Source organism: Schistocerca americana, chromosome 4 (assembly GCF_021461395.2).
Source record: "Schistocerca americana isolate TAMUIC-IGC-003095 chromosome 4, iqSchAmer2.1, whole genome shotgun sequence".
In the NCBI taxonomy this organism is placed as follows: domain Eukaryota; kingdom Metazoa; phylum Arthropoda; class Insecta; order Orthoptera; family Acrididae; genus Schistocerca; species Schistocerca americana.
In genome coordinates, this window is record NC_060122.1 from 190,596,532 (window position 1) to 190,668,620 (window position 72,089).

Here is a 72,089-nt window from a genome sequence, read left to right on the forward strand (position 1 = left end):
AGTAAAGACTTAAGTCGTCAGACTACACGCTGGCAGCGTAGACAAAACAGTTGTGATAAATTTCTACAAGAGAATAGGGTAACCTGATTAGAATAAAGTTCAGTCTCAACAGAAATTCATCATCAAATCACACTATTAGGCGGAAAAGATAAATAACTGTTGTGCGGGACGGATAACATAGGTGGGAGGTAGACGCGAAAGGTTGGCTGATGCATCTCACCTACGTTAAACACAACTTGCGTGCTCCGAACAACTAAAGGAAGTGACTACATGATTTGATGCACAACGTACCAGATGAAAAATAGACACGAAAACGGCATACTGAATGTAAATATATGTTTGTATATATAAACCCAATCAGTCCAAAACCCCAATAATTTAAGTCGCAATCAAACCACAACTCTATGACAATTACCAAATTGAAGCAGTTATGATTTCATACGAGAGACACGCTCCTGAAATCAGTTGGCTTGCAACAGGAACAGGGAACAATAACGATAGGCTGGACCGAGTCCGATATAGAAGCAGCAAACCACAAACAAGCACAGGAAACGAACAAGTCACAATTATAACGTTCACACCGGGGAGCAAGATCGGTCTTTACGAATGTAGCATGGTCTGGGCACGGAAGCAACGAACTAAGCATCCAAAGCTGCTGTGCGATGGCAAACAGTGGAGAAACGTGGACACGCCTGGAGATGGATGACAACGACCACCGTCTGCCTCCAAATCCGGTCGGCCAAAGGGTTAGTGTGGCCACTCCCGTCTCCGGTGAACGGACCTCGTGTCCGGAAGATGCTGAGCCAGACAAATTTGACAGTCACACCCGTGGCAGAATAAACAGCCAGCCCGTTGCACCGCAGACCTACGCTGTCTGTGTTGGTCCACTCACTGCCTCCCCCGGGAAACGGCCTCAGCGAGACTCGCGGCAAAGGTGCCACGCCCCCTTCACGCCAAAGATTGTGTTCCAGTAGACACTGACAATCGAGCAACGGTTCAGTAACGTTACTGCAAGGGGTTTATTCACATTTTTCCCCATGTTTCGATGTTGCATTCAGTCATGGAGCATAATGTTTCAACTCTCTCTCTCTCCCTCTGACCAAACGCCTTGGTTATCTCTGTGTATTTAGTATGTACTTGTATTGTAAGAGATAGAGGTGGTACGATGTTGTTTGCGGTGATATCGTTACATGGGATCATGGATATGCACAAATTTATTTTATTTGTGATTTCGAGCGCTGAATGGAGTTACAAATGTAATCCTTGTAATCTGCACTTTAGAAAATTTTGTACCTTCCAAAACTTCATCATCAAGACACTTCTATTGACATTGCTCCTCGTCCTGTAGAATAACCGTTCTTTCATTGTCGGGGTAAGACATTAGAGAACAGCGGCAAGAACTGCCAGCAGTCATCACAGAAGCCTGTACAGAGAATCATGTAATCTGCTCTTCATTCTTCCGAGTTTGCGCATTAGCGTTTCTTTGAGGATACCCTCTCCTCATGATGACATCAAGTGAGCCTCCTTTCAGTCTTCCTTCGACGATGAATCTTTTATTCTCAACTCTCTGTGTAATGGCACAGTGTTGACTAAACCACTGGCAAATGCTTGAATAATATAGACAAAATTTATCAGTAACCTGTTTAATTCAGCCGTTGATTCCTTAACGAAAATACAGTAATTAATCTAAAACCCTCTCCCCATTCATACTCACATGCCTAATATTATTATTCTAATCCTGATTAGAACCTTCTCAAATACATTTCTGCTGATGCTTCTACATTTCATTGGTTGCACGATGATATCACCGTTCGACGGTGAAGACCGCTCTTAGCAAATGCCGTTTTCGAATCACAAATTAGGTGTTCAGGAACTTAGCACACATTGATCAACGTTCTACATGTCAAAGAACTCCATTCTATAGCTGTAAACGAAGAATTGACTAACTTGATTGCCTCATAGAACAGATCATTGAGTCACGCATCGACGCAGCTAAGAATCGGACGTCTATAGTCAAATACCGGAATGAACGACCCAGATTATTATTAAATATCTTGTAAGTTCTTTTCTGGTATCTGACTGTTTTGATTTTTTATTTGTGGTGGTTATCTGATTTGACTCCCTGGATATTACTAACGCTTCAGCTTATTAGCGCGTCAAGGACCACACAGCAGCGTGGATTAGAACAACGTGTTGCACAGGTTGCGGTTATGCCGCCTCTTTTCACCTTATTCGTCCGTTCCTTATATTGATCGTGAGGCATCTGACTGAAACAACAGCAACAGCGTGTAGTAGCTGCACGGAAGCTAATTTTGTAACATATATCTAATAATAAGACAACCGATTCGAGCTACTACACTTAATAACCTTACCCAAACACCGTACGTAGGGGGGAGGGCCCCTTGGGTGGGGAGTGGTGATTGACAGTTCATTAGCTGCAATAAACCATTCACTCTAATGACGAGATTACTGGGGCGTGAGATAAATACCATAAATGGGGTCCATTAAGTTGAGTAACACTGCCCAACGCCACACATAAACTCCCACATAAAATCATAATAGCCCCAAACACAGCATACAGTATTAAACAACAAATACGTAATAAGGCAAGCAGTAAACGGCGCTATAATGATGGTTCAGTGTTTGTTTATCTGTGCGATTGCGTATTTAACATTTAGAACTAGCGATAACGTTTTTGAAATCAACTATTTTGAATAGGTATTGTAGTTTATGTATGTTAACAGAGAAGTTGCTCTGAAATGAAGACTGAGCAGTCAGTGATATATCTTGAACACACGTAACAGAAAAATATGGTCTTCACTGTAACTAGTTTTCCCACAGTGCATCCTTTGAATAATGAGTATGTTCTGTTACCTAAGATACACTGGATCGTTCTAATTTTCATTTCACGTCACACAAATATTGGCAATGTACATATTTTTAGAAGATGAGTATTATTACAATTTATTTATTGATTAGTAATACGAACCCATGACTCCCAATCCAGTCTGTGAAAACCGCACATCAATAGCACTTTCCATTTCCATAATGTTTGCGGTGGAAGTTTTAGGTTCAAAATGGTTCAAATGGCTCTGAGCACTATGGGATTTAACATCTGCGGTCATCAGTCTCCTAGAACTTAGAACTACTTAAACCTAACTAACCTACGGACATCGCAAACATCCATGCCCGAGGCAGGATTCGACCGTAGCGGTGGCACGGTTCCAGACTGTAGCGCCTAGAACCACTCGGCCACATCGGCCGGCGAAATTTTAGGAGATTCACCCTGTACGTTCTTTCTCGTTATGCATAATTTCAAACAAAAATTGAGTAGACAAACTTGTGCTGTTTTGTTATCTTCCTCGCCGTCGGTGTTACAGAAAACTGTGAAGTCGTATATATGGTTTATCAACCGATGGTTACAGTACTATACAGAATCGAATCCCCCAAAACTTTGTAATCCTACTTCTCGCTATTTAAAACTATGTGGAATATTGTCTTGAAAGCAATTATCCTTACACATTCATCACTTAGAGAGATGTCTGTCATGCCCCACAGATCAGTATTCCCAGCCGATTTGCCCATTGCTCTTAAGCAATTCCAATTCCCAATCAAGATTTTGTTTTTAATAAACTAGGCTCAAGGTCAGAGAGATGGGTAAGAGGTCAGAGAGGAAGGGAGGGAAAGGAAATGGACATAGAGATAGGGCAGGAGGAGGAGGACGGAGGGAAGGGGCTGGAGGGAGAGGGGTGGAAAGAGTTCAGACAAAGAGAGTGAGAGAGTTGGAGGTGGCAAACTGAGAGAGGGGGAAGGAGATAGGGTATATATCCAATTGCCATACATATTAATCAGTTGCGTAGCATGGACGGATTGCTAGTACTATAATGAGGTATCTCGATACAATGACTTCCTTCACGCCAACCAGGACGGATCCCAAAACATCGATCATACTAAACCCAAATCACACATTTCTCACATGACATATTGCAAGTTTTGGATCTATGCAGCCATGTGGCTATAGCATTTCTTGATTTCAGGAAAGCATCTTACTGAATGCAACATGCACGCGTATTATGAAAAGTACGATCGTATGGATTATCAATTTGTGACTAGACTGAGAATTTTTTGTTAAGGAAGACGCAGCTTGTTATCTTGGATGGAGAGTTATTGTCAGATGTAGAAGTAATTTCAGGTATACCACAGGGCAGTGTATTGAGATACCTGCTGTTCATGTTGTAAGTTAATCATTTCGCAGACAATTTTAATAGCAATGTCACTTTTCTTGCAGATGAAACAGTTATCTGTAATGAAGTGCTGCCTCAGAGAAGCTGCATAAAAAATCAGATCGTGGTAAGATTTCAAAGTTGTTAGAAGACTGGCAACTTGCATTAAACGTTCAGAAATGTAAAAGCGTGCAATTCAGAAAACGAGAAAATTTAAGATCCTATGACTGTACTATCATTGAGTCACAGTTGGAATTGGTCACTTCATACGAACAACTCGGCATAGCACTTTGTAAGGATATGAAATTGTATGATTAGATAGGCGCAGCCGTAGGTTAAGCAGGTGTTAGACTGGGGAAATTCAATCAGTCTACAAAGGAGGATCGCTTACAGAACACTTATGTGTCACATTGAAGAATGTTGTGTGGGACCTGTACAAAGTAAGGACTTACAGATTACACTGAACGTATACTGTGAAGGGGAGTACTAATGGTCACAAGTTTGTTTGACCTCTAGAGAGAGCGTCACAGAGATACTGAAGAAACTGTACTAGCAGACTCTTTAACGCAGATGAAAACTATACATAGAATGTATATTCACGAAGTTTGAAGAACTGGTTTTAAATGATGACTCAGGGAATATACTACAGTACTACAGCCTCCTACCTTCAGCTCCCATAGGGATCGTATGGACAACAATAGATTTATTACAGCATGAAGAGGGGCAGTTAAACAATCCTTTTTCCTGCGCTCTATATGTGAATTGAACAGAAAGAAACCCCAATGACTATGGTACTTACTCTTTGCTATGTACTTCACAGTTGTTTTAAAAGTATAGTATATATATGTAAAAGTAAAGCACTTACATTTGTGTGGCAGTATATATTTACACCTCCATATTTTAACCCAACACTTTTTATAAAGTATTTGTGTACTGTAATCACTGTAAAGATCAGTCGCAAGACTCCAAAACCAATGATACTTAATTCCGACAACTGTAGCAAATTTACCTGTTCGCTCCATCCAGTAGATACCATTCCCACATACTACTTTCTTACTACAGTTAGCCGTTAACCAGACCAAGCAACGTCTTGGCGTCTATTTCATCAATGTAAAAGCTGGCTGTTCAATAACTGTGGAGTATTTGATCTACATTATGTATAATGATTGTGCAATTTTACATAATACAGAAACGTACCATTTTATACGACTGTATATCAGATAAATCCTTCGTGCACTATGTCCACGACTGACTACTTTACTCTCTCACAAAGAACTCTATGAACAGGTTGGGATGGCACGACGGGTTTTGATTTTTGGTACTTTTCCAAAACGCTATGCATCTCTAGTCTCCCTATGAGTACTATTCTCCTTCGAAACAAATTTAGATATTTTGACAACAATATTAGGTTGCTTATTTTATGCATACTACTACTGACCACTGAATAATTCGGTAATTAATAAATACCGTTTTAAATAACATTCATTTCAAGATGTATGCAGAAAATCAAAACCAGCAGTTAATCAGATGCGATAAATGATGCCAGGTGACATCAGTTTACATTGCCTAATGCTTTGGTCGCTCCCTACTCAGTTAGTATGACGACTGCTAAATGTTGCGAGAATAGTCAAACATACAAGTGATTCAGCTATCGCTAGCCCTGGATCTTATGCAATCCGCTACACCATGAAAGACACATGCAATATTTCCATATTCCCTCGCTCACTACAGGAAAACCATTAGTCCAACAGAAAAAATGAAGAGGACCTTTTTAGGAAATTTAATGCATCTAAATTTTGTACTGGGATATGTTATAGCTAGTTTTCGAATTATTCTAGTAAAACGTACAAAAGTGACCTTCAAACGCCATTGTTTCTTTGATAACTCGAAAACTATGGCTTCCAGCAAAAATGTGTTCCGGTACAAAATTGGTTCAACTTCCCACAAAATAGTCCTGTCCATTTTTTCTGTAGGACTAACAGCTAGCGCATAGCAAGCGACGAAACATGAAACTCTAGCACGTAGAACTGTGGATTGCGGAAAACCCAGAATTGGGTGCTGCTGGATCACCCTGGAAATAACATCATCTGCTTCGGAATAAAAATTGCTCGTTGTTTATGAAATTAAGAAGTGAAATTTACCCTTGATATATTATTGTGGTGGTAGTGGGTATTTCGTTACAAGGTGCAAAAGCAGGCCACGTCAGGTTGGCTAGGATGTGGCCATCTGATGTGATTATTCTCAGTGAAAGAGTTTGATCAAAGTTAACCAGTTCTCTGTGCTCAGTGTACGTTACACAAATGGGCGCTTCCAGTACGGTCTCTGCGGCCGTTGGTCTTAGCGATCACAATAATACGTAAAGATTACTGTAATAACTACGTCCCAGTTAAAGACGTAAAAGTTATTGTCTAAAAGCCGTTGCCAGGGAGAGAGAGAGTCCAGTGTGGACACGACGTTTCAGGCGGCAGCCGGCAGTTAACAAGTGACATCTCTCCCATGCTTCTGTTGATTAGTCAGCGAATCATGTTTCACAGGAACCAGCAAACTTTGTAAACAAACTTCTCGGGTTTGCCGACGGATCACACTGTGCAGCTTCCACAGTGCCTCGTCGATGCAACTCTTCGACATCTACAGCTGCTGTTGCCACTGCTCCAAGATACAACTGATGTTAATACAGAGACGGTGCCGAAAGTTTGGAGGCCAGGACAAGGCAATACGCATGAACGAGAAGACGCTCGCAGTTGCAGAAAAGCGGCGCTCATAGTGCCTCCTGGCGGGAGCCGCAGAAACGCTTTCTGCGCGTGCACTGTGGGCGCTGACTGTGCTGCCAGACGATCCTGTGGTTAAAATCTAAATTAAATCCCAGTAGTGCGCTGCGTCGTGTCATGAATTGGAAGTTCTTGTTTCTCTTGTTTTAATTTAGTGGCAGCGAGAGCTGGATTTGCATTGTGCCGAAATTGCTGCCCGCGAATGTCCACCTAATTTGCCCTGTTTTAAACCGTTTAGGCACAACGTAGTTCCAGTACAAAAGAAAATCTAGAAAAAATAAATAAAAAAATTAATGTTACTAAATAATAAAGGAGAAACGCCATAGAGATGCATCCTATTTATCAGAAGTACACAGGTAAGTATAAATACTGAATTAATGTAGACGTACACAACACATAATAGAGATGTTATCTGAAATGGTAATTATACCTTCTAGCACTATTGCTGAGATCCGGATTAGATGGATATAAACTCTTTTATAATTAACTTCCTGTTAATCATGAACGTAAAGGAACACAAGTACCAGTCAACCCGTTGCTAAGGAGGAAACTTCGTAAACGTAGCACTCAATAATCGTACCTAAAAATATTTCCAAACACTTTTACGATGTATTTATCGTACTACAAGGAATAAATATACACTAATGTGAATCAGCTGCAATCCAGAAACTTCCTTTCCTCTCCCAGTATCGTCTGTACTTCAGAATACTTTTGTCGTCAAAATAAGTAATTCTCGCCATATGTTACTCACACCTCCAAAATTTCAGGGCGTTGTTCATATACGATATTAATGGATTTTTAAAAAGTTCTCACGCTTAATCCAGAGACTCGCATGTAGTCAAGTCAACAACAACAAACTCCGTTAAACACCACCTCTGTTATTCAGTTCTCTATTTATTCCTTACTTATTACTACCTCTAGACAGATAATTAAGTCACACCTTTAGAAAATTGTGTAAAATATTCTCAAATGATAAACACCTTTTATTTTATCTCAATACTTCCTTGAAATATCTTTCTACTGGTTTAATGGACTGGAGCGTAGTAAGCGATTTTTTGCGCACTAACCTCTCTGAATCAACAACTGTCAATTTGCAGTCTGTATCTCACCTCTGACATAGCTAGCTCCCGCTGCTGGTAAAACTGAATTTCGTTAACTTCCCTCCCTTTTGAATTAGTTGTAAAACGATTTCTATATTAGAACGGAAATGAAAACTCGCAGGACATTAGATTTTTTCTCTTTTTCAGTAAGGTTTTTTACAATGAAAAACTGTAAGTATGCTGTTTAGATTTTATGATGGTAACGCCACGTAGCGTTCTGTATGAAAATCACTGACTGTGCTGTGTGCAGTCTGTGGCTGGTTTGCATTGTTGGAATATTTGCTATTGTAGTGTTGGGCACTTGGATGTGAACAGCACGTGGCGTTGCGCAGTTGGAGGTGAGCCGCCAGCAGTGGTGGATGTGGGGAGAGAGATGGCAGAATTTCGAGAGCGGACGACCTGGACGTGTGTCCATCAGAAAGAGTAAATTTGCAATATTGAATATATATATGATAACTTTTGAACATATTAAGGTAAATACATTGTTTGTACTCTATCAAAGTCTTTCATTTGGTGACTATGCCTATCATTTAGTGCCTACAGTAGTTAGAATCCTTTATTCAGATGGCAGTATTGGCGCAAGCTCTATTGCCGTAGTTTGAGTAACGAAAATTTTGTGAGGTAAGTGATTCACGAAAGGTATAGGTTATTGTTAGTCAGGGCCATTCTTTTGTAGGGATTATTGAAAGTCAGATTGCGTTGCGCTAAAAAAATTTGTGTGTCAGTTTAGTGATGATCAGAGTAAGTAAAGGGAGAAATGTCTGTGTACGTTCAGTTTTGCTCAGCTGTTTGTAAATCAAATAACGTAGAGGTTTCCCAGCACTGTCATTTATGAAATTTTTCTAAGGGGATATTTCAAAACGTCCCAATGTAAACGAGAGACTCTATTCACAGCCTAAGCGGGAGGAACAATCAAAAAAATCAACGCGTCACCATTACTTAAGCTCCCAATTTAAAAGCATATGTTCCAAAATTTTGCCTCTTCAGGTGTTCACTTATCGCATTCTCACTTACGAAATCCTAATTTAATGTCACTCGTCACGCTCAGCTACTAAAATTATGGTAACAGTTTGGATTTCCGAGTCAGAATGGTTCATCTAGGTTACTACTATCTCAGTTGTCCCATCACTATTACTAGTTACGGACGAAGTACGCTGACTTCAACCATGAATCCCAGTCCTTGCGTTTCTCCGCTCGATCCACTGATGAATTACGACCCGAGACTATTGCTCGATAAACAACTACTCTAAACACAACAAACTACCTCGTAGTACGTATCTACGCAAAAGTACGCAGGCAGCTAACACTAAACTATCTTATAGTGTGTTTTATTAAATCAATAACCGTGTGCAACACCCAATGTATTGCAACCACTCCCTCCCCTTCCATGAACTATGGACCTTGCTGTCAGTGGGATGGTCTGAGTGACTCAGCAATACAGATGCCGTACCATAGGTACACCAACAACGGAGGCGTATCTGGTGAAGGGACACACTAACGTATAGTTCCTGTAAGGGCAGCAACCTTTTCAGCTGTCGCAGAGGAAAAAGTCAGAATGATTTACTGGTCTGGTCTTGTTACATAAACTTAAACGGCCTCGCGTTGCTGGTACTGCGAAAGGCTAGAAAGTAGGGGAAACTACAGGCGTAATTTTTCCCGAGGACAGCCGGCCGCGGTGGTCTAGCGGTTCTAGGCGCTCGGTCCGGACCCGCGTGACTGCTACGGTCGCAGGTTCGAATCCTGCCTCGGGCATGGATGTGTGTGATGTCCTTAGGTTAGTTAGGTTTAAGTAGTTCTAAGTTCTAGGGGACTGATGACCACAGATGTTAAGTCCCATAGTGCTCAGAGCCATTTGGCCATTTTGTTACCAACATATGTAATGTATCATACGAATAATCGCTGTAAACATGAAGTTCACAGCTATTTTCGAAATATTACAGGTTTAGGTAACAGAAATAAAGGGTGCATGGTGGTATACATGACCGTTACTTTAAAATTTGGTACATGTACGTTATTTTTCATTGGAAACCCTGTGATATATGTATCTATGTAATCAGGAAAGACTATAGAATTTAATAAAGTCGTAAAAATTCGATTTTTTCACCATTTATAGTACCCTGTATCCTTAAGGTCGCATTCCTTAGCATATACTGGTCGCAAGACACACACGAAATGATAAAAAAAGGAGATTATGTTAGGAAAGGACTTAGAAGCGTCAGGATTCCACACTCCTGTCATATTATTCGAATCCCTGGTCAAGAAGAACCAGACACAGTCCCAAGGAAATTCTAAAGCACTGCTACATTACGTTACCTTTACGTTACCAGAAACCGCTCAACGGTAGATGCAGCGATTCAATCGAAGCTTTCAACACTGCGCTCGATTACGTGAATGAAATTCACACCTCCAGGGAAAGATGTAGAAATAATGATCGTAACTGGCCGGATTCGCGAGAGAGGAATGACGCTGGACGAAATGGGGGAAAACATTGGTCGAATGGAAACCAAAATTCAAACGTCAAGGGGAATGACCAGCCAACATGGGAAAGTCGAAGAAGACAAGGAAATTATAATCATTACAACAACAACTACCGAGGAAATTGAAATTGGAGACAGCAACAGAATTCAAACCAGGACCAACAGGATTCTAGGGACGAACAGCAAAGCAATAGCGGGAAATACAACGGTCAAGGTCAATGGAATTACCAACGTAGCGAATACGTATAATTGAGGACACATAACCCGGAGAAACTTCAAACAGCAAATGACACATAGCCGCTGCGGACTCAGCTCAAAACAATGCAGCAGCAACTATCGGAACGAGCGATATTAACCTGTTAGAGTACGAAGATACAAGAGAACTGCTACTGGAAGAAAAGGTGCAGTTTGTAAGTAGTCTCCATGGATGACCTATTTAACGTAATTTCATGTTGATATTGTGTTGCTTAGCATATTTTTCCATTTGTTGTAGTTCAGTGTTATTTTGTTTGTTTCTCACTTCCATCGGTTTTCAGCATGAGTCCTTGTAGAACATGGTCAAATGAGTTACGTATTTGTGACATCTTCACGCCAACATTCACTGGTAGATGGAAGATTATATCAAAATTACATTGCAAGTTATATGTCATCAACAAATGGCCCTTTTTGTGGCATACCAAACCAGGCACTTTGCAATACTTAGTACACCAAACAACTGAGTACTGCTATTATTTCTTTGGACCTCACAATTTTTGTCCGATTTCCGATCCCAGGAGAGCAAGGAGACCTGTCGCAATTTGACAGCAATTGAGCATAGTATTCTGCCATAGCATTCTCATAGAAGAGCCTTCACAAGTATCACCATCGCCACTGAAATCGTTTCTGTTTACTTTCCGTGGTTTCTTGTACACTGCCCAACGGACAAATATACGTCACTTTATATTTTTCGTGGTGTCAAGACAGTAAATCGTGCCATAGAGCATGTGCGTCTCGATTTTCGGATGTGTTTCGTATGGTGCTAGCGGTCCACGCTCTGTGCGCGTGTCGACGCTAAGACTTGGCGTGTTATGAGCCATCGCCTGTCATGCGGTGAACACTGTCTCATGGTGGAATTTTTCCAACGCCATCTGAGCGCCATTGGCGAAATACTGAGTATGGGGATTATCACGGACTATTGCAAGTCGCGGTAGAGTGTCAAACACCTGACCCGGAAATACGAAGCAGTAACGAAATGATGGACCACGGATGAGACTTATATTAGAAAAATGAAATATATACACATATAATGAAGTATTCTTGTGTTTCATTTCAGTGGCAGCGATCCTGACAGAGGAGACAGGAGGCATCGTTGTACTATGTAAAATTACATGCCACTACAAAGATTTCAGGCAAATCACCATGACCTGAGTCTGTAGACCCAGTTCCTAACTACTTCAGCGTCAGCATACAGCACTGCCAGACATCGAAAAAAAAGGAGTTGGTATTTAGTATTGGGTGAAGTACGGACGTTTGGTGGAGGTATAGAGGTAGAGCCAGCGTAAAATTAGGGTGCATGACAGGAGTAGAGCTAACCGAAAACTAACAAAGACAAATGCACACACAAACAAAGACACCTCACACCACGTAATTTACATCCATACAACGTTAACAGGGCCCTTCAGTCATTAAATTATTTTAGGATATTGAGTCCTTAGTAATATTGCAAAAAAAATTTACTCATCATTATTTTCTTTTTTGTAATATGGCACTTCAACTCACTTGAGGATTGTCCAGAACCAACATGGCAGACTCGACAGCATTGTCCACATCAGCCAGCGAGGGGCGAACGGAGCGGGCCACCATAATGATTCAGCTGCAGCAGCCCAGGAGTGGGGGACCACCTGCTGCAAAGGGAAATGGTCACTTCTCGCGGGACAAGTGAGTCACGTGACACCACAGTCGATGCACGTGCCGAGCCTAACCGACACAGCAGGGTGTCGAGAGTGACACGTTCCATCGACAAAAGGAGAGCTAAACTGCCTCTGCCACCCAGGATCCACCCAGTAGAGTAGTAAAATAACCTCTTAGTTGTTTAGAGTATTCAATCGATAACTTGTTTAGCATCATTTATGACTTGTTTTTGGAAATTAAATGTTATTAGCATACTAACTATTGCCCTCACTCTCAATCATTTAAATAGCGCCACCAGGTTTGTCTGTCAGTCTCATTGCATTACCTTACAGGCCAACAGAAAGTACCCTTAAAGGATAAGAAGGCAACACAGCCTGTGCAATACACTAGAGTTTAGAAATGTTGCAAGACGTATGTCATGGTTTTTCAAAACACGTCATTTTGCTCTTCTCCAGAAATATTGAGTACCATATGTGACAGCCTTTGATAGGCTCATATAATCAACCAGCAATTTATTTTGCGTACCAGTAAAACATTGCAGTCGCTATGCTGAAGTATGGGAAGGAGCGACATACCAGAACTGTTAAGAGCCATTCTCAGACTGCTCCAGTTCAACATGCAGGCAACATGGCAAAATATAAATGCTTCAGAAAGCGGTATCCATCATGAATTTAATAGTGAGGTACCAGTTAGTAATTTGGTCTGACATAATGAGTTTCAGATCTAAGGCATATGTCTTTAGTAAGTCCACATGATTACTTGCAATGTTGTAGGGAGTACAGGACTTGGTCAAAAAGAGAATCTGTAATGGCTCTAACTTATGCTGCATCCTTTATGACATTTAGAGATTGGCTTCGAAATTTATTTAGTCAATAAACCGAGCATAAAACGTAGCCTGCTCCTAGGAACGTTGAAAAACCCTACTTTCACCTAGTTACTACGGCTTCTAGCGTCGAATACGTTATTGTAACATCATCATTATACATGCAGTGTTTGTTTCACATCACAGACTATGACGACACTATTTCATGCGTTCAGTTAACATGAAAATTTGTAGGTACGTACTAACACCACCTTTGTATGCGCTTTTGCCCCAAGTAAAACTGCTCTCAAAACTTTTAGCCTTCATTCAGCTGCCTCAGATCTCTCAGTCGCTACTCCTCAGTCGTCCACAGTTGGGAAAACATAATGGTGCTGCTAATCTAAACCCTCATTTATTTCAATTGGCCAGGTTAATCCGTGACAGATTCTCATTGGATGAAGCCACATTATTTTCATACACTTGTGATGTAGGGCAGTATACTGTTCCATACTAAAAAAAATATAGGTAACATAAAATTTTTTCTTCCTAAAATTTTGTATTGAAATTTTCAGTTACTTATTGTACACTGCACGTATCACATACACTACATCATCTTATACTGATCACAAATATGGAAGCATACTACGTTTTACACCATGCTACAACCAAAATACAAATGATATCCTGTCGTAAATGTTATTCTGTGTGTGAACTAAGTAAGCAGTAAAATAATGAAGAAAACTGGAAAGGAATATAAAGTTCAGGGAGAAGCATTAATACGTTTGAATTTTGGTGATGAAACTGTAATTCTGTCAGAACGGTAAAAGCCTTGGAAGATCTGTTGAATACTTTTGGCCTAAGTACAATATGGTGGTCGCTGCAAGTCACAGGAATCTCCAGGCACACTCTTGTTCTATAGTTCGACACCAGAGATTCACACCCAGACAGCATAAAGTTCTCTTCAATTCATACTGTCAAAGATTTAAACATAGGAAAGCAATTAGCTTGCTTTGGTTATCGTCGTGGGAAGTAAATAAATTACTTTTTTTCTGTTCTTTTATCCTTGTTTTGACATTCTAGTAGTACTCAGAAACCATTAAACAGCCATCGTCTTACACATTAGGTTTAATACAGAGAGAAGTAAATCACATATGGGATATTATAACCGTACATCAACACAGTCGTTAAATTAGAGTCGTATTTAAACTTGATCTGCTCTTTTAACAGAAAGGCATATATAAGGTGACACATTATCAACTCTTTCAAGCAGAGCAGTATGGTCTCACACGTCAGCAACAGCAACCGATAGCAAGTGAACGTTTTGGTAGTTGTGTCTGTTTGAGATACCAAAAAATATTTGATTCAGTGCAACCTTACAATGGGGATACGAGCAGACCAACACGATGTAGATTTTCATGTAACAGTTGTGACTGAATATGGCACGCTCTACGTTTATCGTGAGTCTTCTGGTGCATCGATGTTTCTTGTGCCTAATGTTAGCAGTCAGTGCAGAGTTCACTATAACGTAATCTTTGTCATTGTGTTTGAAGGTTGCGCTGCCCCACCCAGTTCTATCCTTATATGGATCAGTTTTCGCCTATAAAGGACCGTGATTAGCGAATGTACTCATAGTGGTGGGGCACTCGTGTCCAGTAAGACTTCAATGTTAATTTTACTAATCTCTCTAAACACTGTGGAACTAAGTTCTTACCAAACAATTTTTAATTTCGAATGATTGGAACCGATATAGTAACCTGAAAAGCAAACAAGGGGCAAAAGAGCACACAATATAAGTCATAACCACCTTTAAATAGCTACATATACTGCATATCGACAATATGGATCCTACACATGTATTACTTTCGTTACCTCAGCAAAAGACAATTTAATCAGTACAGAATGAATCTATTTTAACCTTGAGACACTTTTATGTGAAATAACACCGAAATGTTGAGCGAAAAGATCCTGCTAATTATTGAAGATGCATAGTTACTGTTGTGGGGTTCTTGATAATTTTTTAGGTTACAAACATCATTCTTTAAAATTATCCTTAGACAGAATTCACCTCTCACTAAAAATGAGTTTTTACACTGATGTTTCCTGATAAAATTCAACGTGATGAATTTTTGAACTGAGAGTACTTCAATGTAACATGACAAAAACACTTTCCTGCAATTTTGTTGGAACATAAATTTAGTTTGTCACACATCATGAAACAGTAAAATCGTTTGTTCTGCACACCACAGTAATAATCTTTTTTGTAGCAATGTCTTTTTATGCAGCTGCTTTTAGTATGATGGTCAATGTAGTAACGTTCCAGGTATTTTTTACACTATCTCATTCTTTAATATGGCAATAATAGTTTTAAGGACTTTATACAGGCCTACTGTTTGTAAACAGCTTATGATTTGAGAATGTTGCTGATTAAACAACACAGTATGTGGAAAGGAGACACTAAACATCTACTGAAAAAACAACACTGTGGTAAAATTGGTTGCTTTTAAACATTTAAATTGTATTAATTTGTACAAGAGGATGACGAATCAGGATTTTTACAATATGTCTGTCACTATGAAGAATAGAATATACTAAACTTCATCACAGAAATAAATACTTGAGTCTTTTTGTAGGGTTGCGCAACATATGGCACGCTCTGACAAGATTTTGCAACTAATGGATGGTTTAGCAGCTTTTACACAGTGGCTTCGAAGTCGTAGTTCCCATCGTAATATTTGGCCAGTACAGTGAGTAATGTTGAAAAATAATGTCTGCCTCCTCCACAGGAAACGACATCGCACTGGCCCTCATAATAACATTTTCACTTTTGCTTGGTTGACAAGTAGCTGCTTCATACTGAAGAATTATGTGCAGCAATAATTCTCCGTCCATCCAAGGTCATTTAACAATGATGGTGTTCATTTCAATCATCACACAATACAGTTCATGGGCATTGCACTACACGCTACTTCACAACCCTTCTGGCACACAGAGGACTGTTAGGGAACTTTTTGTCGCAATGTTTCTCCTGCCTTAGCCTTCCGCAGTGAAGTTTCTTTAGATTTTAACTTAATCCTAAAGTCATGACCCGTTGAAGGTTTTATTGCAAAGGTTCATAATACAAAACTAAAATCTGCTAAAAAATATTTAGCGTTTAGTAAAAAAAAAACATAGTTTTGAGCTACACATTTAAAACACTGTTACAGAATATTGGTTGCGTACTTTATAGGCTGGTGGCAGCACCTTAGCGGCGAGCTGCCTTATTCTACCCCACTGCCATTAGATGGCATATGCGCCCTCGTTCATGAACTCACTGCTTGCTTTATAAAGGTTTTTACAATTGCTCTGACGCTAATCGTATTTTTTAACTTATGACAGAGAATAACGAAATACTTTCTACGGTATGAAATGGAACAATTCCTACATTGTGTGACATATACTTGGGTCATTACAAGGTCTTTTCCCATTCAGTGTTTTACTTCTCTCTGATTATTAACTTTCCGTTTGAAATGTCTGTAAGGGGTAAACCAACGTGTCACCTCTCTCTGCCATAGACGACTACACTCAATAGTTTGTCTACTGTTTCACTGCTAGGAATACAACAACGTGCTTTTATTGAGCAAATGTGTCATCTGTCTCCATCAAAGATGATGACATTGTCTACAATAGCTTGTCTACTGTTTCATGCCAAGCATACAGTACTGCACTTTTACCCAACACATGGTAAATACCTTATTCCTAATTATGATCTGTAATAACAGGTTCATGATGTCATACGCTATAGTTTGCTCGTCCACTGGATGTATGCCTCAATATTTCTGACGGTGATACAGATCCAGAAAAGATTTTTTTTAGCCCACATGCATCTCGGAGAATTGAAGGACTCGTTACATCCACAAAAGCTCCGATATCATAATCGTTAGTACCTTAGGTTGCATCAGCTTCATTTCAGTAAAACTGATTCCATTCTAGTAAGTACAACGCCACCTTCATTCTTCGAAGCTTTGGTGTAGATAACCTTCGCATTGTATGTTTGATGAGGTGCACCATCTAAACATAATTTGAATAACCACAGCACAAGTCCAGGTAAACTACAACCTGAGGATTCAACACAATGATACGATAATTTACTTCAAAGTAGAGTAATCATCGTGCAGAAAGACTTCTTTTGAGAAATGGACTACTACCCAAGTGTGCAGCAACAACTGGAAGAAGATTTTTGAAGAGCCTGTATGTGGACTTGTAGCACAAGGTTAAGGTTCAGACGTCTCGTAATATCTGGTCACAGTAAAAAATTTCACTCTGGTACTCACGGCGGAGATATAGGGGAGGCTCATTTGCTGTGACTAAAAGAGCGTTAGTCGGTGTACACTGCACGGCCAGCAGGTACACTGTAAGCCCTTTGTTCCGATATCTGCCTAGTCGTCATAGACACATCTCCAGAGTTGACCCTAGAAAAAGGCAACCATAGTCCATGCATAAATGTACTACGGCAAGATACCATCTCAGTCCAATGTCAGCATCTGCTCCCCAGCAGATCCCTGATAGGGTCAATATATTAACGGGCTGTTTGCTGTTCAGGACAGTGTCTATAATATGTGTATTATAACGAAGTTAATGGTTGATATGGAGTCCAAGATATATGACTACTTTCTTTTAGTTTGTACGGGTCAAGCTTCAGTGTCTCCTTGCCAGCAACTCTGTACCTGTGAAGACTTCCTAGGTGATGTATCGAAACCATTCTCCTCAACATATGTTTGTAGTTCAGACGTAGCTTGATCTACCTTGACCACATCACCAAGAAGCTTGTCGCTCGCCGAATAAATACACTGGTGTTCAGCATACTGTAAACTCTTTACTTATTGTGGCAAAACATAGTATAGGACCAATTTAAATGCACTGAAAAGCATGGGGGTACTACTAATCTTGGTGTAGCCCTACACATGTCGTCCTCGGCCATTCATGGCCGTTTTATTTCATATTGCCAGTGCTGTGTTAGAAAGTAAGTGGGTAAGTTTGCTCACAAAGCCAACTTAACATTCAGCTCTGTAGTTTGACAGCCAGCACCATTAAGTTGATGTCAACATTTGCATTGTTTATGTCATTTTTATGGGGAGTGACCGATCTGTGGCGACATGGACAGGCGTAATACATAAAACAACAGCTGGCCTCTAGTCACTTGTTTGCACGTTATGGTCAGATGAGGTCCACAGGAAGAGATGCTAGCCATATCTCCCTTCTAACGCCGGTTGGTATTTTCTGCGACCTTTCTAAGGCATTTCATAGTGTGAATCACAATATTCTCATCGGTAAACTGATATTTTTACGAGCTGATGGTATAGCTAATAAATCCATCAGTTTGTATCTTACCAAAGGAATGGAGAAAGTATAAGTTAATAATTCAACCTAATTAGTCAGGGGCATTACCTGGGGAGAAATCACATGTGGGGTTCCTGAAGAATGAATCATAGGTCCACTATTATTCCTCATATATGTAAACCGTCTTCTTTCTGATATAAAGCTATCACACCCAAGGTTGAAGTTTTGAAAAGAGGAACGTTTAGCATGTAAAAAATCTGTGAGTAACTCATTACAAAAAATGTAAATAAATTTATATTCTAAAATTTTCAGAATTTTAGCACTCACACAATTGTGCGATTTGGTCGTTTACTACAATTTTTCATGATATACAGTATCGAACTTTAAAATGTCTTCATCCTTATTTCTATACATGATAGAAGCGAAAACAATTAGCATCTTTTGACAAAAACAACTACATGTTATATTTACCAAATCTTCCTCTTGTACGCCGCTGGAAACCAGTTTTGCGGCAACTTCCTGCGGATTTTAAATCGTCAACAATATGTCAGTAATCAGATTTGTTCAGCCTCTTGCCTATGCATGCTGAACATGACGGTTTATATCTGTTTGTTCCGAGTGTATGTACGTCCTCTTGTTTTTCTTCTTTGTGATCATCTCGGTATGGCATCCCACTTTCTGATGTGAGAAGGTATTGCCCCACAGCCATCTAGAGACCTAGAAGATCATGTATGTGGGACTTCATTAGCTTTCCTGTAATTTCTGTACTGAGGCCATGAATTCACACATGCCCTGTGTATCAGATGTAAAATTACCTTCAGAGTGCACTTCTTAGCTTTTGTGTATTTGTGGTATGGCTCCATCTGCTGGTCACGCATATCAGCTCCTCTCATTTATTGATTGTACTTGCATACAATTGATGGGCATGGAACCTTGACATACTCTGGCTCTATTTTGCTCCATCTGCAAACAGTTTCGACAGGATAATATCCTGTTGCAGTTGAAGCTAGGGTAACAGCGTTGGAGTCCTTCCACTGGGCAACAACAATTTTGTCGTCATCTCGACAGAACTGTTCCACGTCAATACGCTTCATTGCCTTCTCTTCTAATAAATGAACAACCATGACTTGGGTCTTCATTATTGTACCTGTCACCTCCTGTCCTTTTGATTTCAGCGTAACCAGGAAAGCCAGTGTGGTGGAATAACGATCAAAATAAATGTGTGCTTCCTGTCAAAATGTTTCTCCTAACTGAAAGACAATTCCTGGCCCAAGACCAAGATCAGTTCTTGGCAAAGGAGTGGACTTTCCTTGGTGAATTTCAACGTCCAGTACTAATACACTGTTTGTGGATAGAACCAAATTTTTAAATCCCATTGGTCTGAATTTCTTTGGTACATACTGCTTCAGTGAGCAACGACCGCAAAATGGTATGATGTGTTCATCAATGGAAAAGTTCTGTCTTAAGGTTGTCGGCAGCTTAAGGTACATTGCTTTCACAGCACCAATAGCTGGCTGAACTTTCCACCGTCTATTTTCGTTTTATACAGCAGAAATAGTGTCTATATCAGTAACGTGAAGAGCCACTGGCAACTATAAAAAAAAGATATTTTTTGACATAGCATTAACCACAAATGGAAGCTGAAATACGTGTTTCCCAATACATTCGTGTGCGAAAATATTGTGTACATCCCATTAGAATGTGCACACTGAAAAACTGCTTTATTTCCTTCCCGGTCGGGTTGGAGATTTTCTCCTCTCGGGGATTGGATGTTGTGTTGTTTTCATTATCATTTCATCCCTATCAGCGACACTCAAGTCGCGCGATGTGGCGTCGAATGCAATAAGACTAGCACTTGGCGGTCGAACTTCCCCAGATGGGACCTCCCGACCAATGATGCCATATGCTCATTTCGTTTCCTGTAAGGTTGTTCTAAGTTATTGTCCCGTTTTTGTCCTGGAATAAATGTTTGTACATGCAGCAGCTTCGTGGAAGAACTGCTCATTAAAATTATTTAGGAAGTAAGTTGCTATAAATGCCACTTCGACAACACCCTGAAACAAATGAAATAAAATTTTTCTATAGAAAAAAATACAGAAGTAAAATCTCTGCTTCATAAACAAGTGAAAATATGTACTATTCTACCTCGTCTCCGAAAGGTTATGGCTATCGGGATGGAAAAGACCTCTTTCTCCAAATATGTGTATCACTAGATTTTTTTACCATTTTCTGGTGCAGTTGTTTGTTCTTTTTGTTGGTTTTCATCCTGCAGGGGTTCACTTTATTCTCAGCATTATTCTCTGTAGTTGGAAGCCAAATTTAATCAAGAGTGTCTTCCTCACTGCTTAAATCTTCTAAATCTGACGAATTTACCAAAGCAGCGATCGCAGACTCACTCAAAGGTACTGAAATGACGCCAGTAATTTCTTTTTATTCTGAGAATTATATTAGACATCGTGTTATTTTCAAAGGAATTACGAAACAACATCACAAGATCAAGTGGCTTGAGAAATGATAGCTACACACTTTGAAACAAGTATAGATATCGAGACTCTGTTGACGCGCCATTGTCTTAAAAACCTTACATTAGGCTCAACACGCACAGTTGTGCGTGTGCTATTTTTTCATATCTAAGTCAATATTCAAATAAACTAGAAACTTACGACGTATTTACGAGCAATTATCTATTTAAAGTAGATTTATGTCATGAAAACGATTCAAAGTAAACTTACGTTACAACAGCAGAGGCTAAACTTCGATCGTGCGCTTCCTGCACGTCATCCTCACTCAAACTGAAAATTTTCCAACTGCTGGTGCCATCCAGGGAAGAGGAAAGGAACTGAGACCTATCGCACGTGTTAAAGGCGTAGAAGACACGATTGTGAATTGTTTTCTCAACTTCCACGCGTGAATCACAAAGAAATAAAGCAGTCAAGACCAGACGCGCACAATTGTGCGTCCAGGGCCTGAAAGAGATAAAGAAAGCTGAATTAGTTTTTTTTGCCGATGAAGGATCTTCCGTCTAATATGAAGCAAGCAGAATTTAATCTTATTGCGAATGACACTAGTACTGTAATCAGTCCAAGTATAAAACAGCAAAACAAGAAAACGCAATCGGTGTTCTTAGAAGCATCATTGACTGCTTCTCTGCGAATAGTCACATATTTAATTTTAAAAGGCCAACATGCAGTTCTGTACGTCTAGAGCTACCACACCCGTAGTACGAGTAACACATGGCGAGGAAATAATAAATAGTGGAAACTTCAAACTTCTCATGTGTGCATTACAGATGGGTCCAACTCGTTCATTGCCGTGAACTACTTCATTCATTTCACTCTTTGCGGTGAAGCGTTCAAATGAAGTAGTTCATTCATGAAGTACGGAAGCCTGGCGAAGTTACCCAGTTCGCCGCTGAACCGCGACTACGCTCACTTCGCCTCGCTCGTACAATAAAGCTTCGTAATGATTCATAATTTTACCAACAGATGGCCGAACTATGCAGTAACGTGCACGAAACATTTTACGCTCTTAAAGCGTCTGAATTAACTTAAATAGAGCATGGTCGAAGGGGACAAAGGAAATATAAACAGAGAAGCCTATCACATATAAAGAAGGTATTACATTTTATCTTGCTCGTCATTTTCTTATGAAGCGCCCAAAAAAGTCTTTATCTGCCAAGTGAAACCTTATTTGTTGCCGGCCGTGGTAGCCGAGCGGGTCTAGGAGCTTCAGTTTGGAACCGCGCGACCGCTATGGTCACACGTTCGAATCCTGCCTCAGGCATAGGTGTGTGTGATATCCTTAGGTTAGTTAGGTTTAAGTAGTTCTAAGTTCTAGGGGACTGATGACCTCAGACGTTAAGTCTCATAGTGCTCAGAGCCATTTCGAACCTTATTTGTTGTATTCATGGACTGAAAACTACGGCTACCAACGAAATGCAATCCAATTATATGTTCCTTTTAAAATTTAATCCAAAATAGAATGAGTATGTTTACCACTGTCACAAATTCTATATACCTATGTTAAGTAATTATTCAGAAGTTTTCCAGTAGATTTTGCTTTTGTTGAGAATAATAACACTCCAAATTCAAATGGTTCAAATGGTTCAAATGGCTCTGATCACTATGCGACATAACATCTGAGGTTATCAGTCGCCTAGAGCTTAGAACTAACTAAACCTAACTAACCTAAGGACATCACACACATCCGTACCCGAGGCAGGATTCGAACCTGCGACCGGAGCGGCCGCTCGGTTCCAGACTGCAGCGCCTAGAACCGCACGGCCACTCCGGCCGGCCCTCTCCAAATTCAAAACGTAAACTGTCACCTGTAGTCATTGGTACGATTTCAGGTAGAGTCCCTCTTTATTTTATTCGGAAAGCAGTTTTTATGTCTTTTCACTCTTATACAATGGCTAGCAACTCGCGATCGCGTAGAAGTAGTGAAATTTGGGGTTTCTTCGCCAATTTAGGAGATGGGAAAGCAAAGTGCAACCGTTGTTCTAAGTGGGAAATACATTATCTAGCGCGTGATGTTCGAGTGCTGCATCCAACAGTGTCATTGTCAGTCAGGCGCTTAGCGCCCCCTGCTCCTGCATCTTCCGATATTTCTTGGACAAATAACCCGGACAATCCGGAACCAACATCAGCAACTGGCACAGCAGTCGCTGCCAGAAAATGACAGTATCACTTTCATTATCAGACAGCAGACATCAATATCGTGGAACATTATCTATTTATTTTCCGAAACCTCTTTCGAACAATAGAAATCAGGAGATAGAATTCCCACTTCTGGAGACTGTTGTAAAGGATTATTTGACCTCCAACATAGTGGAAAGCAAATATTTCCTAAGTTTTGTAGGCAAACTTAATGGTGCTTACAGAATGCTAGCTCGGAAAACTATTTCCAATAAACTACTACAACAACAGTACGCCATGATGAAAGAAATTGTGAGAGTCAAAATTAACTCTGCGGAAGCGGCTGTGCTGACAATGGATGGGTGGACCTCAACCACAAATGAGAGTTATTTGACCTGGAGCTGGCGTCTTCCCTCCTAGAGCGCTTTAAATATGACGAAAGGCACACGTCAGAAAAACTCTCCGAAGAACTGCGATGTGTCACTAGGGAATGGGGCATTCAAGAAAAAGTCGTATGTGTGGTTAGCGATAACGCTGCTAATATTTTGGCAGCTATAAAACTCGCAGCCTGGAAACACATCCCCTGCTTTGCATACACACTCATTATAATTGTGCAGAATGGGCGCCCGCAAATTCAACCCATTCTGAATAAAATAAAAAAAAAGTTGATTTTTTTAAAAGGAGTTCGCAGTCCTGCACAAAACTGAAAAAGATGCAGGAGCAGTTAAAAGAGCCAGTTCTAACACTAAAACATGATACTGTTACGAGACGGAATTCAACCTATGATATGCTGCGAAGAATAATCGAGGTTAAGAATTCCCTAATGACAGTTATCACTCTGAATTATCCGGATCTTCCAAATGTGACTTCAGAGAACATTGCAAGTGTAACAGAAGCCTGTGATCTGTTGAAAGTTTTCAAAGGCTGCACTGAGGAAATGTCAAGTGAAAATGTTGTCACTGCTTCTAAAGTTATACTCCTTAGTTGCTCGTTGAAAAAATGGTGTTGCAGGTTTGTTAATAACACTGAAATTCATGTGGACGTGCAGTAGGTGGCCGAAAAGTTAGCTGAAGACCTAAAACGACGATTTCGAAGTATAGAGGAAAATTACATTTTCGCAGAAGCAACTTCATTGGATCCCCGGTTCAAATTACATGGTTTTTCTGATAAAAATTCTGCTGAGAAGGTGAAATTAAACCGGATCAGGCACTGTGAGAAATTTGTGAATAACACATCCACTGCTACTGCAACAATCTCACTTCCAATCACTGAATCTACTTTCAGTCTCTGGCTCGAATTTGGTGAAGTGTTTTCCAGGCTGTAGAGTAATCCACACCCGAGAGCTGCTGCAATAGTGGAAGTGGATAAATATTTACAAGAGGCCCTGCTACAGAGACAAGGCAATCCACTTCAGAGGTGGTCTGAACGGCTGTCAGTACACCCCTCGCTCTTTGAACTTGCAAAAATACGACTGTGTATTGTTGCAACCGCCACGCCGTGTGAAAGGGTGTTCTCGAAGGCAGGACACCTTATAACTGACAGACGAAATCGCCTGACAGGAAAAAAGTGGAACGAATCATGTTTTTAAACGGAAATCTCTGAACATTCACCAAATCCGTTGATGTTTATTCATAAGTATATATGTACTTTTTTAAATTTGATTAGGACAATTCAAAATTGATATTTAGTGTAATTATTTCAATAATGTGCACGAGATAAACATTCCTACATGGACGATTTTCTTTCATGCTTCAGTTCCAAACTCACTAGGTAAGCATTTTAATTTCATGTTGGCTGTTCGTGCTCACACAGCCAGCCTCTTCGTTTGTATGTTTAATATTCGTTCGTCTGCAAGCGCTGCCAACGGTAGGCTACCCGTAGACGCGAAGTATTACTGCACAAATAGTCACGGGTAATGATGTCAGCACTGCCGGAAGCAGCTGACGCTGCCTGCCCCTCGCCCCTCACCCCCCAACCCCACCAAAACCTATCGTTCCCAACAATCGCCGCGCGATTCGTTGACAGGCAGTAGAGGACGGACTGAAGTGAAGGGAGAATGAGTGACGTAGCGCCGGTGTAGCGGGAGAGGGGGAGGGGAAGAGAGCGAGTGAACTAGAAAAAAGTGTGGAGTGTGCTATCTATGATGAGTTAGAAGTACCAACCAGTTCATTGTAATTGAGTGGTTAGTTCACACTTCACTGGAGTGAAGCGTTCATTTGAACGACTCATTCACGAGCTCCCCATCACTAGTGTGCATACTGATGAGAATTTAAAAAGGGAAGAAGCACACTTTGGTACTCCGAAAAACAACTTTGTTCAGCCCCAGTTGCCGCTAGAATCTTTTAAAATCTTAGGAAGGCACAAATCAACAAGATGCCATATTTTTTGGATATTTTCATTCAATAATGTAATATGGAATAATGTTCTGGGGTGGCTCACATTTAAGAAAAAAAACCTTCCACGGTTAAAAATAAATAATTACAGCACCCTAGGCTACATTAGTTACCTTTATACATAGAGGGTTGCACAATGATGCAACCAAAATTTTAATCACTTATCCAGTGGTGTAAAATCTCTGACAGATAGCAAAGTAAAATTTGAGAACTAACTGAAAAAGTTTCTGCTTGACTACTGCTATTCCGTAGAAGAATTTCTGTTAGTGTAATGCATAAACGCAGTTGGGTTAGAATTGGTAAATCACATGCATATGTCATTCTTATCGAAAAAAAAAATAAAATGATCAACATGTAGCCACATTTACAAAATAAATTATGATTTCACTATAAAATTACTCGTACCACACCATTAAGTTTTATCGTGTAAATGAGCCGTGGAACATAAAATTAAGTATCAGGATACATCCGCACCATGGAACTTTCACTTCACTTTAACGATGGCTAGAGGAAACACCAAGCTTCATCTGGAACCATCTGGAGATTGAAGGAAAAATATGATGAGAGCTGAGTATGAGATTACAGTAGCAGATACCTTTAGTAATGCATCATTCACTAGTGCAGATGCTGTGACAGGTGTTATCACTTTCAATGGATAGGTAAAGCAATAGTGATACATCAGTAGACACCTCTTAGAGAATTTCGTTTAAACAGTGCCTTCATAAACGTTCTGTTTCTGTTGTCTTTTACATACTATTACAGCTCGCAGCTGAGGTCCTACTACCTGGCGCACAGCTTACACTCTAATCGTTCCAAAACATTGATTAATTTTCATAACTTCAATTGATTCAATCTCAAATGCGTGACTCCAAAACAGATTTTATCACGTTATGAAATACTTGTAACGATTGTCCAAACATGTTCAGAAACAACAGAAAACCTTGAACGACTGGAGATCCTTATTCTCAGGACGCGTAAATTGATATATTCTGCAGAAATTATTAGCATTACAGTCACCTCGGTTCAGCATGTGTCCTATTTCCTAGTGCTCCCAGAGTCCGCCATAGGCCCAGATCACTTGTTGCATGTGTAAAGCAATCAACTCGTAAAAGTCGGGAATGGCGTCCTGTGGTATAGCCATCCATGTAGCATTCATCTGGTTCCAAAGTTCATCGATGGTGGTTGGCATTATGTCACAGCACTGACCCTGTTGTTTCACCACTAGACACACATTTTCGATTGGTGGCCCAGAGCAAAAGGCTGACATCTTGTGACACCAAGAAAACACGTGTTTGTGCAGCAACATGTGGTCATGCGTTGTCTTGCTGGAAAATGGCGTCTGAGGTGTTTTGCAGAAAGGGTATGGCTATAGGTTGCACAATGTCATTCACGTAGATCACACTGGTCACTGTGCCCTGGATAAGCACCATCTGTGATTTGTGGTTGTACCCAGCAGCACCCCAACCCGTAAGAACTTTAGCTGGTGCTGTCTGTCTTGTGCGAATGCGGTCACTGTGATGCCGCTAACCTGCCTGTGTCAAACCAAAATCCGGCCATGATTTTCAAACAAACAGAAACGGGATTCGTCCGAGAACATTGTGAGATGCCATTCCTGTCCGCAGTGACGTTGTGCCATACACCACTGCCGTCTAACATGTATCTGCACATTCCTTAAAGGTGGAAGTGGACGACGCGCACGTAAACCATGCTGTAATAAACGGCGACGGACTGTAACCCCTGATAGTGTACGATGTGTTGCACTGTTTCACTCTTGCGTCAGCGGCGAGGAGGATGCATATTTGCTATGCAAGCCGGCCGCGTGACCGCTACGGTCGCAGGTTCGAATTCTGCCTCGGGCATGGATATGTGTGGTGTCCTTAGGTTAGTTAGGTTTAAGTAGTTCTACGTTCTAGGGGACTGATGACCACAGATGTTAAGTCCCATAGTGCTCGGAGCCATTTGAGCCACTTGCTATGCAATGCCATTCGATCTTCCCCGGGGGGGGGGGGGGGGGGGGAGCGATTTGACCCATCTCGTGTTTTACGGCCTTTCGTGAATCATGTTGCATACACCTGTTGCACTGCCACATTTTTTATATGCTAATCATTTATGCAGAACATACTAACGTACATGTTCTTTGAATATGAACGTCCCATCTGTAGTCGTTCAAGGTGTTCTTTTTTGTGGAAACACACACACTCATTGTTGAAGGAAGTAATATATTATCCACAACATACCCCTTCCGAGTTTTCCAGCAGTAAACCTCTCCATAACACGCAATGTCTCATTCTGAGCAACCGCCTCTGCACTCTGTTGAATATCTCCGCAACGATCCACCAACGAAATATACCTATCATCTTTGGATTCCAGTAATTCATTAATGCTTGCAGTAATTGCCTGTGACGTCGACGCTTCTGAGATCACTGAAAGGACTCTGCGGTTTGTTGACATTATACGACGAGTGACAACAGCAGATGACGTCAGCTTCCTGAGGTTCCTTGAGATGAACTGCTGCATTCTCCTCGACTTCCGCCCAGGTGGAAACGCAAAAAACGCTACGCCAGCGTAGTGAACAATACGCTGTTGTGCTGCGCACGCTTCACCACACGTCGTGGTAGCTTGTCTGGAAACAGACAAAGAACACCCGCCTCCTGCACTGATGTCTTCTCCTGTAGCTTCTCACTAAGTACACTGTCTGGAAGCGTTGGCTTAGCTCATCAGAGCACAGTAACACTTTTCGCCAGCTCCCTGTAGCTAACTAATTCAGCCACTTGAACATTTCACCACAGCAGCTAGCCGCTATCGTCCACTAACCTAAGCTCACAATGGTTGTCGTCTACTCTCTGTTAACATACACTCACAGCAAATGATGTATTCACTGAATGAAAACTTCTACAGCGTTTTTTGATGATTTTACTATCTTATGTTTTCTACACTATGCAGTTCGTAGAGCTTTCCAGACTTACCAGTCACAGCTTCTTTAGAATGTAGACGAATGATTTGTATAATTTTACCAAGTCATTCATAATTCTAATTGTTGTTGTTTAGTACGCATTTCATCGAAACTCTATGAAATAGCATTTGACTATCCACTTGCAACTGCTTTGCAACGTAAACATCCAGAAGAGGATTTTTTGACAGGGTGGTAAATTAGAAAAAAAGTTTCCAGTAGGAAACATTTATTGATCTGTGCTTACACTCTCTTTGTCTGCTCTGTACTTCTAATAATATTCAGCTTTATTTTTAACTTATGTCTCTTCTTTCTTGCAACTCTTCTACCCAAGACCATTCAGTATTTTCGATTCTGCCTCTGATCTCCTGCATTACACTATCGATAAAACATTCCACAGCTTCTTGGATGTACATTGGGAATTATTCTACTCCATATTATTGCGGAATTACAATATAAATCTTTGTCTGGAACTTTTACAAATAAGTGCGCATTAAATTTAACTATTCCGTTGCAGATGCACAACATTCCACCCACTACATATCGGTTCAATGTAACCAACGTTTTTTAGCAGATCCAAACAGGATTGGAGCTTTATAGAGAGATATTTCGTGCGTTCTTTAGCATAATAAATATGGTCGAATCCACCTCCTTCGCCCACTACGCCAATGTGTGGCCACTTACCGTTGGCATTTAAGCTAAATGCCAATATCTTATATTCTCCACTTGTAGCCAGATATCTCCAAAAACGGTTTTCAAAGTAACATGTTTGGTTAGCCTTAATATTTGCTATGGTTTCCTCTTTTTCCAGTAACATTTCATATGCTTCCATTACGGCAGTGGTCTTCGCCAAGAACTAAAGTTTTCGTATTCTTAATTCGTTCTCTTCGAGTTTCCTTTTTTCCTTTTTCATAGACATAAGGTACTAACTATAGTTAAAGAAGTAATTTTTGAAAGGGTTGTTTATGCCTGTTAAAAACATTACCTTTTTTCTTATGACCTGAGGAATTACAGTACTTGTAGGAATAGGTGAAATTTTAAATTACATTTTTCTTAAAAGCTGTGGAACAGTAGAATGTAGTTCCCACACAAGCAGGCTGTAATACCACTTCCATTACAGCTTTTTAAAGCAAGTTGTGTGTTAAAATAATCTCAGGAAGACTGTAGTTTGAATGAAACATATTCCAAGAACACATGAGAGATTAATAGTTCAATGAACAAACAGGCCTTGCTATTTCATCTATAATTGTACATTGCTTAGTGTAACATCTACACACTGCTTAGTACACCATCGACAGTTCAGTATCACATCGTACAACAAGATCCTCCCCACGAGATTATAACACGCAAATTAATCATTTTTTCTCACTTGTTATTCGAGAATGTAACGACTTTGGTATCGGATTTCGGCTATAGTATCTATTATTACTTAGAAATCTTTCCAAAGATGGAGACGAATTGTAATTTACAGCTTTTAAGAGACATTTGGACGGGATTTACGACAGTTGGGCTCGAGCACAGAGAATGACCGGACTGTTTTTCATGCAGTCACCGTTTTTTCCCAAGCGATGCTAATGTATATATCGAGAACTGAGACGTGTGACAACTGCGTACCACCTTACATGTGACTTTTAACCCAAGCACATGCTCCATTCATATATAAAGAATGATTGCAAAACCCCTGCATCAGCCCTAATTTCTCTTTGTTGAAGGAGGTAATATATTACCCGAAACATACCCTCGCCGAGTTTTCCAATAGTAAACCTCTCCATAACATGTAATGCCTCATTTTGAGCGACCGCCTATGGACTCTATTGAACATCTCCATAACGATCCCGTGACAAAATGTACCAATGTTGGTTGGATTTCATATTGATCCAGCATTGTTAAAGACCAAGACTGGCAGACAATACTTAAATAAATTGTGGAATAAGTGTTCTGTAATGCACTTTTCTTACCATCTCTAATATGCAATCATTACACTCTAGACCAGTGAGGTTGATTCCTCCCTGTTATTTCACAGCCACAAGCGGTTTCTCACTAATTGTGTAACAGATACAGAATGGCTCTCTTCGTCTATTGACACGCTATTGTTACATTTACATGTGTCCAAGTCCGCGTAGGAATCATCGATCCTCTGCAGTCCGCTACCTTCTTATAGACAGACATCTATGACCTCATGCAGCAAAATGTTACCTACTGCAAAACCCCAACCTACATGCAACGTTTTCGACGAGTATGATCCCACACGAGGTGCACTGACCAAGCCGGCCTGTGTGGCCGAGGGGTTCAAGGCGCTACAGACTGGATCCACGCGACCGCTACGGTCGTAGGTTCGAGTCCTACCTCTGGCATGGATGTGTGTGATGTCATTAGGTTAGTTAGGTTTAAATAGTTCTATGTTCTAGGGGACTGAAGATCTCAGTAGTTAAGTCCCAAAGTGATCAAAGCCATTTGAGCCATTTACACTGACCAACTGTCAAACTGTTCCGATGGCTCCTTAGAGAATCATGCCACTGCCTGACCAATACTTGCATCCCCTATGTGATGTCATTTTCCCCCTATATTGTCGTTTTATCTTATTTCATAGCGTAATCTTACATAGTTGGCTCGACCCACGCACTTTGTAATTTGATGTGTAAGTTAGAATGCTTTGTCGCCGTCGGCCTATTAAAGCACACATAGTATGTGGTGTCATAACACTACTATACAGCTAGTACTTATATGAAGGCTCCCCAACTTCTGTTATAAAATCCGATTACTTCCTGTGATTCCAGTCTTTTTCTAAATGTATCCTAAATCACAGTGATAATATCACATCATATTATGATATGTGGGTCCAGGAGACGAATTATAGAAGCTATTGAGCCGAGGTGCGCCTTTTCTGTGACACCAGTTCTTTGGACGACTATCGATTACCCGGCTGTACTACGATCTTTTGCCCCTGTTGTGATCTGGTGGCGAGTATTTGCGGTCGGAGAGTTGGTCATCAGACTAGCTACGAGGCGCTAGGACGTGCTTCAGGGGACGAAGGAGCCAAACACGCGGTCTCGGCCAGCAGCGGCGCGGACGGTTAACCTTGCAGGACGGTCGCGAGTTAGTGCTGCACCTCCCTCATGTCAACTCCGGGCGCTGCTCGTCGCCTTGCTTTGGTATCTGTTTTCTGGGATAAGACCACTTCCTCGAGACCATCTCGGACAACGCTTTCCATCGAAGGTGTAAGTTGTTACGGTGCCTTTGTTTCGTGGAACCATTTGCGTTGTAGCGACTGTCACTTGTGGGTTTGTTGGTTGCCCTAATGTGTGTTGTTGAAGTAAGAGCAGCCGGTAAGGTGTATGATCGTAAGGAGAGCAGCAGTCACTACTACCTTTAAGGAAATCAACGTCTCCAAAACAAGTAGTAACTGTAAGCTACTGACGTTATTAGGTCATAGACTAATTTTAATTTTCTGTATACCAAGCTTACACTATTGACAGTAAATTGCAGACCTATGCAAGGAAATTAAAGTTCACAATACCTAGTTTGTGCTGCACTTGTGCATTTGAATAACGTAATATTATCTTGAAATAATTTACATTTCATCTCTGTAAACATTGTCAGCCTTAATGACACGTGCATATATTCTTTGCCTATGAGAGTGTAAAAATCTGATATCTTGGACGTTTTATTGAAAGTACTTATTGGTTTTCTTAAAATTATTATTTATTGGTTGGCTCTGAGCACTATGGGACTCAACTGCTGAGGTCATTAGTCCCCTAGAACTTAGAACTAGTTAAACCTAACTAACCTAAGGACAACACAAACATCCATGCCCGAGGCAGGATTCGAACCTGCGACCGTAGCGGTCTTGCGGTTCCAGACTGCAGCGCCTTTAACCGCACGGCCACTTCGGCCGGCTATTTATTGGTTCTTAACTTATATCAATTGATGTTTGCTTGGTGTCTGGCGTGTTTTCTGCGGTCTACTTGTGTTCCAGTTTTTCTGAGAATTGGGACGCGTGGGTGGGGCGCCACGTCCCGCTTCGGTGCACAGAATCTGTGAGTGTCGTCTAATGGGAAGTGACTCCCGGTTGGGCCCTGGCGTTTAGGCGTTGTTTGGATGGTTGTTCTGCTGCTTCTGGAATTTTAAGTTAAGTCACATTGTGCCCAGGTCAGCCGGGAGTCACTACTCGTTTGATAAACTCGCATGTGTAATTGGGTTTTATCAGAACAAAAAAAAAAAAAAAACACCCCATATTGCTAGACGCGTGAAAGATCTCTTGCGCCCGTCGTATGGTGATGATCGTGTGCTCAGCCGCCACTTTCGTCATGCTTGGCCTTCCAGGTCCCCAGACCTCAGTCCGTGCGATTATTCGCTTTGGGGTTACCTGAAGTCGCAAGTGTATCGTGATCGACCGACATCTCTAGGGATCCTGAAAGACAACATGCGACGCCAATGCCTCACCATAAATCCGGACATGCTTTACAGTTCTGTTCACAACATTATTCCTCGACTACAGCTATTGTTGAGGAATTATGGTGGACATATAGAGCATTTCCTGTAAAGAACATCATCTTTGCTTTGTCTTACTTTGATATGCTAGATATTGCTATTCTGATCAGATGAATCGCCATCTGTCGGGCATTTTTTGAACGTTTGTATTTTTTTGGTTCTAATGAAACCCCATGTCGTTCCAAGCATGTGTGTCAATTTGTACCTCTCTATCTACATTATTCCGTGATTTATTCAGTTTTCAAATTTATGCTGACTTTTTGATCACCTGGTCCCCATGTCATTCCAAGCATGTGTGTCAATTTGTATCTCTCTATCTACATTATTCCGTGATTTATTCGGTTTTCAAATTTATACTGACGTTTTGATCACCTAGTATTCAAATTTATACTGACTTTTTGATCACCTGGTATATATATATATATATATATATATATATATATATATATATATATATATATTTGGAGACACGTTCCACATTTCTTTGAATGACTTCTGATGTTATTTACTGTTCGTTAAGTAATTGTAATTTCCTGCTTGCTTAAGGAGGAAGCTGTCATTTGTCGATATTGTCTTAATGATGGCCACATGTTGGTTGTATGTTAGCTGTTTTTATAAATGTGGTCTTCAATAAATTATTGATCTACTAGTTGCTGTGTTTACGGATTGTATTATAGATGCCTTGAGCTTCCATGCTAATCCCGACTTCCTAAGCGTTACAGATGTTAACGGAACCAACTACGTTTCATGTAATACACGCCGATATTGCATCGAGTAGATATTAGGTTAGCACAGTCTACACATTTCCTGTGGTGTGTTACTCCCTACATGACTTACGACAAATCACACTCATTAACAGATGATACTGAACTGTGCAGTACATGCCAGTGTTTTGGAAGGAGATGTTGAAATAAATGGCTCTGAGCACTATGGGACTTAACATCTGTGGTCGTCAGTCCCCGAGAACTTAGAACTACTTAAACGTAACTAACCTAAGGACATCATACACATCCATGCCCGAGGCAGGATTCGAACCTACGACCGTAGCGGTCAGGAGACGTAGAGATCACTGTCATAATACTAAGGGTTGGCCTATCTGGGTCTAATAAAGAATGCTGATGCCTCATTTTAAGAAAAATTACCTCCACAATTTGGATGTTATAATGAGAGATACATGTTACAGACGAAATAACTGGCATTGCGCGCATGATTACCAGTCTTCTGATATATCATTAGTCTTGTATGCTATTTTTCAAACACGGTAATTGGGACACCAACATTTCCAACTCACGAAATCAATTACAATGAAAATGGCTATTAAAGAATTTTGATCCCTCTTTGAAAACTTTGTGTGGGCGCGGGTGATGTGATACAAATATATATTTTCATTATTACGATGTCAAAGGTTAAACCTATTCGAATTGGACGTATTGCATACATAGATGACGTAAGACACGGGGCACATAATTTGCTACCATCACAGAAGAGGAAAGGTTTATTGAAAGAAAAAAAATGCATATGTCATGGAGACAATCCACAGGTCTGTGAATACCGCCTACATGGTCATCCATTTCCTGCGTTATTGGCTGTCTCTGTTTTCTAATTAAGTAAAGTGTTATGGAAAAACAGTTGAAGTGGACGACCAGAGCGGGCCGGGAAACTAATCAATCTTCCATCATTACTCGGTGTTCGGACGCCCACGAGCGCCCAACGCAGCACAGCCGCTCGAGTGGGATGACGAATGGGTGCTCAGCATACGCAGCATTCCGCAGACGAGGCGTGCCGAGAGCTTCTAGCGCGGCGGCGTTTGGTTGCGGAGAGGGGGGGGGGGGGGTGCTGACAGCAGTCCAGAGGCGCCGCGCGCCGCGCTCGCTTGCCGCCCAGCCATCAGTCACCCAGCGGAAGCGGCTCTGCAGCTTCCGGCCGCGAGGGCAGAAACCACATTTCATGCAACTTGGCCGCCGCCGCCGCCCGACCCGTTTAACTTAGTCTTCCGAGCGCAGAGCTCAGCAGAAATCCAGATGCGACAGACATATGCGCGAACGCTCCTCGGATTGCTGATGATACAGGAGGAAACATTCCCTACTGAGTTTGTTTAAGTAAATTAACTATTCATCACAGAGAAAGCCAAGGATGCGGTCATGACATCCGCTTCATCGCCTGTGCTCGCTAGCTGAGCGGAAAGGTTTCAGAAGACGGCCTATCTGTGGAATCAGCATTTCTAACACAGTCATATAGATTGCCCGTGGCCCAAATGAGTGGGTATCCTAAAATAGAGGAGACAGATGGAGACAGAGTATGATGTTACTTCTTACGATTTTTAACTCTGGTGAGGCATTGTTTCCAGTTTCACTTTGTGTCATTAACCTCGCTGCATACTGCCAGACAAAAGAAGTGAAACTACCTGGACACATGGCTGAATGTCGATGTAACTTTTTACATGCACGCCCTACAGGTAGTTTGTGAAAGGTAAGTGTTGTTTATTCTCCACAAGCAGTTGAATGGCTAACAGAGTGCATTAGTGCTGTTCACGGTGTGGTGAAAAATCCACCCTAATCAGCCAATTGCCGTCGAGCGGGAGGGCCGGGCCACATAAGCAACATTCACAGTTTATAACAACAACATTTTTATTAACTTTTCTTTGGCCAAATGAAATTTTATCTTTAAAATTCAAAATCCTTACAAGCACAGGCAACTGCCCTATTCAAACAACTACACTAATCTTTAACCAAGCATTAAGTGACTTGCAAGTTAATTAAATTCTATACACAGTAAAGCTCCCAAAAGGAGACTACAACAATGAGATAAAGTTTAACCAATAATGGATATCACAATTTTTTAACACGAAAGAAAATACCAACAGATACACCTCTTCGTGACCCATTTTCAAAATAGGTGACGTCACATAGGCACGGATAAATTGAAGTAGTAGAAGGGGGGCCCACTGGACCCAGACCAGAGGCGGCTAGACGCAGAACCCACAGCAAGCGGGCGAGCTGGACAGGGTGCCGCACACAGTATACTACAACAAACAAATCTTTTATAAAATCCTTTACGGATCCAAATCGGGGCCGCACGACTCGATTCGGGTAATGTGGCTGAGTCCAGTTCCCACACTACAAGCCAGGTTCGGTTTTGCAAACGTATGAAACACACTACAACCTCTGCGTCGTGCCCCGGCCTGCTCAACCACGCTCTCCTCCGATTCTCACGCCGCGCCGGTCTCCGGCTGTCCCCTTTCTAGCCCCCACGCCCGCCGCGGCCAAAAGCCACGTCAAACGGCCGAGCCCAAAGATCACACCATGCCGACCCGATCGATCAATTGATACGAGCCGGCACGGCTCACTCTGTTAGTGTTGCTACCTGGTGTCATAGGGGATGTAAAAAGCATGAACATTGTCAGCGTTCAGCCATCACTGTGAAGGACACAGAGATGCTGCATACTCGTCTAACACAATGTTATCAGTGTCTGATAGAGATTGGGAAGCCCTCATTGCGGTTCTCCATTTGGCTGGTTGGACAAATCGTGCAGTATCCAGATTTGTGGGGCAATGGAATGTGATATTGGCCAGCTGTTGGACTAAAGGGGAATGTGGTAGCAGACACTCGTCGTCAAGGTTCTCCTCGACCACATCTGACAACTACAAGGAGAATGGATGAGTTGTTCACCAAGCATATCGTATCAGTTCACATCTGCACCTGCCGTCTGTGGACAAGTAATGGAATCCCTGCACCGTTCTGTATCCTCCAACATCATTATTCGGCGAATAGCAACAGCATACCTAAGGAGTTACCCACTCATCAGTAGGCTGCTATTATCGCCCACACAAAAAGCTTCATTTGGAGTGGGGAAGGATATAGTGATGATGAATGGTCTCGCACTGTGTTCGACGATGAATCACAGGTCTGCACAATCCTGGATTATCATCATTGGGGAGTGTAGCGGAGAGCTGGAGAAATCTCTGATTCCTTCTATCTTATGGATAGGCACAGCGGTGTTATCTCATGACGTCATGGTGTGCAGAGGTTTCAGGTATGAGTTCAGGTCACAGCTGCTAGAGACTGATGCAGATCTGACGGCACATCAAGACATCACGCACATGCTGTGTCGTTACGCACTACCTCTCATGTGACAGTGTCACGGCAACATTTTTCAACACGACAGTGCTTGTTCACACATGGGGGACATCTCTATTATCTGTCGGCATGATGTTGAGGTACTCCCTCTCACAGTTAGCAAAGTCCTCAGATCTGGCTCCGATAGCATGTGCACGGAACCAGTAGTGTGAGTATTTAGAAATTCAGGGAACAGTTACAAAATTTTGTTTAGATGAATATGTGGTGTCTGTTCTTTTGGACATGTCGAAAGGACAGACAATACGCATCCTTATAACTGACTCACCTAGCTGGGCAACTGATCCACCTTCATCAGTGTGGATGCACTAATATATATGACCTCCAGTGGGAATCTCAGAGTAGTGAACATGGAGGAAATGGGCAGGTACTGTGGATATGTGGCGCTAGATGGGAATGTGAATCTGCCATGAGGCGTGCGGAGATAGCATGTGCAGCTGTAATAAAGCTGTGTTCCTGGTGGCGCAGTGGGTAACGCACCTGGCTTGTAAGCAGCAGATCCTGGATTCGAATCCTGGTCCAGCACACATTTTCACTCGGTGCCGCGCGATGTTCAGATACACCTAAGACTCTTCCAACCAGAGAGTGGCAACATCATACTTATAAGTGGCCTCATACTGCCAAGTTTTTTGTAAACTGGACGCTGTTCTTTTAGGTGCCGCCATAGCATCACTTTTCCTCTCAGCTCATGAAATTTCATTGCGTCTCCTCCTCCACTTCTTGGGGTTTCAGTCTTTCTCTCAAGCAGTGTACCACAAATTTTTTGGCCGTAGAAAGATCTTTGTCCCAAGGAGAGAGGCACCGTCTGATTATAGTTTACCCTGGCGTATATAACTCTAAGTAAAATGTTTCGTTTCCTTTAATTTTTATCTGTAAATGAGTAACGAATGGATGCATGGATACAAAATAATATTCTAAAGCTTCGTACCTCTATTTTGTTTCTAACATGGACAACGCGAGGCAGAGCAAGATCTCTGAACTCTCGTACGACACAGAGCACAGCTCTCATAACAAACAATAAATATTTCACGCAGAACCGGGAACAGCGACGTTAAAAGTTAATCGCAAACTCTGAATGATAAGCTCAGAAAAGTAGAAGAAAAACTAAAAGCTGCGCGGGGTAACCGCGTGGTCTTAGGCGCCTTATGACGGTTTGCGCGGCTCCCCCCATCGGAGGCTCGAGTCCTCCCTCGGGCATCGGTGTGTATATTGTCCTTATATTAAGTTAGTTTAAAGTAGATTAAGTAGTGTGTAAGCCTAGGGACCGATGACCTCAGCAGTTGGACAGTTTCTACGTTCTACAAATTTCCCCGCAGGAAAAAACTAAAAACGTACAAAATTGACAATGTGTTGTATGATTATGTGACATAAACTTTTGTGAGCTTTGTCGAATATTTTGTCTTAATTTACAAGACTGACTTTTAAAGCATTAAAAAGTGGTTTTGCTACTTCATTTCAAGGATTTAATTAGAGCAGCATCTAAATGTAAAACAATTCATGTATTAAGCAAAGTGAAATTTAGCTTTCCTTTTCCAGTCACAGTATATCTAGCTCAGTGCTCTATCTTAAAGTAAATGCTTGTTTCAATATCCACTTACGTTAAGTCTTGCAGCCTGTTAACGAATGTCCAAAGGAGGTATTGTATGGTACTAACTGCTATATAACGACTTTACCACCAGGTGCAGTATTGATTGACTGAATGACACGTAGCTGCAGCCTTCTGAAAAAAATCCAGCTGGTGAGGACACCTTCCGACGTGGGTTGGTCCGCTAATTCATGAAGAGAGATTTTATTTATTAATGGCATCAGGTGTTTGAAATTGCTGGCTATCAGTTCAAGCACTTGTGTGTGACTTTTTCCACAAATATTACCTGTGCTTGAAATCAGGAGGCTTAGTGTAACGCAAGTGAATTTCAGTTTAGTTACCAAACTGTAATTTTAGTATGATAACACCTAAATATTTCATTTTGATATCTAGATCTATAGGAGTACTCTGCGTTTCACTATTACGTGCTTGACAGAGTGGATATCAATCCATCTTCAGACTATTTATCTCCCTTTCCATTCACAGAGACCGAGGGGGTAAACAGAATAGGTAAATCTTTTGGTAAGAGCTATGATTTCTCTTACTTTATTGTAATGATCATTTCTCCTTGTGCAGGTGGGCATCATCAACATATATACGCATGCAGAGGTGAAAGTTGGTGAATGAAATTTCCTGGAAAGATCACTTCGCAACCAAGTTCGCTTTTGTTTTAATGATAGCCATCACAAATCATCTCATCTGTGACAGTCTCTCCCCTGTTACGCGATAATACATAACGAGCTGACCTTCTACATTTACATCTACATCCATACTCCGCAAGCCACCTGACGGTGTGTGGCGGAGGGTACGTTGAGTACCTCTGTCGGTTCTCCCTTCTATTCCAGTCTCGTATTGTTCGTGGAAAGAAAGAATGTCGGCATGCCTCTGTGTGGGCTCTAATCTCTCTGATTTTATCCTCATGGTCTCTTCGCGAGATGTACGTAGGAGGGAGCAATATACTGCTCGACTCTTCGGTGAAGGTATGTTCTCGAAACTTCAACAAAAGCCCGTACCGAGCTACTGAGCGTCTCTCCTGCAAAGTCTTCCACTGGAGTTTATCGATCATCTCCGTAACGCTTTCACGATTACTAAATGATCCTGTAACAAAGCGCGCTGCTCACCGTTGGATCTTATCTCTTCTACCAACCATATCTGGTACGGATCCCACACTGGTGAGCAACATTCAAGCTGTGGGCGAACAAGTGTACTGTAACCTACTTCCTTTGTTTTCGGATTGCGTTTCCTTAGGATTCTTCCAATGAATCTCAGTCTGGCATCTGCTTTACTAACGATCAACTTTAAGTGATCATTCCATTTTAATCACTCCTAATGCCTACTCCCAGATAATTGATGGAATTAACTGCTTCCAGTTGCTGACCTGCTATATTGTAGCTAAATGATAAAGGATCTTTCTTTCTATGTATTCGCAGCACCTTACACTTGTCTACATTGAGATTCAATTGCCATTCCCTGCACCATGCGCCAATTCGTTGCAGATCCTCCTGCATTTCAGTACAGTTTTACATTGTTACAACCTCTCAATATACTACTGCATCATCCGCAAAAAGCCTCAGTGAACTTCCGATGTTATACACCAGGTCATTTATGTATATTGTGAATAACAGCGGTCCTACGACATTCGCCTGCGGCACACCTGAAGTCACTCTTACTTCGGAAGACTTTTCTCCATTGAGAATGACATGCTGCACTCTGTTATCTAGGAACTCTTCAATCCAATCACACAATTGGTCTGATGGTCCATATGCTCTTACTTTGTTCATTAAACGACTGTGTGGAAGTGTATCAAACGCCTTGCGGAAGTCAAGAAACACGGCATCTACCCGGGAAACCGCGTCTATGGCCCTCTGAGTCTCGTGGACGAATAGCGCGAGCTGGGTTTCACACGATCGTCTTTTACGAGTAGATTTCTAGTCTGCAGAAAAGTCATTATACTCGAACATAATACTTGTTCCAAAATTCTACAACTGATCGACGTTAGAGATATAGGTCTATAGTTCTGTACATCTCTTTGACGTCCCTTCTTGAAAACGGGGATGACCTGTGCTCTTTTCCACCGCTGCAAGAAGGGGGGGAAGTTCCTTCGCGTACTCTCTGTAAAATCGGACTATTATCCCATCAGGTCCAACGGCCTTTCCTCTTTTGAGCGATTTTGATACTTTTTCTATTCTCCTGTCGTCTATTTAGATATCTACCATTTTGTCATCTGTGCGACAATCTAGAGAGGGAACTACAGTGCAGTCTTCCTCTGTGAAACAGATTTGGAAAAAGACATTTAGTATTTCGGCCTTTAGTCTATCATCCTCTGTTTCAGTACCATTTTGGTCACAGAGTGTCTGGACATTTTGTTTTGAACCACCTAGCGCTTTGACATCGGATCAAAATTTCTTATGATTTCCTGCCAGGTCAGTACATAGAACTTTACTCTCGATTTCACTGAACGCCTCTCGCGTAGGCCTCCTTACACAACATTTCGCTTCGCGTAATTTTTGTTTGTCTGCAAGGCTTTGGCTATGTTCATGTTTGCTGCGAATTTCCCTTTTCTTCGCAGCTGTTTTCTAACCACGGTGGCTCTTTTCCATCTCTTACGATCTTGCTTGGTACATACTTATCTAATGCGTATTGTACGATGGTTTTGAACTTTTTCCACTGATACTCAACACTATCTGTACTTGAGACAAAACTTTTGTTTTGAGCCTTCAAGTACTCTGGAATCTGCGTTTTGTCACTTTTGCTAAACAGAAAAAGTCTTACTACCTTTTTTAATATTTCTATTTACGGCTGAAATCATCGATGCAGGAACCTCTTTATGATCGCTGATTCCCTGATCTGCGTTAACTGTTTCAAATAGTTCGGGTCTGTTTGTCACCAGAAGGTCTAATATGTTATCTCCATGAGTCGGTTCTCTGTTTAACTGCTCAAGGTAGTTTTCAGATAATGCACATAAAAAATTTGACTGGACTCTTTGTCCCTGCCACCCGTTATAAACGTTTGAGTCTCCCAGTCTATACCCGGCAAATTAAAATCTCCACCCAGAACTATAACATGATCGGCAAATCTACTCGAAATATTTTCCAAATTTTCCTTCAGGTGCTCTGCAACAACAGCTGCTGAGCCAGGGGGCCTATAGAGACATCCAATTACCATGTTTGAGCCTGCTTTAACAGTGACCTTCACCCAAATTATTTCACATTTCGGATCTCCGTCAATTTCCTTCGAAACTATTGTACTTTTTATCGCTATAAACACGCCTCCCTCTTCACTGTCCAGCCTGTCTCTGCGGTATACATTCCAATCTGAGTTTAGAATGTCATTACTGTTTACATCTGGTTTCAGCCAACTTCCTGTCCCTAGTACCATGTGGGCGTTGTTACCGTTTATTAATGAGAACTGTTCTGGGACCTTTCTATAGACATTCCTGCAGTTTACTGTTGTTGTTGTGGTCTTCATTCCTGAGACTGGTTTGATGCAGCTCTCCATGCTACTCTGTCCTGTGCAAGCTTCTTCATGTCCCAGTACCTACTGCAACCTACTTCCTTCTAAATCTGCTTAGTGTATTCATCTCTCGGTCTCCCTCTACGATTTTTACCCTCCATGCTGTCCTCCAATACTAAATTGGTGATCCCTTGATGCCTCAACACATGTCCCACCAACCAATCCCTTCATCTAGTCAAGTTGTGCCACAAACATCTCTTCTCCCCAGTCCCGTTCAATACTTCCTCGTTAGTTATGTTATCTACTCATCCAATTTTCAGCATTATTCTGTAGCACCACATTTCAAAAGCTTCTATTCTCTTCTTGTCCAAACTATTTGTCATCCATTGTTCACTTCCACACATGGCTACACTCCATACAAATACTTTCAGAAATGAGTTCCTGACACTTAAATCTATACTAGATGCTAATAAATTTCTCTTCTTCAGAAACGCTTTCCTTGCCATTGCCAGTCTACATTTTATATCCTCTCTACTTCGACCACCATCAGTTATTTTGCCCCCCAAATAGCAAAATTCCTTTACTACTTTAAGTATCTCTTTTCCTAATCTAATTCCCTCAGCATCACCCGACTTAATTCGACTACATTCCATTATCCTCGTTTTGCTTTTGTTGATGTTCATATTATACCCTCCTTTCAAGACACTATCCATTCCGTTCAACTGCTCTTCCAAGTCCAGAATTACAATGTCATCAGCGAACCTCAAAGTTTTTATTTCTTCTCCATGGATTACTAGCATATTATTCCCTGTTGCGTTTTGCCTACTACTACCTTGTCGCGTCTCAGGAGGCGTCTTGTCGGGCCTAGGGAGGGAATTCCCTAAACTAAAATACCCACATTTGCACTCCACACGTACTCCGCTACCCTTGTAGCCGCTTCCTGCGTCTAGTGCAAGCCTGACATGTTCAGGGGGACCCTGCATTTCTCCACCCGATAGCGGAGGTCGAGAAATTTGCACCCCAGGCCTCCGCAGAATCGTCTCAGCCTCTGGTTTCAGCCTTCCACTCGGCTCCAAACCATAGGACTGTGATCGGTTCTGGGAACGATACTACAAATAGTTAGCTCAGATTCTACCCCCGCCTTCACCAACTCCGCCAATCGCCTGTATGAACTGAGGATGATCTCTGAACCCAGACGGCAGGAGTCATTGGTGCCGACATGAGCAACAATTTGGAGTCGGTTGCACCCAGTGCTCTCTATCGCCGCCGGCAGGGCCTCCTCCACATCTCGGATGAGACCCCCCGGCAAGCAGACAGAGTGAACACTGGCCTTCTTCCCCGACCTTTCCGCTATCTGCCTAAGGGGCGCCATCAACCGTCTAACGTTGGTGCTCCCAATCACTAATAAAGCCCTTCCCCCGTGTGCCTGCTCGGACCTTGCTGAAGAAGCGGCCACATGTCCACTCACAGGCAGAGCGGGCGATGCCACACGGCCAGCCTCCACATTGACCCTCCGCCCCGTGCACCGCGAACACCGCTGAACCCGCCACTCCCCTTAGGGAGTGGTTGGCCCAACCGTGCCCGGTACCCGCGAAGATGTCTCGACAGCAGTGACCGTGGGCGAAGCATATATCACCTGGGGTGTACCATGCGACGCACCAGACTCCCCACTGCCGCTACACTCCGAGGAAGCAGCCTGAAGACAGCTGGCCTCAGCTGACCGCGGCCATCAGCACGCTCAGCTGTTCGCGAACAGTAGCCAGCTCCTCCTGCGTCCGTACGCAGCAGTCACACATCCTATCCATCCTAAGAAATCAATTTACTGTAGAGAGCTAATCAACTTTTAACTAGACAGCTAATTCACAAAAGGCGGCTGACAGCTGACTAAACTGTGGTTACTAGACACTTCTTGTTGAAAACAATGAAAATAAGCACTACCTGCCTCTGGACTGTATTCAAAACAAACGGTAGCACTACTGGCACTACAGCTGAATAAAGGGACTCTCTCTGACTGTATTCAAAACAAACACGAAATCTATGGAACACTATTACTAGTACTCGAAAATTAAAGGTTCCTAAATGCGAAAACACACTGAAGAAGAAGTGACAAGTAAGAAAAATACAGTTAATACTTAAATTAACGTAGCTCGCTGCACAGCAGATGTGAAGCAGACGGCAGTTACGAATTGAACTTCTTCGAGTTTTTCCGTCCATCTTATCAGATATTCGTCCCATACCACGCAGCAATACTTCAGAGACGACGGACAAGCGTAGTGTAGGTAGTTTCTTTATTAGATCTGCTTCTAGTAAAACGCAGTCTTTGGTGCTCTTTCCATCAACATTATCCATGTGACCATTCTAACTTAAATACTTTGTAACTGAAATTCCCAAGAATTTCGTTGAATTGACTGCCTCTGTATTAGCGTGACGTATCATGTAACCGAAATTTAGCGGATTCCTTTTAGTACTCATGTGGATGACAGCACACTTTCCATTTTTTACTCAGTTGCCGCCTTACACTCCATGCAGGTTTCCTACCTTTATCAGTTTGCAATATCTTTTGTTCTTCTAATGACTGTACTGATTCTCACAGTATTTACGCAGTACTGGTCTGGTTTTCCAATTCTCAGCCAGCCAGAAGCTTCGTGCTGTACAGCCGATGGAAATAAATAACAGTTGTTAGTAGAATTAGATAAGGTTGGATGGTTGGAATACAATAGCACCTCAAAGGAGAAATCGACGATTATTTGGACACCTGTGTTTGTGTAGAGACAAGTTAGTTGCAAGTGGTGTGCTGCAATAGGTTCAGACTGAGTAAAAGAAGAAAACAGAACAGTGTAAGTAACGACAGTTTAGAAGGTTTCATTTTTGCAGTGAAGACTACGTATTACGATCTACTAATTTGTAATTTGCTGTATAGAGTATGTGTATGATTTCAGTAGTCCCCGTAATTTGTGCACTGCGAAAAGCGTTCAGTGTTCAGTTAAGATTTGTAGAATTTATGAATGTGTATATTTTAACATGAGGACGTTTCTGGACAAATGCGCAGAAGAACAAAAGCTATAGAAGGAAATGAAAAGGCAACAGGAAACAGTGAAGAGTGAAAAGTAGAGACAGGAAGAACAGTGTGAGTTCTTCATATATTTTCTGAAAACCTTAGATGAATTTAGAAGAGAACTGAACAACAGTTTCGGTCAACGGTAGTATGTATGTGGTCATATTGGAATTGACTGACTACCAAATTGGATGAGAATCTTAGACCATCTCATGAAAAAGGAATAGCTCCTGTCAAAGGGTACAAAAATAAGGAATGATATTGGCAAAAAATATGTAATGAAGTAGAAAATTGTATAGGCAATATAGGAGGCAATAAAATCTGGAAAATACTCGAATCAATATGAACACAGCATAGATATTGGGCTGGTATAAGTACAATTTGTATGGACAGTTGATTGCAGTGTTATCAGCAACTCTTGAAAGAAAGAGATAGAGTTGAATGTGCAAGCTGTAGAATACTGAGGCAGAAAGACCGTTTAAACATGTGCCAGCTGTAAGTGGTGATAAAGCAGTACGTTCTTTTTCTTTGTGGGGTTGGGGGGGGGGAGGGGGGTCATCATTCTTCTGACCGGTCTTCTGCGGCCAGCCACGAATTCCTCTATTGTATCAACTTCTTGATCTTGGAGAAGCATTTGCAAATTACGTCCTTAATTATTTGCAGGAGGTATTCCAATCTGTGTTCTTGTCTACAGCTTTTAGCCTCCACAGCTCCCTCTAGTACCATAGAACTTATTTTCTGCTGTCTTAACAGATGTCCTACCATCATGTTCCTTCTCCTTGTCAGTGTTTTCTATACATCACCCTCCTCGCTGATTCTGCGAAGAACCTCCTCATTCTTCACCTTATCAGTCCATCTAATTTTCAACATTCGCCTGTAGCACAACATCGTAAATGCTTCGATTCTCTTCTTTTCCGGTTTTCCCACAGTCCGTGTTTCACTATCATACAATGGTGTCCTCCAAACGTACATCTCAGAAATTGCCTCCTCAGATTAAGGCCTATGTTTTATACCAGTAGACTTCTGTTGGCCAGGAATGCTCTTTTTTCCAGTGCTAGTCCGCTTTTTATGTCCTCTTTGGTCTACCTGTGACGTCTTTTTTTGGTACCTAAGTAGCAGACTTCCTTGACTTCAGCTACATCGTGATCTCCAGTCCTGATGCTACGTTTCTCGTTGTTCTCACTTCTACTACTTCTCATTACTTTCGTCTTTCTTCGATTTGCTCCCAGACCGTATTCTGTACTCGTTAGATTGCTACTTCCTCATAGCATATCCTGTAATTCTTTAATTTCATTGAGCATCAATAACGAATCTTACTACTGATATCCTTTGACCTTGAATTTTCACTCCTCTCCTCAACCTTTCTTTTGTTTTCGTCTTTCCCTCTTCTGTGTAAAGACTGAAGGTAGGAGCGACAGACTACACCCCTGTCTTACACTCTTTTTAAACTTACTACTTCATTCTTGGGCTTCCCACTTGGTTCTTGTAATATTACCTCTCTTTCCTTATAACGTACACCAACTTTTCTCAAGAATTTCGAACCATTTGACATTGTCGAATGCATTTTCATGGTCGACATATCCTATGTGGCGTCATGATTTCTTTAGTCTTGCTTTTATTATGAACGGAAACGTCAGAACTGCCTATCTGGTGTCTTTACCTTTCCTAAAGCCAAACTGATCAACAATTGCTCTATTGTCTCCTCCTTTCTCCTGTATATTTTTCTTGTCAGCATCTTGAATGCATCACCGTTACGCTGATGGTTCGATAATTCTCTCACTTGTGGGGTCTTGCATTCTTGGAAACTGTGTAGAAGATGTTTCTCTTAAAGTCAGATGGAGTACCGCCAGACTCGTACGTTCTACACAACAGCTCGAGGACCGAGGGAACTGATGCATGGCCTGAGAGCCTTCTTCCGGACGAATAATAGTATCCCAAATTATTGAGTCCGTGAGGAAAGTAGTTAACCCAAAATTCTGGAAATGTTAGAGGGAATTGAGCATATGAGTTCACATGAAACAGATGAGGAATCTGAAATGTTATAGGATAATGAGATAATTTCCCTACCAAAGTTGGGTGTCACAAGGAGTTTTCAGTATAAACTTAAGGAATGGAGCATTAAAATTTCTTTGTATGGTCCTACAGCATCCCTATGTTTTATAAATAAAAGCTCTTTGAGGAACTCTGGGCAGTCGTCAATCAATATGTGACCGACCTGGCGATTTTATCTTATGACAGCCCTTGGTTAGTGGTGCCCATGAAGGATTACACAATAGACCTCCTGTTACGATTATGCCAAATTCTTTCTTACAATGTGCAGAGACCGACCGACCAGAGAACTTGGAAGAGCTGTTACAGAATTTTCATGGCTTTCAAGTTTTCTGATCATTTGATATACAGTACAGATATTGGGAAATGGAGCTGGACACGATGTCTCCCTCTGGACTAAAAATTTCCTCCGCCGCATTAACTAACGGTATGATTAGTTTCCTTGACGTTTCGCTACAAAACTGGGTGATATGGTACATTAAAAACATAATAATAGTGAAGTATTCTTGGGAAGAGCACTAACATGAACGGGGATCATTGCTCCACCCAATTTGGAACAACATGTCACTGCAAACATCAAACAATTCTGTTTTGGCTCCATTCAAATAAAGTGTTTTGGTCACATACATTGCAAGGGAAAGAATATCGCCTTCCTTATCGAGAATTTAACCCATCGGATAATATCCAGGTACCAAAACACTAAGAGATACTTAGGCCTAATCTGACAATAGTCATGGTCTTCTTGTTAGCGTTGCTATCAGTCACGAGGACCTAGATGCGCTTCCCGACCAGGTCAGAGATTTTCTCTCCTCAGGACTGGAACTGTGCATTGTTTTCATTGTCATTTCATCAACATTGGGCGCAGGTCATTGAAATGGCGTCAAATACAAACTGTTGCACCAGGTGACTGAACTACCCAGAAGGAGACTCCCAGTCACTTAGCCGTAAGAACACTTCATTTCACTACAGACCCTCCTCACCTTTTATAATCATCAGTGTGGTGACATTATCAACACCTCTCTTGTACGAACTGAGAGGAAATAAGACGCTCTGGGAATTTTACACTGACGTCGAAATTTCTGCTTCACTCATTACTGACTCTGTTTTGGAGTACCTAATTAATCGCGTGAGTTCTGCATCACCACAGAAATCGCGAAAATCGGTATAGGCAGTGTTTTGTTTCAAGAAGAATGTGATTCCACTTGTACATGGCGCCTGGTCATTTCGGATAATCGGATGTAATTTATTGCCAGCTTATCGAGACTTCAAAATTTTCTTTCATACATGTAGCTGCAACCGAAGTAAAGCCTTGAAATATAGAATGAGTTCTTGCAGGGCCTATGTGACCTACCAGCCTCTTCCTTCAGGAAAAAAGCTGTTCTTTTTAGTAATGGTTACTGACAGGGTACACTCTCAGCCTTATGCTGAAAGCACTAAAGGTGTCTTCGTCTTTGATCAGCCAATGGGCAGCCTGAGAAAGGTGTCACGTAGTTGCTACTGGGCGCATCCTAGAGAGCAGAACGCTGTCGCTTCTCTCTCCTGTGATCAATCTTCCAGACAGGACAGACGCTCTCGGTTCCTTTCCACCTTCTTGTCAGAGCAGACGGCCTCTTGCCACCTGCCTACGTCCCTGCTCTCTCTGACAGGTCACCAGCTGGTACAAATGTGAACCAACTGTCTCTCTCCTTGCTATTCCCTCATATTTCAAACACCCAGACTGGCATACACCTCTATAGTCCAGCCCGGAAAAGCCCTCATACACTCTGTGAATTACTTTTAACCCTAGAACGTCTAGCTTAGATTTATCTAATAGATCACCCAGTGGATGTCAGTTTACCCTAAGATTTTTATCGCATTTCAAAAAGCTTTAATTTAGAAAATTTAACGGTGTTTCGTACGTTTTGTCATTAAAATGGTTTAGCTATTTTTATATATAGCAACATTGTGGGCACATTGTTATTTGAACCTGATGAACTTTATTTTTTACCGTACGAGAGGTAAAAATTCCTTATGTTTTACATGTGTGTGTTTTAAATCCTACAACAACACGTGACAAACATTACAACCTCAGAATTGCCTAGTTATTCGAAATTATACTTTTATCCTGTAACAAGTAAGTAATGTTTAACTAGACTACTCAAGTGCACTTTTTGCATATTCTTTTACTTTGAAATAAACCACTTGCAAATTTTTTACTTATAAAACAACTATCTCTAGTTTGGTTTTTGTTGCACAATCCAACTTGTGAAGCTTTCTGTTTAGTTCGTTTAGATGCACCTTCCTCACCTTCAGCAGTCAAAGTAGATGGAGTATGTAGTTGCTGAGAACGAGAATTTCTGAATGGTACTAATAATCCTACATTTACATCTACGTGATTACTCTGCTATTTATAATAAAATGCCTGGCAGAGGGTTCTATGAACCACCTTCAAGCCGTCTCTCTAGCGTTCCACTTTCGAACGGCACGCGGCAATAACGCGCACATAAAAAAAAAATTCTTTGCGACGTCTCATTTCTCTTATTTTATCCTGATGATCATTTCTCCCTATGTAGGTGGATGCCAACAGAATGTTTTCGCAATCGGAGGGTAAAACTGGTGATTGAAATTTCATGAGAGGATACCGTCGGAACGAAAAACGCCTTTGTTTTAATGATTGAGACTCCAATTCAAGTACCAGGTCTGTGACACTGTCTCCCCAATTTCGCGATAATAAAAAACGAGCTGCTCTTCCTTTTACTTTTATGATGTCATCCGTCAGACCACAATGCCATTATAGCGTCTTCACTTGGCGTAGCCAGAAGACAATAGAATCTGTCTCTTCCTATCAAAAATCATTGGCAGAAGTCGGAATCGTACCCACACCATGAGTACATGAATCTATCACCAATCCAACAGACCACCAACTCCTCTTCTCCTTGACTCATTTTTCTATTGTGACGCCGTTGCGCTACACTGGATAAGAATTTTGACACACAGGCTCCCTGTAGTGGTTTGCAGCATGTTCAGTACATTCATTAATTCGGTTGACCAAATCGCCATGAACTAGCTGTCTCGGCTACCCAGTGCATACATTCGACTCTATTTTGTAATCGCCGAAATAAAATCACGTAACTGCCACCTACGCAGAACTGCCAACAGTGCAGGATGCAGAAACTTAAATAGGAAGTGTTCCTTTCCACTTGAGCTACTGTATTGCGCCATCTGTTTGTTGAAAACGCCGTGGAGTGTAAAAGAAAAGCTGTAACTGTCTGTTTCTCAGAAGTGTACATCCGGCCATATGCATTATCTCACTACACTGTGGAATGAGGAAGTTCTTGAGGAATTGTTGTTGACTTCTGGAGTTGGTGTAGCGGTGGTTTAGCTGGTAGCGTAATGGTAAGTGTAGTTCACCATTGACGAAATGTCGCGAGTTCAAATACATTCACTGCTACTTTTTTTTTTAAACGCAATTCTGCTGTCTGCTGAAGTTAACAATCTACTGGAACTTTGAATATAATTCCCTTCACTTCTCAACCCAAAATAGTCGCATGTGGAAAAGGGGCCAACTACGGCGACATTTTGTTCTTTTCAGGTTTAACAGACGGCCAGGCCGCAGATGCATCTCGAAATTTTTGTAATGTGTATGGGGAGAGCGCATAATGCCAAGTTTATGTTGATATTTCCCAGCTGATACTGTCTAAAATCGACATACATCACTCTCTGTATGCCTAGTCAAGAATGACTGTTAGATTCCGTCAGTCACGAAATCTTTGCTTAGTCTGCATGACCTGGGTTTGAATCCATACGCAGAACGAGACAGTTCGTCGTGTCATTTGAAGTTCAAAGAGATTCTCAACTAGCAGCTCATGAAAACTTAAATTTTTAATGTCATTTTGTTAAATAATAAGTATGGTATGTTACTTTGAAGAGGAAATCATGAATACAACCAACTTACTACGTGCATTACCTATCCGACGTAGTGATGAGAGTGGAAACATTCCAGGTATTTCATTTATTGCAATAAATGTGAGCTTACAAGCCTTAAGGACAGTCTTATCTGTGATAAGGTGTTCCCTGATATTTGAAGTATCGTGGTATTACTTTACACCTTGAGTTATTGGGACACAGAACAGTGTTTTCTAGTGGTGATTTGTTGGAACCATTATCAATAGTCAAACGACTGTACCGAGGAGTGATTAGAGGACCTGCTAGACAGCGGCGTTATGAGGGTTGTATGCTAATGAGGCGAAATGCAATTCAGGTCGTTTGGATACCTTTGAGCAAGACCGTACGTAGTATTATAACACGAATAGTGTTTTTCAATTATGCGGTTTTGCACATCAGTTTCCTCGTAGTCACAAGTTCAGCGACGTAAGGTAAACGTCCACAAATAGTTTCAGGTAATGTAAGTCTCACAACGTTTCCCATATGGGCACATATAACAAGTACAGATCATATATATAAGTAAGCATATATCATTTAGCTTTAGCTAAGTACAGATAAATACATGGAAATATGTTACGTGTAGGTTTTTTACGTAGGTACAAATAGATACAAACGTATTATATATTGGTTTTACATAAAAATAGGGACATATTCCTCTTGTTTTCACACAAGTATGATTGCTCTCGTAGAAATATTTTTCATATAGCTTTACTTAAGTGTACAATATTTACAGTATTTACAATCATTACAAGTTTAGATATCTATGTTTTTGCTTTTGCAAATTATGTCACCTGAACTAGAGAAGGATTAGACACGACACCCCACACCAGCAAGAAGATCAAGCGCACAACTGAAAATAAGCAAATAGCAAAAGCAATGAACTAACATCAAACACAAAAATACTCGCGACACGAGTGTAAGTGTGCAGTGTAAGCATGGCCTTAGCTACTCGTATGTGTAGGTTCAATGGTTAGATGCGTATCCTATCAGTTTGAAGGTGAAAGTGTAGGGTGTAGAATGATTAAGTATTCACGTCAATCAGTCGTTAGTAGTCGAAGACTGACGGTGCACATAGTCAGTCTCACAGGCTGAAAATATGAGTTCTTCACTCCTGTATAAATGTTAATATAAAATTTGCTTTAAAATTATAAGTGACTCTGTAAGTAGTCGGCGAAGACGAATTTCTTCTTCCTCGTTCTGCTGCTGGGAAGAATAGCTGAAACAAAACTCTGTTACTACATAGCTTCTCTGTAGAAGTACTGTGAGCTAGGTGTATTTGATAGTTGCGTATAACTTAAGCATGATCCATAGATGTATTCACTGTTGAGCATGGTATACTCTAAGATCACGGTGAGCATATAGTGCAATAATTCTGTTTGTTTTAGGATGCTGCAGCAGAGATGCACCAGGATTTGGAATGCTGACAATAACATAAGGACCGTCGTACAGCAGACACCACTTCCTGTTGCGACGCTGAAAAGCAGACGACTTAAGGTGAGTACGGAAAAGCACTATTATTCCTGCTTCCTCTTGACAGTGCGCGAATAAGCTTTGTTCCTAATTTGGCTTCCGCAGTAGGCGTCACAAAGACTTCACTTAAATTTTCGTCGTGTGTTGTTAGCTGAAATTAAAGTTTTGGTAACGCCATTGTCCAATCGTTGTCTTCCTTGCGATCGAACATGAGCTCATTAGTAGTGTATGGAGTTTCATAAACACTGAGGTTGTTGTATACCTCTTCAGATAAAGACAAATATGTTACCCAATTGGTATGTTTGGTAGAAATGTAGGTTCTCATAAACCTGTTAATCTCACGGAACACACGTTAAGTGGGACTGCAGTGGGGACTATACCTCGCGATATAAATATTCTTAATACTATTTTTTGAGAAATTTAAGCCACTTGTACCCTGTAGTGTGTGCAGCATTGTCGGATAAAACAGCTTTTGGTTGTCCCCCAAGAGGAATGTAGTCACAAGAGAAACGACGAATGATTGCAGTGTCAGTAGCAGATCGTATAGCATACAATTTAACATGCTTCGAGCATAAATCTTAAAATCTAAAACTATATTTCACATCACCACTGCTTGTGGGATGTGGACCACTTACGTCACAACCTTCTATTTCTAGAGGTGTACTGGGCAGAATAGAATGGAAATCAATCTCCGTAGACAAGTTCAGGGGTTTACATTTTTGAGAGATCGCACATGTTTTGAGCATACTGTGGATCTTACGTCTCATATTCTATAAAGTAACAATAGGTACTAAGCTTTGCTATGCACTTCTTGGTACCATAATTACCCCAAACAAAATATGACTGCCAAATTAGGTTGCGTTCGGAATCCTTAAGCCGTCGGCACACGGACCGTGCTGCCGAACGTTAACGTTGAGCGTGCCAAGCTCAACGTGCTGCTGAAATCTCAGGAACGATGCGACTTGTGCATACGGTATGTGGGCCCCAACGTGATATACGCGATCGCAACGCACTCCAGCGACAGTTGAGGGATGTTTCTAGTTCGTGAATTACACTGTTTACTCAACGGGCGAGCTTAAAATTCCCAAGTTAGCTCTATTAAAACGCACATTTCCTCCATCGTCCACGAAAAGGAAAGTACCATGTCCAATTAATAAGAATACAGGCTTATAAAAGTTTCATTACAAACAGTGCGGTACAAATTTGGAATACTTCTCCGCATAAAATATACATTATTTCATCATTCCCACATTCTAGTAAAACCCCAAGGTCAGTCTTACTTGATCACTGTTCTTACCCAGTAGCAGAATCTTTGCAACAAGTGAATTACGAAGCGTATACGAAAAAGGAGCAAAATATCTTTATACAAGTAGCGCAAGCTGTCCTGTAGATTAAGCCAATCGAACAAAGTCACCCCTCAAAAAAAGGTCAACTTATATATACATAACATCAAATATTATAGTAGATACTTATATTCAACTAAAAATAATAAAGTATCAGGACCTAATAAAAACGCGAATTTTAGGAAAATAAAATTGGGAAGTGTCAATACGCGAACCACCGCCCCTCCAAAGACTCGTTATCGGACAGGGACGCTATTCATTACGCTAAACCAACAAGAGACTCCCTATACTTAATAAAACTGTGTTACGCCTTGCTAAAAACGTTAATCGTAGATAATTATGTTACTAATTTAAATTTAATTATAACAAATTGTACCAAGAACAACGCGTTTTGCGTGGATCTTCAGTGTGTCGCTGCCTTCAAATAGCCTACTCTTATAATATGCAAGTTACAATAGTTCTTTTGCCACAAATATGATGTTTCTCATTATTTTATAGGAACGAATCACACAACTAACAATGGGTTTTCCAGTGATCCTCAATTTGCTGCTTTCCAGAAACGGCATACATACATATAGGCTTGAAATGAATGCCAATATGGCGCGTCACAACTCTGTACTGAAGGGAGACGGCGTGCGTGAGTCGTAGGTGGCATTATGCTATCTCATTGGTCAACGCTCAGGCGCACGCTCAGAATATCTTACATGCCAGATATTGCTCTGCACGTTCGGAAAGACTCTCGAACGTGCTATTCCACGCTATGACGTCAGAAACACGGCACGCTCAACGCTCAACGTTCGGATGCACGGTCCGTGTGCCGGCGGCTTTAGGAATGCAAACACACCAAGTAGTGGCTTCAGGATGACGGCGATAAAATAACACATCATTATGTATCAAATATAGGTTGGACAGAGGATGGCCAGGTTGATTTGTGAGTGAAACTCTTACGTTACTTCAGCGAGGTTCAGTTTTCTGCAACGTTGACATATTTCTACATTAGCCGATATAATACTGGTGATACACTTTATGAGGCATAAGAAGTATTCGGTAATCATCCCCATTCTCCAGGTTAAAGTTAGACTCATTCAATCCTTGAGGCAGAAGAGGCAAAGCGTCGGCAATGATGTTGCCTTTGCCCTTAATATATACAATTTCAAAGGAATAGTTTTGCAAAGATAAAGCCCAACGTGATAATCTGGGATGTACAAGCTTACAAGTTAACAGAAACGTGAGACCTTAGTGGTCAGTACAAATTTTATTGTGCTTGCCATACAAATAATAACTGAATTTCTAAAAGGCCCACACTGTACAGAGTATTTCAAGTCCTGTGGTAGAGTATGTACATTCACTAAGTGTACGGATCGCATGACTAATAATTTTCACATATTCTTGTTCTCCATTCTTTACAACTTAGACAACAGCCTAAGCCATAGGATGAGGCGTTACATGTCATATAAAAATCTAAATTAAAATCAATGTGATCCAAAATGTTTGCATTAACCAAAGCATGCTTAATACTATTAATTTCATTCTGACACTGGTCAGACCATATCCACATCTGATTCTTTTTTAGTAGGTTCCTTAGATATTTGCTGTTTAAAAGTTGGTGTGGTAAAAGTCTTCAAAAGAAAGAACAAAGTCCAAGAAAAGATTATAATTGCTTTCTAGTCCGTGGACTAGGAAAAGTCTTGATTGCATCTAACTTACTTGGGTCAGGCCGTATACCTTGAGCATTAATAATATGTCCATGATACTTAATTTCACTGCAAGCAAATTTCGACTTTTTGAGACTGTCACTCCAGCTTGTGCGAATTTACGCAGAATCTTTTGCAAAATATCAATGTGTTCAGACCAACTCTTACTAGCTGTGAGCAGGTCATCAATGTAGTGAGTAAACGATTCATCCAATTCATCACCAAGTACAGTATCCAATGCGGTGATAAAAGCGCCTGAACTGACGTTCAGACCGAAGAGAAGGACATAAAATTGATAGATTCGCCCCCACCGCCGGTTAGAAATGCAGTATACTTTCTAGAATCTGGCGTGATTGGGACTTGTCAGAAGGAATTGGTCAGATCTATCGTAGATAAATACTTACAATTGAACAATTTCTGGAGTTGCTCCACTAAATTGTCAGGATTCGTGCGAACAGGTAACATAGTCTCTTTAAGTCCACGAGAATCCAAAACAACTCTGATATTCCCGTTGGGTTACATTACGAAAAGTCATTACAATAAGTAAAGGGCTGCAATAAGGTGACGTGGAAGGTTCGATAATTTTCCACTCTAACATCTGTTTCAACTCGTGCCACAGAGCCAGTCGTTGGGGTAGTAGTACATTATAGGTTTTGTGGAAAAATATCTAGTGAGACTTAACTTCTATTTTATACACATATGTGTTAATAGTACCTGGTCGTTTGCTAAATACTTTTATATACTTGGACAAAACATCATAAAGTTCATTACGTTCATCATGTGTGACAGCTAATTAAAGTTTTCAAGTCCTCAAACTCGGCATCAGGTGCGTGTTTCTGTGTGTCAACATCATCCGTTTCCTGTGTTAACTGCACCTTGTACCCTGTACAATGTTTATCGTGCTTGAGAGTCCAGATATCCAGGCCAATTGAAATTTCACTGCCCTTATCTCTAAGTATACATTTACATTAGAAGAAGTCAATAGTCATGTCCTTCTCGCACAATATATTTAAACCTAAAATACAATTAATGACCAAGTTTTGGACGACTACAAACGGCCACTGTACGATTCCATTAACTACCTTGACTGTCACAAATACCTGTTTCTTAACCCAAGAAGATTTATTTCCTACGGCAGTTAAAATTTTACACTTCTGGACAGGATACTCTGGTATAGCTTCAAAACGCACACATTTTCTTGTAAAAATCATAGCACAAGACACTAACAGCCGCTCCTGTGTCCAGAATAATAGTAGCGGGAATAGCACCCACAACACCAGTAGTTCAGGCCAAAACAATTTCATTGGTTGACGAAGGCCATTGTGTGTTTCCTCGCAACTTTTCATCAGACAAGTTTTCGTCATGATTATACTTTATGAATAATAATGGTTGCTTTACACAACTGTCAGGCACATGATAATTGTGCCGTTGCAAAGTGGGTGCGTCAAATAATAAATTTAAACTGAAGTCGCAACCCCAGTTCTTCCACAACCAGGACCTGGGGCACAGTAGTGACTGTTTTTAGTTCTACGTCGTCACATTTGTAGTGGGTGCAGGCACAGACGGAGGTGGAATATCATTAGTTAGTTCGATAATATTTATATTTCAATATTGTTTATTCCAATCTCCGAACCGTGGTGGTCGTTACGTTTTAATATTTTGACTCACCTGCGGGTTCGTACCTGCAGTCCAGTTCTGAGTTTGCATTTGCGGCGGCGGCAATTGCCACTGGCCTGTATTATTTTTTTGCTGCTGTGCAGTCGCAGTGTTCTGACACTGGGTAGCGTAGTTGTTACTCCATGTCCGTTGCTCGTTTGCTGGGGAGTGATAGTTATTTTTGTTTCTCTTAAAATTTTTGTTACCATTCTGCTAATTAATATTAGTGTTGCAGTTGTTGTTGTCGTTGCGTGGTCTCTTATTTGGATTGCCGCCATTATGGTAAGGAGTGTTATAATTGCTGTTTGTGCTATGTTGAAAATGTTGATTCTGCTGTGTATATATATTTTCCATTTGAAGCGGTAGATTCTGTTGGCTTGGGTGTCCGACAGCAGCCGGTGCGCCGGAATTGGGTTGGCAACCCTGCGTATTTTGCATGGCGCTGGTGTAAACATTGTGGCAATTTACGGAACGGTGGTACTCGTAAAGCGTGTCGACCAAATCGGGCACTGTGAGAAAATACTCTGCGTCGTTGTCTGAGATGTGCAGAAGTTTTTCTTTGATATTAAACGGCAGTCTTGCCTTCAATGCGCGGAGGATGTCGCGCGTTGCAACCGGCTCGTCAAGGAAATGTCCCATATTTACTCTCAAATGCCTCCGCCAATTGCTGTGTTTAGGACTGAATGGTTAAGGATGCACAGTATGCCTACGAAGTCGATCCTGTACAGATTGTGACCGAGATTTGGATAAAAGGCTCTCTCAAATTGTTCGTACGTGACGCATCCGTCGGCTTCATTATACACCCATATAGCTGCATCGCCTTGGATATAACCGATACCATAAGATATCCTCTTACGGTCCCTCCACGTACGAGGAAATGCATTTCTGAATTGATGAGAAGATGTACGGTTCTTTTCCATTTATAAATGGCTGAAATTTACTGTGTTTTAGGAGGCTCTCCTCTTCCTTTGCATTATAGTAATGTTTAGTTTCAGAATGATTACTGTAAGGTTCAACTGGCGAATGGCAAGGAATATAATGTTGATAATTATCACGACTGTAATGCAGAGTCATGTCGAGGTGTGTACTGTTGTTGTGAGTACGTAGCGTGCGGTGTGTATGCGTCATAAATGTACTTGTGTTCTTTGCAAACTGTGTGTTTTGGTTGCTAGTACCGTCATTGCAACCTGGTTGTGCGTAATTGTCAAACTGTTTCGATTGCGCAGCGGCAGATTGTGGTGCTTGACTGATAAGGTGTTTGTTCTTACTTATAAATTCTGCGACATTGTCGTGGACAACACTAGTCAAAATATTTGTCTTTTTGCTGTATCCAGCTGTGAAATTCTCTACTGAGGTGTGAGAAATCGTTGTCAGAAAACTGTTTGTCAATTGTGTCAACCTTGTTTTCGACGTCGGCAATACGTGTTTTTATATCATCATGCACTGCTGGATAAAATTTAGTCTGAGTACCTACAGACTCGCATGTTTTACTGAGATTGTTCACTTGTGCTTTCATATCTGTTACATCGTTATTTGTGATTTTTTTGTTGTAATGAAAGTTCTGAAACTTTCTCGTTGAGGGCGGACACTTGTCCAGTCAGTCTGTTATTTATCTCGTCAACACGGCTACACAAAGTGTCGTTTGACGTTTTAAGTACACCTAAATCTGATTTAATTTCATCATGTCGTGTTTTCGTCTCGTCGTTTTTCAAAGTGACTCATACAGACGTCATCTGTTGGTTATGTTGTGTGATTTGTTTCAAAATAGCATCGAACATTCTGGCAATACTAGTGATGTGCAACTGTTCCGCCCCCGCCATGTCGTTAGACGTGACGTCAGACACCAAAATACGTTCGGAACTAAATTTAGGCATATTACAGGTAGACGGTCTATTTTCTAAATTTAAGTCACGAGAATAGTCAATAATATGTCGCTCGTTAGTATCCGAGTCAACCGCCAAGTCACCGTCATTATTAAATGGCATGCCAGAGTCGGATTGCGCCTGTGTTTGTAGCCTCCGGTTCTCTATCTTTGTAATTGTTTTCTCGTCAGTACCATGCTACACGTAATGCTTGACACAATAAAAATTTAAACTCCCATGTGTAATCAGAACAAATGTAAAAATTCATCTCGCTGTGCGACAGTGTCTGCACAAGAAAATTAATTGTCGAAAGTAATGGTGGAATTTTTAATACTAATGGCTGCACGCCGTATTATGTCGCACAGAACTAAAGTCGGCCATATTCTGAACTGATAAAACTCTATTGTTTCACTGTATAAACAATAAAAATAATTTTGAAAGCAGCGATGTAGCTTAAAATCATTGCTACGGAAACATAAAATTGTGATAGATCCCCAAAGCAAGCTACCATAATACAAAGCGCGTGGGCAAGATAGCTGATGTAAAGATTCGGTGCCGTAGCTTGTATCCACGGCTGCAGCGTATCCCGTATGTCGTTTGCAATAAACATGTAACAAAAGAGCTGTTGAGCGGAATGGAATGTGTCTTGAAAGGAGGATAAAAGATGAACATCAACAGAAGCAAAACGAGGATAATGGAACGTAGTCGAATTCAATCAGGTGATGCTGAGGGAATTAGACTAGGAGGTGAGACACTTAAAGCAGTAGATGAGGTATTTGAGCAGCAAAATAACAGATGTTGGTCGAAGTAGAGGGGATATAAAATGAAGAGTGGCGATGGCAAGAAAAGCGTTTCGAAAGAAGAGAAATTTGTTAACATCAGTTTAGATTTAAGTGTATTTTCTGAAAGTATTTGTATGGAGTGTAGCCATGTGTGGATGCGAAACATGGAGAATAAACAGTTTGGACAAGGAGAGAAGCTTTTGAAATGTGGTGCTACAGAAGAATGCTGAAGATTACACGGATAGGTGACGTAACTAATGTGGAGGTACTGAACAGAATTGAGGAGAGGAGCAATTCATGACACAACTTGATGAGACGGGATCGGTTTATAGGGCATGTTCTGAGGCATCAAGGGATCACCATTTTAGTACTGGAGGGAAGCAAAGAGAGTAAAAATCGTAGAGGGAGACCAAGAGATGAATACACTGAGCAGATTCAGAAGGATGTAGGCTGCAGTAGTTACTCGGAAACGAAGAGGCTTACAAAGGATGCAGCACCATGGAGAGCTGTATCAAACCAGTCTTGGGACAGAAGACCACAACAAGCACAACAACAACAAAAGAATCAGCACTGAAATTAAATAAGCAAATAAAAGAAAACTTAGTCCGTCCATTGTTCGCTTCTTTTCTCGAAAAATGTTACGTGGACGAATACCACAAAAAGTCACTAGTGTTCTCCTACTGACACAAATTTTTTAAACTCTGCTCAAAAATCACGATATAATCCGCGGTATTACCCCTATTTGGGCATTATAAATAGTCAGTGCTAAAACTGAGGTTGAAGAATTTTTTTCGTGCTAATCTGACATTTTTCATGGGCTACAAGCAGATAAAGGCATTTTTGTATACACACGCCGCGGATCAGCCACTTTCTGTTATTATTCTATGCCTTGAGTGAATTGCTGTTGAATTTGTAATTTATTACTGTTGTCAAAATTTCCATCCCCTTTTATTATTTCTCAGAAATGCCAGACCAATCTTTAATTGTTAAAGAAAGTGAAGCAATGTACTTTATTGCTTAAGTCACTCGTAAAAATATTTCCAGGCGAGATTTAGTGCCGGCCAACGACCTTGCCGCAGTGGTAACGCCGGTTCACCTCAGATCGCCTAAGTTACGCGCTGTCGGGCTCGGCTAGCACACGGATGGGCGGCCGTCTGGTCTGCCACGCGCTGTTGCCAAGCGGTCAGAGCTCAGCAATTGAGGAGCTGCTTAACGAAGCTGTAGCGGCTCCGATCACGAAAACCAACACTGCCGGAAGACTGGTGTGCTGACCTCACGCTCCTCCATTCCGCATAGGCTGATGATGACGCGGTATTTAGAGTCTTCCGAGACCTGTTCGGACAGAATTTAGTTGTTAGGCTTGGTGCCATTCTGCAGTACAATGTATATCTGGTGACGGCAGCGAGAAACTGCCATCACATTGGTGAGGGGGGGGGGGGCGAGGGGGGGGGTGGCATTGGGCGGGGGGAGGGGGGGAGGAGTGTGAAGTCTTGCACACCCGCGCACCTTAAGTGTCACACAGACACACGCCAACAGGGACATCATTCTCTCAGCAATTCTGTACCATTTCTTATGCCACGTGTTTGTTTCTGTGAGCAGTGTTGTAAAAAGAGCACTAATCGCTTTTCCCATTTTGTATTGTAACTCAGTATTTCAAAACAATGTAATTTTTACGAACAAAAATGACTCCTTTTTATTAAGGATTTATTTACAAATGAAAAATTTTTCCACTGCTTCTACGGCTAATTGATACTTCGGTTTTCTTATTCTGTTAATAGTACAAAATGAAAAACATCTGTTGTAACCGAGACGAAACAAATACCAAAAAATTTATTCAGGTCTAAAATACTGGTCTCGATTATAACCAGTCGATTTCTCCTACCCCTAAACTAACGTCAGCCTGGGCGCAGTTGACTGACACCAGCAGCGCCTTACTGTGCGATACATCTGTGGTGCTGACGTGTCTCCAACTGCACGAGCGCCCTAATTAGGGTTGACGCCGAAAGATGGCGTCCGCCACCCGAATACCGGCCACCTGCATCGGTGAGTGCAGCTGCCCTGGCGACGCTGCGTTGCCGCCACGGTGCGCAAGCGCAGAAACGAGGCCTGCCAGCCGTGATGTCTGCGCTGCGGAGTATGCTGCTGCTACCACCAGCCTTCAAGGTCCGTCTGCCCCCGCGACGCCCCACGTTTGCTGCTGGGCATCCTCCTGCTCCCATCTCCGTGAAGGTCCTGTCCTCAACACCAGGGCGGCTATCTTCGCCGTCGTACAGTCTGTTGCCCTCGCCACACAGTCGTAGCCACGTGGTTATCTTGTGTGTTATGGTCCTTAGCTGCCGCACACACGTGCCGACCGGCCGTCGCCACCGCCACCGCTCTCCACTCGTTAAGACATAGGGCCCCCGTAGCCGAGCACACTTGTTTGTCAAACGTACCCTTCTCTAGCCGCAGGTATCTCAAGACTGCGCACGTAAAAAAAAAGTCTGTCACTTTAACTTCACTTTGAAGCAGGCGCTGTCCGTGTTCGTGAATACACTGAACCCGCAAAGAGACTGGTACGGGCATGCTATTCAAATACAGAGATAGGTAAATAGGCACAATATGGCGCTGCGGTTGACAACGCTTATACATGGTGGTCCATTGATCGCGACCGGGCACAAATATCACGAAATAAGCGTCAAACGTAAAAACTACAAAGAACCAAACTTGCCTAGCTTGAAGGGGGAATCCAGATGGCGCTATGGTTGCCCCGCTAGATGGCGCTGCCATAGGTCAAACTAATATCAACTGCGTTTTTTTAAATAGGGACCACCATTTTTGATTACATATTCGTGTAGTACGTAAAGAAATACGAATGTTGGACCACTTTTCTCGCTTTGTGATAGATGGCGCTGTAATAGTCACAAACATGGCTCACAATTTTAGACGAACAGTTGGTAACAGGTAGATTTTTTAAATTACAATACAGAACGTAGGTACGTTTGAACATTTCATTTCGGTTGTTCCAATGTGATACGTGTACCTTTGTGAACTTATCATTTCTGAGAACGCTTGCTGTTACAGCGTGATTGCCTGTAAATAACACATCAATGCAATAAAAACTCAAAATGATGTCCGTCAACCTCAGTGCATTTGGCAATACGTATAACGACATTCCTCTCAACAGCGAGTAGTTCGCCTTCCGTAATGTTCGCACATGCATTGACAGTGCTCTGACGCATGTATTCAGGCGTTGTCGGTGGATCACTATAGCAAATATCCTTCAACTTTTCCCACATAAAGAAATCCAGGGACGTCAGATCCGGTGAACGTGCAGGCTATGGTATGGTGCTTCGACGAACAATCCACCTGTCATGAAATACGCTATTCCATACCACTCCAATCGCACGCGAGCTATATGCCGGACATCCGTCATGTTGGAAGTGCATCGCCATTCTGTCATGCAGTCAAACATCTTGTAGTAACATCGGTACAACTTTACGTAGGAAATCAGCATACATTGCACCATTTAGATTGCCATCGATAAAATAGGGGCCAATTATCCTTCCTCCCATAATACCGCACCATACATTAGCCCGCCAAGGTCGCTGATGTTCCACTTGTCGCAGCCATCGTGGATTTTCAGTTGCCCACTAGCTCTTAGGCCGGTTTACGTTACCGCTGTTGGTGAATGACGCTTCGTCGCTAAACAGAAAACGTGCAAAAAATCTGTCATCGCCCCGTCATTTCTCTTGTGCCCAGTGGCAGGACTGTACACGACGGTCAAAGTCGTCGCCATGCAATTCATGGTGCATAGATATATTGTACGGGTTCAATCGATGTTGATGTAGCATTCTCAACACAGACGTTTTTTGAGATTCCCGATTTCCAAGCAATTTTTCTGCTACTGATTTGTGGATTAGCCGCGACAACAGCTAAAACACCTGCTTGGGTATCATCATTTGTCCCAGGTCGTGGTTGACGTTTCACATATGGCTGAACACTTCCTGTTCCCTTACATAACAACTATCCTGCGAACGGTCCGGAGCAGCATACATAGCACACGCCCGATGGGCATTTTGATCTCAATAACCTTACATCAACACGATATCGACCTCTTCCGCAATTGGTAAACGGTCCATTTTAACACGGGTAATGTATCACGAAGCAAATACCGTCCGCACTATCGGAATGTAACGCGAAACCACGTACCTATACGTTTGTGACTATTACAGCGCCATCTATCACAAAGCGTAAAAAGTGGTCCAAATGAAACATTTATATTTTTTTACGTACTACACGAATATGTAATAAAAATGAGGGTTCCTATTTTAAAAATACGCAGTTGATATCCGTTTGACCTATGTCAGCGCCATCTAGCGGGCCAACCATAGCGCCATCTGGTTTCCCCCTTCAAGTTAGACGAGTTTCGTGCTTTGTAGATTTTTCGTTTGATGCTTATTTCGTGAGATATTTGGCCCAGTGACTATCAATGGACCACCCTGTATAAGACAGCAAGTGTCTTGCGCAGTTGTTAGATCAGTTACTGCTGTTACAACAGCAGATTATCAAGATTTAAGTAAGTCTGATCGTGGTGATATAGTCGACGAACGAGCGATGTGACAAAGCATCTCCGAGAAAGCGATGAAGTGGGGATTTTCCCGTGAGACCACTTCAGGAGTGTACCGTGAATATCAGGAAACCGGTAAAGCATCGAATCTCCGACATCGATACTGCGGGAAAATGAACCTTCAAGAGCGGGACAAACGACGACTGAAGAGAATCTTTCAACGTGACAGAAGTGCAACCCTTCCGCAAATTTTGCAGATTCCATTGCTTGGTCATCAGCAAGTGTCACCGTGCAAACCATTGAACGGAACATTATCGAATGGGCTTTCTGAGCCGAAGGCCCACCCGTATACCCTTGATGGCTGCAGGACACAAAGCTTTACTCCTCGCCAGAGCCCGTTAACACCGACTGTTCATGACAGGAAACAAGTTGCCCGGTCGGTTTCATATGGAAACTTCAAATTGTATCGAGCGGATAGACATATACGGGTATGGAGACAACCTCATGAATTCATGTAGCCTGCATAGCGGGGGACTGTTGAAGCTGGTGGAGGCTCTGTAATGGTGTGAGGCGTGTGCAGTTGAAATGATTTTGGAACCCTGTTGCGTCTACATACAACTCTGACAGGTTGCACGTACGTAAGCATCCTGTCTCATCAACTACATCCATTCATGTCCATTGTGCATTCCAACGGACTTTGATAATTACAGCAGGGCTATGCGCCGCCGCACACGTCCAGAATTGCTACAGAGTGGCTCCGGGAACACTCTTCTTATTTTAAAAACTTCCGCTGGCCACCAAACTTCCCAGACATGAACTTTATTGAGAATATCGGGGATGCCTTGAGATGTGCTGTTCAGAAGATATCTCCATCCTCTCGTACTCCTACGGATTCACGGACAGCCCTGTAGAATCCATATTTTTAATTCCCTCCAGTACTACTTCAGACGTCAGTTGAGTCCATGCCACATCGTGTTGCGGCAGTTCTGCGCACTCGCGGGGGACCTATGCGGTGTTGGGCTGGTTTACCAGTTTATTTGGATACTGACAGTTGCGAGAATGGTTACACATGCAGGGAAAGCAGTCGTAGCATTGACATTGACACTGTGTTTAAAGAAGAAGTAGACAACGCTTGTCCAGGGAATGGTTTAAAATTAGAGAGAAATCTACTCAGGGAAATATACGAACAACATTAAAACTCTAAAAAGACGATGATTAGAGCAACTTTTAAAAGCCTGTTAAGGCCGTCCTGTGTGGCCGAGCGGTTCTAGGCGCTTCAGTCTGGAACTGCGCGGCCGCTACGGTCGCAGGTTCGAATCCTGCCTCAGGCATGGATGTGTGTGATGTTCTTAGGTTGGTTAGGTTTTAGTAGTTCTAAGTTCTAGTGGACTGATGACCTCAGATGTTAAGTCCCATAGTGCTCAGAGCCATTTGAACCAAACCTGTTAAGCCCTCACTATGGTTGGGTGAAAAAGGCCGTACATGTACGAAGAAAGCTTGTAAATTTAACCTGGCTCTTGAAGAAGACGCTTTTCGTGTATGATATATTTTGGCACTAGTGAGGATGGCAACAAATGCCCATAAAGCGTTTCCATCATTGATTCTGGCAATGTGTTTAAAGAAGAAGAACGAAAAAGAAAACAAGGCGCTTGGCCACGGAACTGTTCAAAATAAGGAGAAGACCTGTTAATGGTAATATTGCACTCAGAAACGGATGATTACATGAACTTCCTGCAGATAGACAGTGAAACGTTAAATAACTTGTTTCGATTTATTTTGCCCTCATGTTGGGAAAGAAGACGCAGGAATGTGAAAATTTTTTTGCATTCTTCATCGTTCTCTCATGACAGATCATTAAAACACTACTACGTGCGAAGAAGTGGCCTACATCATCTTTAGGAGAACCGGAGAATCTCGGTTTCTTTTATTTCAATGCACTCCCGCTTGTGTGTATTGCGTAAAATAATGATTTTGTTCACAATCTTTTCGTGATTAATGCAAATATACGTCTAGAAAAGATATAATGCCTCTACCGTTTTGGGAATTTATCCGTGTTCGTAGCTTTAGCTGTAGAAACTCACGATACAGTGAGAGTGATGGTAATAAAACAACTTTTGACTACACATATGCGGCGAAACATCGACAGAAACAACGTCCGCCTTCTTGTCAAACTTCCCGTCAGTCAAAATGTTTCGCGAACCCGTCAAACACGATACATGCTTGAAAACCACATCAAACAGCATCGTGCATGGTCAAATATTTGGCAAAGATAGCCAAGTTTGACAAAATGCTTGATCGTTTCCAGGGGCCTACATGTTGCTACCTACTTAGGCACTTCAGCCGTTTGTTCTGAGGAGAACATCGATAGCGAATAAGGTCTCTCAGTTCAGTAAATTATAGTTTTAAATGACGAAGTAGCTACTGTGATTTTTAGACCTAATTTTTTTGGTATGAAATGCTATTACTTTGACTCCAATTAGCTGTAATGTAAAAATGCTGTGTGTCAGAATCATTGTGCTAGAAGGTCACTGCACAATTCATGACAGCCCCATATACTCTTAGAAAGTTTTCCTGGACGTTGCGATACTTGGCTGCGCTTTCTTGCCGCATTAGTGTTGTTGCTTGTGTGGGTCTCTTACTATCAGTACTTAGAAACAGCCACGCGGAGTGGGCGCGCGGTTTGAGGCGCCTTATCGCGGACTGCGGGGCTCTTTCCGCCGGAGGTTCGAGTCCTCCCTCAGGCATGGGTGTGTGTGTTGTTCTTAGTTTAAGTTAGTTTAAATGGTATGTAAGTCTAGGGACCGATGACCTTGGTAGTTTGGTCCCTTAGAAATTCACACACATTTTAACATTTTACTTAGAAATACAATATATACGGTTAAATTTTGTTCAGTTATTGTCTTTTGTTTAGAGAAGTCTTTACTTAGGATGGACTTAGCTGTAACTTTTTCTCAGTGTATTTACTGTGAGATATGTTGAATGCGTAACTGTTTTTAGATTAGCATGTAGAGGTAGGTTGGATGGGTAGTTAACGCTTGTCTAATTTAGACACACAGCTCTGTTGGAACTGTGTACGCTTTTGGTGTACCCCGGCTTCCTTGAAGTATTTCATGCTTAGTTGTAATTCATGATAAGAAGTTTCTATAGGTTCATTTTCGACTGTTGTCCGCCTGCTTAGGTGGGCGGTAACATGCTCGCTTTCCATGCAAGCGGGCCTGTGTTCGATTACCGGCTGGGTTGGAGATTTTCTTCGCTCGGGGACTGTGTGTTGTGTTGTCCTCGTCATCATTTAATCCTCATAACCGGGGCGCAAGTCGCCCATTGGCGGCCGATAGGACGTCCGGGCCAACGATGCCATACGCTCATTTGCATTTTCTACAGTATTACAGTATGTGCTAATATGGCTCCAGGATAGATTTTCCTCTTAATCTTCAGGGACTTGAAGCTAACGAAATGTCTCTGGCAACCACGGATTGTCCCAGCCGCTCATGGCAATTTCTTCCGTTTCGCTTTGGTGTCATGATCCGTTCTATTTTATTTCATCTTTCCTACAAGCACTATGTCTGTGCACCCCCGAAGAAAGTAGTTCCTTCCTCCTTGCTCCACAAGTGAACACTTCAAGGGCTCTATGATCGTCTGAGGCTCCGTACCGCCTCTGCAAGCCTTCTGCAATCATTAGTGCACTAAATCATTTGAACAATGACGGGAATTTGTTTTAATTGCAAGAGAAGACACATGTAAAATCCGCATGTAGGCAAACTATTAGATTGTGGCCAATCTGGTACTGTCTATGAGGTTACTGATGGGATAGGTGAATATAGGTCCCTAGCGTACACACAGTCTTTATTACACGATTAGCACTTGTGTTACCGAAACAGTTGGGACGTTGTTTGACATGCTGGACTGCGGATCAAAAGCATTGAAATTTTTCCGTCTTCCCTTTCTCTTTTTTCTTCATCCCACTAAATTAATTCTCTCCGTGTTTTATTCAATTTCTGTAGATGGCTTTTGCCTTTCGTAAGTGGAAGTTGGGAAGTTTAACGTAAATAAAGCGAAACTATGTTGTTAATTGTATGAGTTGAGATGAGTGGCAAGTCTCTGGGTTCGAACAGAAATTCGGTGTTCTGATTTTATTTAGAAACTTTACTTACCACTGCGATTAGGATGGCTAGAACATTCGACGGTCGTACTCTTAGTTTCCCCACTATCGGACTTTAAAAACGTACATGATAATCCTCAGCAAAGTGCATGAAACAACACGCATTTGGTGAAAGCAGTGTGATGTCCTTAGGTTAGTTAGGTTTCAGTGGTTCTATGTCTAGGAGACTGATGACCTCAGATGTTAAGTCCCATAGTGCTTGGAGCCATTTGGCGAAAGCAGTATCTGGAGAATCCTGAGAATCGTATCCCTGAGTTGAAAAAATCAAATGCAGCTTGAATCATATTTTTGCATTCAGAAAAGTGTGGGGGGAGTATTGTACCCGGTTGCATGCCAGAAATATTGAAGCATAGGCTGATACACTGAAGCAGAGCTGGTTGTAAATAACAGAATGCATTTTCATTATGAAAATTCTGTTTCCTAATTTAGTGTCGATGTCAGTGCAAACAGTCCTTGTAGACTCTATAACCCTTCTTGCATTTACTTTACATTGCCGGAGGAAACATACCCAGCCCAATCGCTGCACATATTCTGCTACTTTTGGCGGAATGATAGTGCATTCAGTGTCTTTACAGGCAAATTAACCATTTGCTGTTGTCCTTGTGAGCAGACCAAGAATTACAACGTAGTATACACTTCTGCTTGTTTGTGACATTGTCATTAACAACATTCACGAAAAAGTATTCTAAATGGTCTGTTGTGGTAGCCTCCAGATGAATGTTTATGGTAGTAAGATTGTTTTCAATAGCCTTTTTAACTTTCAGACGAAAGTTTGTCCCTCACGATCAACGTTGAAAATCCAATATCACTTGTATAAATGAGAACTGATTTGTGTGCAGACTGGACTATCGAAACCAATGATTTTCCCCCCTTTTTAGTAGTGTTGCATCAGAACTTATTTCACAGTTAAACCAACTTTGATCAGTGTTCCAAATGCAGTCTGATCATATCTGGAAAACTTGCAGTTTTCTGGCTTACTTCTTCGATTAAATGGACAGCAGACTGGCGAATATATTGGTTTCTGCAAAAACAGACAAATGTCTGATGGGATAACAGCAATCAGTGATTTTATAATGTTGCTTATAATCCGTCTTGATTGCAAATTTTTTTTTCATATGACCGGTTTCGGTTCATTCAGAATCATCTTCAGATCTGATATTTCAGTTACAGGAGTAACCCGTCTTAATCCAGTAACTTTCACATGTGTTACTCCTGTAACTGTAATATCAGATCTGAAGATGGCTTTGAATGAACCGAAACCGGTCATATGAATTTAAAAAATTTGTAATCAAGACGGATTATAAGTAACAGAATATGTTGGTCTTTTAGTACATCTGTGGTTTTCATGAAAGTAGTGTTGTGTCTACGGCACGTTCTGTAGGGTAAATCCGGCAGAGATGCTGCTAACGAATCGACTGCGCACCTCTCGTAATTTCGGCAAATACCGACACTGTGCACGTATCGGCACTGCAGTTGTTCAGTGGAAGCCACACCACAATAAAAGTGCTTATCGAAGAAGTTTTATATAAGCTTCTGGGGAATAACTGACGTAAGTCTGTAAACGTCCCTTCAAAACCTCATTCAGCGTCACGGTTAGTTCTTAATATATACTAAACAGTCAAAAATTTCCTAATGTTTGAGTGGTAGTATTAAAAGAAAGTTATATTCGCGCTTGTTATGATTCTAGTGCTGCCATCTTAGCTATCAAGGTCATGAATTTGGGTTGACTGGTTTGGCGAAGGAAGGGGAAGGAAATCGACCATGCCCTTTCAAAGGAACCATTATAGCATTTGCCTACAACTATTTAAGGAAATCACGAAAAAACTTAAATCAGGATGGCCGGACGCGGGACATACTCACGAGGTGCGGCATCTCTTCCCTGTAGATCGGGATACAAGGCATATGGTTCTCAGTGTTTTCGTTAGGTATACTGGCTTCACAAATCAAATAACAGTCTTTGACTGTATTTCCTTTGAAATGACTTAGCGTGCATTTTCTGGCTGTCCACACAGTCCCATGACGATCAATATTATTCAACATTCCCGAATATGTATATTAGCGTATTACTCCAAATTTATTCGCCTGAAACTGACAGAATAATGATACCCAACTTGTAAATAAAATTATATTTTTAATTTAATCTGTAAGTAGACTAACTATCTAAATCAGTAAATTTCTTATGTGTATAAGTAAGATATGATTAAAAACTATTGTTAATACTTCATCCTCTTTCCTTCACCCCACTGGCACGCATAGACACACACACACACACACACACACACACATATATATATATATATATATATATATATATATATATATATATATATATATATATATATATATATATATATATACGGTAGTGAAGACGGAGATGAAGATCATCGGTACGGCGGAACTGGCGGAAGAGGCAAGCATTATCAACAAGATAAAGCATATTGAGAAGCCCAGACACGTCTGTGTGGCAACCACCGGTACTCTGGCCAGCGTCTGTTCACCATGTGAGGTGCGGCTGAACACCAAGCTCCAGGAACTAACAATCCCTGGTTCTAACTACCCAGCATTAGCTGGAACTTAATTACAAGCAGTATGATTCGTACAAGTAAAATTAATATTACCCCAGGTGGCCAATCCACTCGCCCTGTGGCGACAACCAAGCTATCGGATTCTGGGGAGCTTGGGCTCGTACGACAGAGAAAGTCGGAGTTCTCTAGTAAACGTCCACGAAAGTCCCATACATTTATTGGCACTTTTAACATTCAGACACTAATTCAGACAGGCAAACTTCATAATCTTACAACAGAACTCAACAAACAGAAAATTCAAATCCTTGCTCTCCAAGAGACCAGATTCACTGATTCAGAAACAATAGACTACAACAATTACCGTATCTTTAAAAGTAAAACAGACAAGAAAATTGGCAAAGGAGCTGCAATATTTGGCATGGCTTTTATTGTAAATAAGGACACCCTTGACTCTGTTATAGACATGAATCAAATCAGTAACAGACTAATGACCATGCGAATCAAGCACACCAACAAAATATATACATTTATTAACGTTCATGCACCTACCAACATTGCCAACAAAAAAGAACCGGAGAAGACAGAAAAATTTTGGGAAAAACTCGAAACTGAAATGTCCAAAATTCCAAAGGAGGATGTAAAAATTCTTCTAGGGGATTTCAACGCGCAAATTGGCAAAGAGAGGAAATATAAAAAAACAGTCGGTAATTACCCTGCACACAAATTCACAAACAAGAACGGCATGAGACTCATCGAGTTATGTCAGCAAAACAACCTAAAAATCGTGACAACATCACTTCGA